The sequence below is a fragment of the Raphanus sativus genome, chromosome 3 (genome assembly GCF_000801105.2).
Source record: "Raphanus sativus cultivar WK10039 chromosome 3, ASM80110v3, whole genome shotgun sequence".
Classification (NCBI taxonomy): Eukaryota; Viridiplantae; Streptophyta; class Magnoliopsida; order Brassicales; family Brassicaceae; genus Raphanus; species Raphanus sativus.
Window position 1 is genome coordinate 13,727,059 of NC_079513.1, and position 69,444 is coordinate 13,796,502.

The following is a 69,444-nucleotide window of genomic DNA, read 5'->3' on the forward strand; positions in this document are numbered from 1 at the left end:
CCAGTTCAAAAGTTCATGAACATAGAAGATTAGCTCTAGATTTTCTGCTGCCGGCAACGTGTATCTTAGGGATGCGTCACGTGGTACCTTTGCATACATAGACACATACGTAACCTTGACGGCATAAAAATGGGTATATGAACCTAGTTTTGTCTATCTGTCATTTAAAAAAAAACAATGCGAGGAACTATTTAATTAAAACATATATAATCAATTTGAATGACTCATGCTTACGCCATCAGAGTACTTGCGAAGAGGTTGTCACTTTCGATGTAAATCGAAATACTATAAATGATTTGGCCATCATCAGAATGACTGTATGTGTGTGTTTTAAAAATAATCAGATTCCTTTTTTTTTTCTTTAGAAGGAAGAGAATCGAGTTGCTTTTCCCTTTTTACATCTTATTATATAAAGCTTGGTTCTTCAAAGTTACTAATTAACACGATCGCGACACGTGGCAGTAAATTTTTTAAGATTGTGACATGTGTTAAAATACATATAAGTAAATAAAATCAATCTTATCTTTTTAAAAGATTAAACCAAAAATATTTAAACAATCTTATTATATAAAGCTAATTTTCTTTTAACTTAATGCTAATTTTCCTTTAATGTAAAAGACTTTTAAATGCTAATTTTCCTGAATTCAAATCCTAATTAAGAAGTTCATAACCCAAAAAATATATTTACATATATAAAAAACGATTTAAAAAGTTAAAATAAATAAAAAGTAATATTTACATATATAAAAACAATTTAAAAAGTTAAAGTAAATAAAAAGTAAAGATAACTATGAAAGAAATTAAAAAAAACTGTACAGAAATATTAAATGCTAATTTTCCTTTTTTAAAATGTCAAAGAGTGTTTAATGTTAATTTTCCTTTTCTAATCCGGCAAGGCAGTACTCTATTAGAAGTTGTTATGAAGTCAGTGGTTACGGCTTTACCAAATCATGTAATGTTCATGATCTTAATTTTAAGATCGCGACACATGTCAATTATATATTTAGGATTGTGACATATGTTAAATAACAATTTTCTTTTTTAAAAAAACTAAACCAAAAGAATTTTAAAAGTTAGTTTATTTTTTTTCAAAAAGCCTTGAACAAAAAAATGTAAAGAAATAAATATTTCCATATCTGTTTTTTTGTTAATTGAAAAAGAAAAATTTCTACAAACTATTAAATAATTTAAAATTGTTTTTAACATTAAATAATTTTTAAAATTAGTTGTTTCAAACTTCATTTTTTATTTTCTTGGTACATATATTTTTAATCATTACATATTTAAACACATATCACAATATTATAAAAAACAATTACTATCAAATAATCTTTTGCAGTTATCTTTTGGTTAGAATTTTAAAAATAGAAAATTACTATTAAATAATATTAATAATTTTTTTAACAAAATTTGTTTTGGTTATTACTTAGTATATATACTTTTAATTATGAGATATATTAGCACAAGTCACAATTTTTTAATATATAACAGTCATCTGTCGCCATTATATTAATTATCAAATTTGAAAAACCAAACAACTTTTAGAAAAAAAATATTAAACAAAAATAAATTATAAAATGCAACAAGTACAATAAATTATTTAGTAAAAATCATGAATAAAAGCTATCTTTTAAATAAATAAATAAAACTCATCTATGCACCATGATTATAAAATACAAGCTTTGACTTGAACTTATGTATGAAAATATTTTTTAAAATATAAAATAAATATCACAAAACATATCCAAATCAATCATAAAATTATAATTAAATGATTATTATTTTATGCTCTTTATTGAATTAAACATCAAACAAAACCCGTTGCAACGCAACGGGCTCATATCTAGTTTTTGTATAAAAAGAAGTTTAGTGAACGATTATTTATCACCTTTTTTGGTAAAATGTTATCACCTTGTCGAATATTGCACTTAAGTATGGGATTAGTATTTATCATCCTTTTCACATACACAAGTGCACACGTTTTACTTTGATATCCGATTTTACGTAGACACTACACAGTTTAAATAACATAATTGAAAAGGCCAACTAGCCTAATGATTTATAGTGCGGTGGAGTTTGAGGCCCGATCTTCGGTTCTAAATTAGTATAAAAACATAATCGATCTTATGGTTTAGACAGTATAATATACTTAAATTAGGTGTACCATAATATACAATACTTGTGTAAACTATTTTCGTAGCCTCATAGACAATGTGACAAGCTTATTGGAATCCTGAGAGAAAACACATAACTAAACTCATTGGCATAGCTAATCTAATTGTGTAACAACAAAAACAAGATGGTTCAAATATATATAAAGAAATAATCTATCCACATTTTTAGTACTGAACATATCACATAGTATCAGTATATAAATTTGAATTTAGTAATAAAATCACATGGATCGTAAAAAAAAACTCTTCTGAACTTATAAATATCAACTAAAACTTGATTCGCGAATCTGTGCGGATTTTGGTTATTACTTTTTTTTATAAATGACGTAGTAACATTTTTAAAAACATAGATTATTTGTCTAATTCTAAGTTTTTACGAACCTCCCCGGACACATCTAATTTGAATCTCATCCACAAATTTATTATTTACAAATACAGTTTAATTTTAAAATTAAAAAAATATGTACTGGAACATGTATATGAATGCCTTTATCTAACTAATTTTGTAAACATATGTTTTTTTTTGTTAATCGGGTCACGAATAGAACATCTTCATTTAAACCTATGAAATTATTAAGGTTAACACGTAAAATAAGTAATGTCAAATTATTATGGTAAACGCAATTAATGATGTAGTTTGGAAAACTGAAAAATGTAAAACTATAATAAAACAATTTAAAATAGGTAAATTTTGTTTTGAATCTTCTGTAATAAATGAAGTTGAATTAATTATAAAAGATAATAAATGAAGGGCTTAGAATTAATTAAAAAGAATAAAAATATGTAAAAATCCAATTAAAATAGGCAAATATTATTATGTACTTCAGTTTTAGTAGAATGCAATTATTAAGGTCAACACGTAAACTAAATGATGTCGAATTATTATAGTAAATGCAATTAATGAAGTAGTTTGGAAAAGTGAAAAATATAATAATACAATTTAAAATAAAATTCTGTTTTGTATCGATTTTCTGTAATAAATGAAGTCAGATTAATTATAAAAGACAATAATTGAAGTGGTTAGAATTTGTTTAAAATTTTTTTTTGTAAAAAATCCATTTAAAAATAAGGAGGTATTATTTTGTACTTCAATTTTAATAGAATCTATATATATAAAGTTGACAATTCTGGCAGCTCCTGCGTCCACGTCGATCTGGAGGGTGGGGGCTTTCATGCCACGTGTCGTCGTGCTGATTGGTTTGTGTGAGTCACGCGTTTTGGTTTCGTTGGGTTTTCTATAATCTTCATCGTTGAAACAGAGTAATGGAAGCAGTACGATTTAATCTCAGTTAATTCTTCCCCCACGACTTCTCATTTCACTAGATCCTTCTATCTCTTCGGATTCTTCATGGATTGGATCCTATAAATAGGGTTCCTTGCTTCGCGAAAGAAAGCTCAGTGGGCGATGACGTGGATCAACGGATCTCAAACCTTCGCGGAGAGGAGTGCCGCCTGCGCCGAAGGGATCTTCTTCTCCGGTAGCTTCTGCTCGATCTTCTGGCTCAAGAAACGAGGGCTCATACCTGGTTTGACCTTCTCCAATGAGTTGATCTCTCGAGACGACGGCTTTGCTGCGATTTCGCCTGCCTGATCTATACACTCCTGAGGACGAATCTCACGGAGGAGCGCGTGAAGTCGATCGTCTGGGACGCCGTCGAGATCGAGAGGGAGTTTGTGTGCTACGCGCTCCCGTGCGCGCTGGTGGGGATGAACCATGACATGATGAGTCAGTATATCGAGTTTGTGGCGAATCCGTTTGATTGGATGGAGTTGATCTCTCTTCAGGGTAAAACAAACTTCTTCGAGAAGAGAGTTGGTGATTACTAGAAGGCTTCTGCTATGTCGAGCGTTAATGGAAGTGGCGCGTTTGATAATCATGTGCTCTCTCTCGACGAAGACTTTTAGATTTGATATTTTTTTTGTCAACTTTTAGATTTGATATAATAATAATTGGTTGTGACGATTGTATCATTGTAATATTCCATGTATTATCGAGTCTTGAATTTTTCCGTGTATTAACGTTTTCAAGAAGAAGACCACTACAGAGGTAAAATCTTGATTTCTTTGAATTCTGGATCCTGTTGATAAACTGATTTGTCATCTATAGATTATTGTAATTGGCTATAGGATCCGTTTTACATCATTCAAAACAAACCCAGTTTAAAAAACCAGGCCTGATTAGCTATTGTCTGAACCTGTTTCAGGTTTCCGATCGACCCCTAAAGTTTACCGGAGGAATTTGTCTTAGGAGAGTTTGAGGCACAAGATTCACAATCACGTGAGATAAATTACTAGTAAAGTAAAAAACTTTAAGATCTGAGAAGTCTCAGATTTCTAATAGGGATAATAAGACTTTCAACAAAGTCCCATGGAAAATAAATCTCTTATCTTTCTTTTTTTGTTATACAGGCTGTGAGAATGTATCAGACAAGTATTTGGGGAAAACATTGCTTCGTCAACAACAAACCTATGAAGGATGTCTCAGGTGGTGTCTGCTGGTCAGATGAAAGTGGTAGGACAAGAGAGAGCATGTTGCTACTGAAATGGTTAACGACGTGAAAAGACTTATTTAATTAGATCTTTGTTTTGTTCGGCTGTAGATAAGATTCTCCTGCTTTTGGATTATAGAAAATGAGTGCAGGTTTTTATTATTTTGATAGCAAGTCTGGAGCAAAAGGTTTTCTTTCCTTATCTGAGCTCTCTACTTCATCAAATATATGCATACAGTCACTGTTTTGTCACACTGAGTTCTCCATGTAGACAGTTCATGCTGGGCAAGCGGTCGACCAGAGTAACCATGAATTCAAGGACGACATCAACTGCACCAGGCTCAAGACCTGACCGTAGAATTGCCTCAACTAGCTCATCCGTTACTTAGCTATCATAGTAGCACTAAATTGCAAACAAATAGTCCTTAAGCTCACTTAAAAGATATAAATAATCATGCAACTTACAACAGTATTGTCAAATGCCTGGCTAAGAATGCTTCTTACTGTCTCAGGTTTAGCAATGCTCCTGAAAAATAGTTTTCCAACTGGAGTATTCCTGAATCATCTAAAATATTACTGAAACTTCTATATTTTACGTTTTGTTTATATCTGATTAAAAATATTTAAATAATATAAATAGTGCAGTTTAAATATAACCAAATATAAAATAGCGATTAATATAATGAAAATTCAATAATAACTATTCATGATTTTGTTTCTCACATATTATCATGGAAAGTTCTAATAAAAATTAATATATTAATATATAATCAAGACTAATTAAAAAGTTAGTTTGAAAAAAAGAAATAATATCATAAAAAGTACACATTGTCTCTTAACCATGTACTATTCATACTCAATCAAATAATTCAAGTATTTTAATGACTCAATAACTGAGAACATAAAATTCATGTTAACATACCATGACATCCATCACCCCAATTCAACATACTTTATTGAAAAAACAACCCAATACGTAATGAATGAAATAAGAGACTACAAAAATATCTTAGCTAATGATCTCCAAGTTAGTCTAACTATCATAGACTACAACCCCAACGCAACATCAAGACTCAGATGTTGATCTCACCATCACCGATCTAGAGAGTACTAATAGACCTCCAACTACTGAAGAGATAAACAATATATGCATTGTATGCTTTAGAGATTACAACGACGGAAACCATATTTGCTCTTTTACTTGCGGCCGTAATTTTCATTTTAATTGCATTGATCAGTGGTTTCGTACCAAAATAAGTTGTCCGGTTTGCAGAGAAAGTAATCTATGGTGCTTGCACGTCTTACAATAGTTTGTGGGTTCTAATTTCCAATAGCACTTTTGTTATCTTCTTTACTTTGAAATTTTTCTCTCTTTATTTAAAATCTGCTAAATTATTTGTCTTCGTCTAATTATTTTCCTACTTCGCACTTTATCATCCAAAAAAACAGCAACCCCAAAAACACTTCATACATAGAAATGTAAAATATATAAAAATTAAAACATCAACTATGACAACTATTATTACAAAACACAATGACCTTCCAATAAATTTTCGCTACTTTAGCTAGCTGTACTTTCTTACTAACACTCTTATACAAAATTGAATAGGCCAAAATATGAATACATCAACTTAATGTGGTTTACAAATTTAATCAGAGAATGCAATTCCAGCTTATTAGACAACACAATGTACGAACCCGGCGTGTAGCACCGGAAAACCACTAGTAGATTATATATTCTTAACAAAACTATTTAATGTACCCGTTTGGTTTACAGAGTCGTTTTGAGTTTGTAAAAGTCAATGACAAAAAAAAAAAAAACTATTTAATGTATATATAATATAGTTATCACTTCTCAAATGGCATTTTGATGGATTTTTAAAGTGATCGTTTTTTCCCTTTAATATCTTTCTGAAATCGTTAATTAATAGAGTATGAATTGAACAGAAAAGTAAAGGTGGAATATATCACTTTCAGTTCGTATTATCTATTCGAGCTAATCCAAACAAATGTGACATATTATATGCCTAAAGCAATACGTGTTCTTACACGAATGGACATTACTGTAAGAGAATGGACATCAATCATCGACTTACTGAAATTGGGTGAATTATTTTCACTTCCTCTCATTGCCTAAAAATAAGAGAAATGTCTTCTGTATCTAATTATAAACTGTATACAATATACAATGGTCAAGTTTTTGGTTAAACTGAGTAATTATTACTAGGAAAACGTATAGTTAACAAACAAGAAGCATTAGTAAAATAGGATTCATAACTCTTCATACTCCCCACCAATTCTTTTCATTGACATACTCAACATATTATATTTTATTAATAAATATTGTAACACAAATGTATATTAATCATGAAATTTGGGAGTTTTTCAGAAACAACAAAAATTAATGACAGAACTATTTATATTTGAAAGCAAAGCGGTGAGAAATGGGAAAATTCCATAAAAATACCCCAACTAAATTTTGTTAAGCTTTTTAATACCTAAACTTTTTCACTACCTAGTTTAATACTCCAAATAATTATTTTTCTCATTTTAATATCCAAACATTTAAAAATGTGCCCACTTTAATACCCAAACTTTATTTATTTTAATAAAAATACTAATAAGTTTCAAACAAAATTTTTAAAAATTTCTAAAATTTAGAAAACAAACTCAGAAAATTCGCAATTTTTTTGGTGTTTGAGAAATAAAAGTAACTAAATAGTGTAAAATATTAAATTTTGTAATAAAATTTCTAAGTTATAAATATTGTATTTAGTTTATTTTCTGAAATAAAAAACGAAATTTATTTTTATCATTCAAATTCATTTGTTTTAAAAAAAAATAAAATTTTCATGGTTTATCTACCTTCTTTCCTAAATCTTAAAATAAAATTAAAAATTTAATATTTTTCTCTTAGATTTTAGAGATTTTTAAAAATTTTGTTTGAAACTTATTAGTATTTTTATTAAAATAAATAAAGTTTGGGTATTAAAGTGGGCACACTTTAAAATTTTGAGTATTAAAATGAGATAGTGAAAAGGTTTGGGTATTAAAAAGCTTAACAAAATTTAGTTGGGGTATTTTTATGGAATTTTCCCGTGAGAAATCTACACATTATCTTTAAAAAAGAATATATGTTATAATGGGATCATTAAGCATCATCATCTTTCACAAAACTAAAAAAACAACTATGAAAGTTTGTTGTTCAATGGAATGTTGTAAAAGTCAATCATCTAGAAACTCTATAGGTGGGTTTTCCACTATTTTCTGTATTTAAGGGATCTTCTTCACCACCATCTATTGGAGAAACCCACAATCCCAACACATACATCTAAGAGATATATAGGATGAAGTGATTTGGTTTATGTGTCAGTTTCTTCTAAGTTTTAGGATTATTTTGCTTATTTGTCTATATTTTTAATAATTTAATTAGTAGTTTTGTTTATTTATTATGTTTTATTTTTTTAGTTAGTAATTGTTTTAGACTTTTAGTTAGTAATTTTAGTTATCTGTTATATTTTTAAATTTATATGTTATATTTTTAAATATTTTTAGTTAGTTATTATATATCATTATTAGTATAAGATAAGCATATATTTATTGAATAATTGAATAATTTTCTAGATAGTACCAACTATTAAAAGCATATACGCTACGTTAAAAAAATTGTAATTATACCGGCTCTATTATTATACACACTCAATAGTTATATATATCATTTAAGTATTTTTCGTTTACATACCCAAATCAAAAATTACATACAAATCTTAAAACTTCCGACAAAAATAATAACTTGCGAACAATATCCTTTTGAAAAAAAAAACTCTTCTCTTCTTTTTATCGAAGATATTGATCCAGCCAGCTAAAGATTATTATTACAAAACTAAAGTTTTTCAGAGAAAAAAATTTCGGATGCACAGAAAACTCAAAAACTATTGCATTTGCTTATTTATTATATTTTCTTTGATTTTAGCTAACTTCTATTATTTATCATGTTCTCAATAGTTTTAGTTAGTATGTAGTTTTGCCTATTTGTCATATTTTTAATTAGACACTATTTCAAATATTCTCTATGAGATAATTTAAACTTATATTTTGATTATTTAGTTACATACATTTAATATTTGTTTCCTAATATACCTTTTCCTCTTTCATTGTGTGGCAGCTAATGAATTAGTGGAAGAGGTGGAAAATATAACAATTCAATCCCCTAGACTATATTTGAGAAGTGATTTTGCCACATATCCTTTCTACAATCAGTTTCATAAAAAAAAATATGACATGGCTACTAAAATTGATGACATGACTTTCGAAAAATATGACATGGATTATTTCATTTAATGTTGATTTATATTTTGATAAATTTTTTAAATATGGTAATAATTCATACATTACATTTAAAACTGATATTTATTTTTTGTAAACTTCTTAAATATGGTAATATCGCATACATCATCTATAAAATAAATATACTCATATATAACATTAAAATTTCAAAATTATATTTTATTTCTATAATTATACTATTGTATTACTGAATCTTTAAAAAATGCTGCAATTTAAAAAAAAAATGATTTCTAATAGTAAAATCATTTGTTTCTTAAATATTGTTAGTTCAAATTTTTTATAATTATACAATATATTTTTTAACTAAAAAAATCTTTTTATCTTAATTTAATATTTGAATAAATAAAATCTATATTTAATATTGGTAAAATATTAATTAATCTATAATATTTAATAAACTTTATTTTTAAATATAAATTAAATTTTGAAAACAATTTTACTGCCACATGGTGCAGAAAAACACCTAGTTATTATATTATATATATGTATTATAGTTAATAATAAACTTATATTTAAAGATTTTAAATATAATCACTATGTTTCTCTGAACATCTAAATAGTAAAAACATTGTCTTTCAAAGTCAGTAATATTTTTCAAAGTCGGTGTTACTTGCGTTAAACAAAAGAGTAAAGACACCAATTATATATTACAGTTATAATTTTATATATACAAGTAGTTGTAAATTGTATTATTGGTATAACTATATTTGATTAAGTTTAAACTTTAAATAGAGACATATCTATATTAAACTGACTATAAGTTCATACTCTACTGTGGGAAATTTATATTTATTATAAATTTACCATTTTGGTGAACAACACGTAGATTTATACCTTTTAGTAAAAAAAAAATAGATATATTTTTTGATATCCAATTATAAATTAATATAAAAATTGACCAAGCAATAAAATGTATTTTAGAGTATAAAAAAAATTTCCCAACAAACACTGTTTTGTTATCAATATAAAATTATTGTTTCAATCCAAAAGTTAAAAGTTAGTTATATTTAGATATTCTTTAACTTTTTACTATTATTAATTACCAAAATAAAAGAATTCACTTTTTATACATCTCAAACAGTAAAAGTTCAAACTTTAAATATTACTAATTTTAATAAATATTTGTAATAAAATAATCAAATTTTTATATATTTAAATTTACTATCTGTAAAAAAAGCAAATGAATTTGTATTGGAGAACTTTTTTCATTTTGCCACAAGAATATTTTATCATTTAGGATGAGATGTAGGTAATTTTATGCTGTCTATGTTTTTCTAATAAATATTAATAAAATGTAATGTACCTGTTATGAAAATTGGAATGTTTTTCTAAAACAATCACGAAATTGAAGATCTTGATAAATATAAATAAAAAAATAATACATAATGAATATAGTGTGTATAAAAACATTTTTCCAAACAAAATGTTACTGGTTTCTTTTTTTTCCCTCTAAATAGAATAAAAAATAATCATATATATATATATTATATTGATAAACAATTTTTTCAATATATAAATAATTTGATGTTCAATATTATTTTAAAAAACATAAATAATTAATTATTATGCTGAAATTTAAATTAATATATATATTATTAATATCTATAAAATAATTATGCTAACATGTGCAGACAAAACATCTATTTATACATATATATACACATTGTTTTAACTTTTGTCTAGAGATAAAATACTTTTTTATTATTTGACACTCAGAAGATTCTCCTTTCCAGTTAATATTAGTGCATTTGCCAAAAGAACACAATTAACAACACTTTTTTTAAACACACAATTAAACAAAACCAATTTTCTTGCATTTATGGGATCCCTAATGCATCTAAGTCGATTAGACTTTGATTCTGCTAGGTGTGCCGCTCCCAATATTAACCCGTTCTTTCAACAGAGACCAACAATAAGACTGAGTGAACTACATAAAACTGAAAATACAAACACAACCAACAAGAAGAACGTGACTTGAAAGCAATGCCTATTATGTTAGATTTTTTCTAACAATACAAAAATGCAAACAAGAGCTGGGATCAGACTGACGTGCAAATTTAGGTTCACCATTGCATAGCATATGTAATATTGATATCTTATCATCATTTCCCGACTCTTATCATCAAATACACAAATAAAAGGTATGAATTAACATGAATATATGCATTAAGCTTTATGATGAGGTACGTAATGGGATCAGACTGACGTGGCAAATATGTAGTTCAGCATTGCATGTGCCTATGACATATCGATATTTAATCATCATTTCCCAGACTCTTAAACATGAGAGAAACAGAAACAAAAGGAATGAATCACATGAACATATGCATTTATGCCATAACAGCAATGATGGGATCAGACTGACGTGCAAATATGTTGTTCAGCATCGCATGTGCCTATTGATATATCGATATATCTATCATCACTTCCCAGACTCTTCTTGAATAAACAAAGAAGAAATGGATGAGTAACCTTACATGAATATGCATTAGTTTTAATGGGGGGGGGGATCAGACTGACGTGCAAATATGTGGTTCAGCATTGCATTGTGCCTATGACATATTGATATATCTTATCATCACTTCCCATACGCTTATCACGAAAAAATAAGGACTAATTACCATGAGAATGCATTAACTCCTAATGCTATCTACATGGGATCAGACTGACGTGCAAATACATTTTTATCTGCAGAGCATTAGCCTTAGATATTTCGTATTTTTGTCATCATATCCCAAAATTTCACAGAATCAAGAAAGATTCATCCACAAGACATAATCAAAACAAGAAAACTCACATCCAGTTTAAAGTAAAACCTATCAACGGATTGTGAAAGCCGTTGGATAGGAATCAAGAAAACATCTCTATATGCATAGCCCTTAATTTCACTTCTCTAAAGACAAATCAATGTAAGAATAGAACTCAAATTTCATCAAAGAAAAAACAAATATAAGAACACAAATTCAAAAGGATATCTTAGAAGTTCCAAAGATCTCAGAGCAGAGGAGCTCACAATGAGAACAGATGGGTTCCCAAAATCAACTTTCCTTTTTATATGCTCTCCCAGTTGCTTACATTCTGATCCAATCCTTGAGATATTTCAAGTGTACACTTTCTGCAACCACCCCCAAGACAATAGAACTCATAAGATTACATGAAAAGCGTGCATAGAGAAAGAACTATGATAGAACGAAAGGACGAACCTTTGATGGGATCGAGCTCCAACGCGGCTGAGTTAAAAAAGCTGCTTTAAGAAGAAGCTTAGCTGTTCAGAAGCCGATGCTGATTGCTGTTCATCGCCGTCGCTCTCGCTATTGTGGTCGCTTCTATCAACGGTGATGTCGAAGGCGAGAGCTTTCAACTTCTTAGTCTTCTTAAGTCTTTCTTCGGACCAATGATGGGTTCCGAATCTTTTTGGGTTTAACCTCAGTGGTTGCCATGTCTTTTTTTGTTTTAGAGTGTGAAGACAATGTAGAAGAGAAGCGGCGTTATAAAGGGACACAAGTCTAGGTTTAGCGATGTCTTGTTTTTAAACCGGTTAGCTTAACGGTTATTTTTAATACAATTTTCTTTTGTCAAACCGTTCGAACCCCCGATAACCAATAACAAACCAAATTGGTTAAAATTACTTTAAAACCCCGGTTTAGATTACAACTCTATGTTTGAATGGAGAACACACAATGAATGTGAAAACAGTTAACCTACTGATTGGAAATGGTATCATTCCCATCTTTCTCGCATAAGCAAAAGAAACCACCAGCATCAATAAACCAGTCCGGCATCACTGCCTGCAGCTTTATACTTCTTCTCGGCTCGACCATCACCCCTGTCTGTGTCTCATGTCATACACTCTTCTCGAACTCTATAACTTCTTACTCCAGAGAAAAGCCCCCGAGTTAAAAAAAACCTTGGGGTAAGTCTAAGCAACAACTTTACATGTGATGATCTGCAACCGAACTTCTCGCCAGGGATTATGATTGAGTATTTTTGATTTGATCTCTCCTAGCTACACGAACAGGGTTTGGTAGACCGGAGTATATTGCCACGTGAAGAGGAGATGAAGTGGAGCTTTGATTTTTGAGGGAGGAGATGGAAAGGGTGAAGAAGGTTTTGCTTGATGATTGATGGGAAGAGACCGGGTTGAGTTTGGACACAGCCAGATGAATATTAGCCTTAGACTCCTAAGACTTCTCGAATTGTTTTTATATCTACATATATATTTAAATGTAATTTTTATATTTAGATAGGTTTCCAAATTAAGAAAAAGTTTTACATTTTAAAGAAATGTTTTAACCCCAAATTTCGATCCAGCTCTGGGATTGTATGTTTTAAGTGGCTATTGTATGTTTTGGCTCTGTGATCGACTTGTCGTCCAACTGTCTAAATGAGTAACAGAGAGATTATACAATGACAAATGTTTTAACCCCTTGTATTACGGATGTGCCACTTGGGGAATTCTAAACGTGTGTTTTTAGACATGAGGGTAAGTCGCGGTGACTAAACCTAGTCACTGACTGTACTTGCTTGCTATGGGAAAGCGTCAGCATTATTTTGTTAACATCCAAATGAAGTAGAAACAAATAGAAGACTAAACCGAAAAGCATAAAATATATATCCCATAAAAGTATAGACTTAGGTTCACAAATTCTTGAAACATACATGTTACTTATTGTCCTTTTTATTGGAAATGGAAGCAGAAAATTACTTTACCCTTGCAGATCAATTCTCATAAACATATGCATTTACCCCCTCTGCATAAGAAGATGGAGAAGAATGTCAGAGAAAGATTAGAGAGGAACAAAGCCAATATTCTATTAGAGAGGGAATCAAAAGACATATTATACAACCCCAAAGATGATTGCATCTAAAGAGAGGGACGAAACTTGAATGAAGAACCATAGTCACTCACACAAATTCAACTAACCAGAATCTTTGTATCATCTCAAGCTTCCAGACAAATTCAACAAACTCAATCCCATTTTCACTACACACACATAAGATAACGAAGAGTTTGGTTATACCTGTGGGAAATCAAATCAAATCAAGGAGCAGGAGCAGCAGCAGAAGGAATCATGCCAGCTTTCCTAGCATAAGCAAAGATCCCACCAGCATCAATCACAGGCCCAGCGTCACCAATAGGCTTCAGCTTATACTCCTTCCCGGTCGTATGATTAATCAAAACACTATCCCCTTCCTCAACTCCACCGTCGCCACGTCACCCGTCCTGCACTCGTCGCAAACCCTAACCTCCGAATCGAGCGGATAAACCTCCCCCGTCGCCACCGAGTTCCTGAAAAAGATCCTCGCGTACGACTGCGCACCACCGCCTTCGCCCCCCCGCCCCCAGGCACACCGGCGCGTGCTCCCGAGACGACCCGCACCCGAAGTTCTCCCCGCCGGATGATCGAGTACTTCGTCTTCGTCTCCCCGGCTGGACGAACCGTCCTGGTAGGAGGCGGGGAGGCCGATCAGGGCGTAGGAGCCGAGCTTCTCGTACTCGTCGGGGTTGGAGGGGACGAGGGTGAGGTACTCCGCGGGGATTGATCTGGTCCGTGTCGATGTTGTCGCCGACGACGTAGCAGAGGCCGTGGAAGGTTTTTCTCTCCTGCGGCTCGGCGGCGGAGCGGGTGGTGAAGGAGGAGGCGGGAGACGAGGGGTTTGGGAGTGAGAGGGGAGTTGAATCTGAGGAAGGGAGATCGGAAGGGAGGGGGAGGTGTTGGAGAAGATAGGGTTTGGGGTAATGTAGGTTTTAGGGATTGCAGAGAAGAAGCCGCCATGGTTTTGGTGTTTGGTGTGGAGAAAGACGGAGGTCGAGAAATGTTCAATGAGAAACGACTATAAGCGGAGTTCTCTTATTTATCGATAATGCCCCTCGATCTAATACATATTGACGTTTTGTCTACGATAATGATTGAAACGCTGAGAACCGATGTTTTCAAAAACTGGAGCAAAATCTAAACCGGGTAATTTGGATTACGGTTTAATATCAATATGGTTCGTGCTGGGAATATGAATCTTAATCCGCGGCCGGTTCCATTTAACCCGCTGGCGGCGAGTGTGGATCGAGCAATTTGAAAAATTGATTTGCGGCCGCGGGTTCGGGTTATAAATATTTTATGTAGAGCGGATACGGTGTTGTGGATTTTTTGATCATGGTGGATTTCTGATCATGGATACTCATCTGCAAAGTATATTTAAAAAATAAAAAAAAATTTTATAAAAAAAGTAAATACCTTTTGAAAAATACAGGAATTTTAAAAACTAATCTAAAATTTAAATAATATATAATTTTTAATTTAAAACATATTATTTAATTTATTTTTTTTATAATAATTAAATTAATGATTATTTTTAATAAAAATATAACCTGCGGATTACTCGCAAAATTAAACGGACTGGATACGGGTACAAAATTATTTATTTGCGGGTTATGGGGTCAAATTTTTTGACCAGAAAAAATGAAATCCGCGGATTGGCGGGTCAGCGGGACGGGTTTGACCAGCCACCCAGTCCTAGTTCAAGTTAAATCTTTTTTTTTTGTCGACAATAATTTTATTGATTAGCTTAAATGGGCTTCAGTACATGAGTACCAATATACAATAAGAGGTCTGATAGAAAATTATAAATGATTAAAGCCCAACTTTAAAATGTATTCTAGATGCTTCATTCAATTTAAGCGTCATTTCCTAGCGCATCAAACGACATGTGTCGTTCATGCAGTTAACGACAATTCTAAGTCGCCGATCTGCTTCACCACGCAGAAACCACCGAGAGTACGCTTCTTGAAGTTTTTCTCTTCGTCTAAGCCTTCTTGAGATACCAATACCAAAACATTGCTTCTCCTTGATCAACTTCCATCTTCACATTCCATCTTCAATCTCTGCCAGAACAGCAACCATCCACGTCTTCATAGCCATCATGGCTTGAAGATCTTTTATACCGCCCACTAAGGACTGCGCTTAAGCGAATACGACATTTACCCAACTCAAAAGGAAAAGGATCAGATTTGAGTGATGGCGAAAAGATTGATATAAGACACCGGAGGGCAACACAACTTCCTCTGATTCTAGAGAAAGAATCAGAGAACTACCATCAACCAATCAATGATGATCGATTTATTGTCTCCAATCAACAACCCAAGAAAGAAAGCATGAAGTTCAACCTGGATTTGATTGAAGAAAGCACCACCTATGCGAAGTTGAAATCCACTAACGGAATAAGCAAATCAATCATAGATCGAACTATAATACAAACCAAAAAGAAAAGGAAAACGATTCAATATCTCCCCCTCTGAATGATCGAGTTTGGTAAGAAGGTGAGAGAATTGAGTTGAATCTAATTCAAAATTTTATTTAATATTATTAGTTTTATATATAAAATAACCTAAAACAAATATGATATATAAATTAAAATATGAATAAACATCTGATATAAAAATATTAGAATATTCTAATTTTTTTGTTCACCCCATCTATGCGTTTTGACAGTTTTTTTTTTTTTGGTCTACATCCGTAATTTTAAGACAAAACTAAACTTCATCTGCGCTTTAAAGCGCGGAAATTTGAATTTTTGTAAATATCTTATTTATAGTCTATAGATTTTTATTTATATTATGGTTTTGAATCATTATTAGTATTTCAAAATTGTATAAAGAAAATATTATGTATTCCACGATGTATTTTATATTTTACTATGATTTTATTACTATAATGAATCAATTTTCTATAATATTACATAAATTTATAGATATTGTCTCTCAATATTAAAGTTTTGGCGGTAATTTTTTACATATGAAACACCTAATTTATAAAATTCGAATTGAATTTATTTTTTTTTACAAACAAATAAATATGTGGATTTAATAAATGGTTTGGTCTCTGTAACCATTTATAATATTTGTAACTCATTTTTAAATTTTATTTGAATACACCTAATATACAATTTGTATTATGTTATATTTATATCTTTTTCGTATGTGTATGTATGGTCAATAGAGTAATGTAGAATATCTAATTTTCAGAATAAATTATAAGTATTAGGTTCAAATTCATTTTATGTGGTAGAAGATAATATTATAAGAAATAATTTATAATCATAACTTTACAATTTTCTCATATTTTCCGTCAAATATTATCAAGTGTGGAATCAAATATATTGAAAGTAAAATTTCTATATAAATTTTCTACACTTTCAACCTATATATGTAATATCTATAAAAAGAATTACAATATCGATATAGTTTTTTTTAGTTTTCAAAATATTTATGTAATATCTATTTCCCACACTTTTTAGAGATGTTTCTGTATTAATATGACTATATCAAAACATGCTATTGTATTTTTCTGATATATGTCTAATATCAATACTAAAATGATAACGTTCATATTTATATATTTACTATATTATGCATATCATCTAGTTTTATATTAATAATAACATCAATAGTTTAGAATATTATAGGCATATATTAATTATAAGTAATATCAACTTACGGTTTGAAGCATGTTTTAATTTGTTTTGATGTTTGTCTTTTAAGATAATCAATAAATTTCTAAATTATCCAACATGAGTATATATTGTGACATATGAACATTAGGGGAAGTTAGGTTTAGTTAGTGCCGTGTGTTAGTTTTAGGAAATTCTGGTGTTTTAATTAATTAGGAAAATCGTGTATGATATTTCAAATATTTTTCTAGAGTTTTGAATTAAACTTAATTGCAGTTACATTAGATTGTAAATATTTAGACAAAGCTATGATTGATTCAAATTTGTACTTCTGTTTTAATATATTAGATCTAACCGTGTGATCCGTTTATGGCCATAATACCTGGTCCAACCGTTGCTGCTTCCGTTTTTTAAAACACTGCTGAAAGCTGAAAAAAAATCGGTGTAATTTCAAAAAGTAGATAACCATGTCCGAAACACTATTCATGTTCTATGCAGTTTTTAATCATTTCGATGGTTAACATTTTCTTAACCTTTTGTTTTGGCAGTTAGTGGCAGGGGCAGAGGCAGGCTTTAGAGGGAGTGGTGGGGTCAAGTGACCCTAGTAAAATTAAGGGAAAAAAAGATTTTAATATATTTTTTTCTAAATTACTTCAAAATTTAGTTAAAATTTGGCATTTGACCCCACTAATATATGTTTAAATTTTTATTTGCCCCCATCAATTTATAAAAAATATTTTTGTTATCTAAATATATAATTTAAAAATAAAATTTATATATTATGACCCCAACAAAAAATATTTCTAGATCCGCCACTGGTTAGTGGGGTCACTTTTTAAGACATGGATATAAATGAACACACCTCCGTAAGAGAGTGAAAATCTGCAAAAGAAAGATCACCTGAATCTGACAGGGGATAGATTCAAGCCTAGATTTAGTACAAAAAGAAATGTGGAAACTCACTTGTGCGATGCAGCCTGCTAAAAATGGCATGAGGGCATATGGTTTTCATACGAAATACTCCTTCATCTCATGGCTTGCAATACATAATCGGTTATCAACGGAAATCCATGTACTGAATTGGAACACGGAAACAGTGTAAGAGGAGGTTATTGGAAGGTTAATGTGGATTCCATATCATACACAATTTATAAAAAAATATTGTTATCATACATATCGCTCTACATGCATCTAGCTTTGAATACAAAAAAACTGAATAAATTGTAGCTATGTTGGGCAACGAAATCCATCGAGAAGGGTTCCTCCACAGGCGTTGAGGGCCAAGCTAAGGTGAATGGGACTATTGATGGTGATGCCGAGAATGCTGAGTTTAAACGCGGTACATAAGCAAAGCGCAATATCAAGATCAATTAGACCTAAGATAATAAAGCAACAAGGTCTCATAGCTGGTGCGCCAAGATTCAACAAGTTGATGAGGTTGAGAACATTTGCGCATGTTGAAAGTTTTTTTTATGTTGAAAGTTTGAGCTGGTCTCTTAGACAAGTATTTTCTGCCACAACCAGGGGAATGAGTTGAGGTTGCGGAAGAGAAGATTGATTACAAGGAATATAGCAAGTATGGTAGAGGTCTAGCCATATCTGATCTTAATTTTGTATTTTTATCTTTCAGTATAATATATGTAAATGTTTGTAACTTTAAGCTATGGAGAAATATAGATGTGAAGGAAGGTTTATTTATAGTTTGTTGCTTATTGGAGATTGCTGGCCTAGTGTCTAACTAGGGCTAATTAACACATACTTGGAGAAAGTTTAGTACTATTACTGTTAGGTACACAGGATTGTGTATTTTAGATAATGGTTTGGCTCTGCCGGTTACTTTAATACTAGGACGGCTATGTATATGAAAGTCCCTAATCTAGAAAATAAAATATTAGCTGTATATAATTCTATATACAAGTATTAATGTACAGAATTCCCTAGAATGCATGCAGGGCTATTTGAGAAATCAAATCTAATTAGGTTGATCTATTATTTTCGACATGTGGTTTCCTTGTTTGGTCAGGGAGAGGCCATTTCAAAACAACAATGTTTGTTTTGTTTATTTTTAATACCTACATTGATGGTAAAGACTTGTACTCAGTAAATTGGTTTTCATAGTAAATTAAAGACTTGTATACTTTTTCCTATAACCGAGTGTCCTGCTCTAATCAAGGTGGTTTAGATTAGAGACCGAAGCGATCACGGATTCAGCTTGCGCCGGGCACTGGAGTGCCGCATTGCATGTGAATATCCAGTGGCCGGAATTCGAACCCATGTGGCAGAATTCACAACCGTGAGTTCTTTGCCACCAGAGATAAAAGCCTCGGTTTACTTGTATGCTTTTATATAATCCTACCACATATAGGTTGATCTTCCGATTTTGACCTGACAATTTGGCACTCTATTACGAGAATAGGATTGGACATTTAATAACATTTGTTAGTTATGATGAGTCTTAATAACGGCTGTGTTGGTTTTCTATGTGGTTCGTAGTATTTTTTGTCGTCTACAAGACTACAACGTCCCTTTTGGCTAATGGCATTCCGACCACATTAGTACAAACCATTAGACTTGTGTAACAAGTTTCGGTTACGATTCTAGACTCTAGAGCTTTTTAGTTTGACATTAACACTCATCGATTCCTGATACAAAGCTTCCGAAGGGAACCACTGTCCGCTGCAAACTCAAAGATAAAATTAACGCACTCATCATAATTAATCTTATACAAAAGAAAGGAAAACACTACAAGAAAAATCTGCTTGTATCATGCGTCATTCATCAGAGAGTAGCCTAAAGAGTTTGAAATCAATATAGTTTATCAAAGAAAAGGTTGATCACCTACAAGAAGTTTTTTGTTTTTTCATCTCCAAGAAGTTTCACTCTTCTAAAATAAAAACAACATTCAAGAAGTGACAAACATAATACAACATGATACATTCACTTCAAACTGGTCTCATCATGAGTAGTACTTAATCAAATGGTAGCAGCAATAGCATACACGAATTTGTAAGACTTGGGTACCTTAAGCACGGCATCAAACCACTCGACTTTTCCCCAAACCTCTTCACTACTGCGTATTTCCAGCGAAATCGCAGCACACCAAATCATCTTCTCCTTATACCCACCACGTGCACGCACATACTTATCCCAAAGAACCATCAGCATACCACCAAAATCAACCACATTCACATTACTATAATGGGCAAACCTAGGTAGTCCTTCCAAACCCTCTAGTTTCCTCCAAAGATTTGATCCTTTGTTTGACCAACCAAACTCTCCATCGGGTTTATAACGATAGAATCTTTTCTCTATCAAACAAACATTACCAAAATTTACCCAGTCGACTGTAAGATCCTTTACCTTTGCAACCAAAGAAACTCTCTGACCAGACGTTCGATCAAAGTTCTTGTAAACCTTTCCTTCAAAATCTGTGGCTCTGAATATTCTCTTATCGTCAGGCATGGCCTTCCAAGTTTCTTTCTCTGTGTCGAACACTTCAACACAGTTCAAAAAATCTGGATTCTCATAGCTTCCCGCTAAATACATGATCCCATCAAACTTTCGCTTGGTGTGAACAAGCCGCAAGGCTGGAGTTTCAACCCACTTGTGCATTCGACAGTCGAGGTAGAAGACGTTAGAAGATGAGGGGGCATCATCTTCTTTGTTGATAGCGTAGAGCTTATGACCAACATCTACGAGATTTGTCCATCCTACGGGAGAGGAGTTGAGAATCTGAACCGGAGCCAAAACATTACCACTTGACGTCTCCTTCTTCTCACATTTGTGACGGTTAATTAGGGTTTTGTCTGGTTTCCGACAGAGAGTGAACCAACGAAGGTTAGCTTCGGTAGGGAACTGTAAGCAAACGTAAAGACACTTCTCGGTGCGGTTTAAGCGAGATCGCGTCTGGTAAAGCTCCGGTGAAGCAGTGAGTGATCTAAATCCTGTGGAGACAAAGGAGAGAATCGGGTAGTGCAATCTCGAGAGACGGGCTAAGCATTCCAATACTAAATCATCCGGAAGCGGCAAACTCGAGCTCGGTTCTATCACCGGCTTCTGCTTCTTCGAAGGTGGCTTTTGACAAGAGGCGATGGCTGTGAACGAGAGCGACATTGCTAAGCCCACGACCTTACCTAACTTTTCTGAGAACAGGCTGAATTATCGGGTAAGACAAAATCAGCCAAGAATGTGGTTATATTCTAACGACGCTCACTTAATTTTACTTAATTACTAAGAGATTGATTCTCTCTTTTTTTCTGTGGTGTGTGGGGGCTTATTAACCCTCGGACAGAAATAAACGCGTGTTTAAGATCTTCGGGAATGTCTAAATTTTAAACGATATATAAAATTTATAACTTTATCTGTGAATCAGATGAAAGATCTAAGAAAATTTAACATGTAGTTTGCATAAATGATCATACTGTACTTTTTAATATATTACTCATATTAGATTTGTTTAATCTATCTATACTATTATTTAAAAAATGATTTTGCTGATTTTTAACGTTATCCATGATTTTAGGTTTACTTATTAATTTTAATAAACAATAAACAATTTTAGAGACTGAACTAATAATTTTGACGATTTACCATATTTTCCATTATTTTAGATTTAGTCATTAATTTTAATATACAAAATTTTTTATAGAGATTGAACTAATGATTTATCATATATTTGAGATAGTAAATAAATGGATATTAACATTCGGGTTTAATCACTAATTTTGCTGATTTTTAATTATATTTGAGATATTAATAAAAGGATATTAACATATTACAATGTAATATCATAGTTAAGTTTATTTATTATGTCAAAACGGGTCTAGATCATGTTGGATTGTAGACCCTAGATGTTTTCTTAACTAGAATTAGATTTTGATCCGCGCTTCAAAAACGCTGGTTTGTTGGATTATAAATAAAAACATTTTTTGATATGAATTAGTATTTTGGGATTATTGTACATAATTGTGTCATAAAGTCGTATTATATCGAAGAAGCCAATTTATTTAAAATTAATTGTTTGAGATTTTGTATGTACACTTTTATATACTTTCTATTAACATTTTATCCGAACTCGAAAAACCGAACCAAAATCGACATTGAATACATATTCATTTTGGGTCTAAGGGTCCAAGCCAAAGTATCTATTGGATATATTTTGGACCCTCAGGTCTCGGATCTCGGATCGGTCTGAGTCATATCTGAGATCCGATCGGCTACCCAAAGTATTTAATTATTTTTGTGTGTATATTAGCTATATATGGGTATTTAAGATATGTTTTCAGTATTGTGAATATTTTTAAGTTGAAAAAGTGATGCTCTCAAAATTTTACTTATATATTTAAGGTATTCGAATAAAATTTTGGGCGTATTTCATATTTCGGATAAATTTTTTGGTTCATTCAAGGTATTATAATATTTTTTCCTAAGCATTTTTTTGAGTTTTCAAAAAATATCGTATTTCAGATATTCTATGTTTTCAGATTCTTTTTGGGTCCTAAACATCCAAACTAACTGACCCGTCATATATCCAAAAATATGATTATGGATTTGAACCTATCCGGACCCGTTAAAAACTGACCTAAATACAAACTGAAAATTTCAAATACCTAATTGGTCTAAATATCTAGGATCCGGATTCATATTCGGTCCAAATACTCGAATACTAAAGTGTACTCTTTCTTTCTCATTATATTTTGTGTGTATTTTATAACAGTTACATTTATTAAATTGATGAGACTCAAGATTTATTTGGCACATTTTTTTTCTAATTTAATATTGCAATCCCAACAATAGTCTAAGAACATAATAAAACCCTTTTACATTGTCCATGCTGTCTGATATAATTTTTTTAGTAGTGTTGATATTTGTATAGCATTAATTGTAGAGGTTATAAAATGTAGATCCTATACGTGCGTTTGGTAACCATATTATTATATGTAGACAAAATACGTGAGTCTCAAAAAAATAGAATTAAAGAAGAAGTTACAATATATTTATAAATGTTAGAGAATGTTGTTGGTTGCTATATAATAGGGATTAGTTATGATATTTATATAATATGTTAGACTAAAAAATGAATAGGTTCAAACAACTTGTAAAAGTCGATTTTTCAATACTGATTCCTTTTTAATAGTATTGATTCAGATTCTAAAGTCTTATCTCGATAAGAAGAGTAGTAAGATAAGATTGAAAAAGAAAGCTCTGCATAATAATTTTTGAGGTATAAGTTAACTGTAAATAATCACCTACCATGGATCGTTTGTAGGATATAGCGCTTCTTAAGTCTTCAGTTATATCCAGAAACGAAATATGATCGATAATCCAGAAGCACATAAATCTACAAATAATGATTTAACCATTTATTATCACCCAAAAGTATAAAACGTGCGCTTGACGTAATCAATGGACAACAAGGCTTCGTTAGCGAGTCTCTCCAGCATGTCGCTTCTTGCAGCCGTAGGGAAAAGCAACCAACCACTCGTCACAACCACAAACCCCACTGTAAGTAGCCGCGACAATACTGGACTCACCACCCACCGCCTCCCAAACGCCGTCCTCTTCACAGCTACCTCAGCGGCAGTGCAAACTCCATGTAACACAAAGAAGCAAGTCACTTCTCCTGTAGGCATCTCAAAGGTTAAGGTGAAGAAGAATACTTCGTGAGCTACACCAGAGGCAGTAAATGTTGCTAAAACGGCCAAAATGTAGCCCAATCGGAGCTCATTCGACATCTGCAAAACTGCCGCACAGGTATGTATATGGCCGGCCGTAGGATTGACGGGACCATAAGGTTCCACCGGCGACCCCAGAAGTCTTGAAGAGATGTGGCTAAGTATGGTTCATTGGCCTGCGTATTAGATTCGGGTTTATTATGGGCTTCCAACTTAAAACCAATTGGCAATTAGTGGATTGACCCTAACCCTTTATATATTACTTAATTATTTCTCCAACTACCGATGTGGGACTTTATTCATCAACACTCCCCCTCACGCACATGCGTGGACAACTGTGAGAATACCATCCACGGAGTGACCCAACATCGGGTGGCTCTTTTTAATTTAATTTTGATCCACAAGGATCGACCGCTCTGATACCATATTAGATTCGGGTTTATTATGGGCTTCCAACTTAAAACCAATTGGCAATTAGTGGATTGGCCCTAACCCTTTATATATTACTTAATTATTTCTCCAACTACCGATGTGGGACTTTATTCATCAATATATCACGTAGATGGCAGCACATCATCTTCATCATCGTTAGACCCTTCTTCCTCTTCTCCAATTATTACAGCTACCATTATGATCACGAGTGCAAGATCACCTTTTTTTTTTCTTTATGCGGAAGCTTTTAAATTTGATCCACTAGAATCGAATGCTCTGATACCATGTAAAATAGAATATGATATTGTTGTGTTGTATTCAATAAAAGAATACAAGATGTATATATATGGTTAATATTAACATAATGTTAACAATAGATAATGCTAACTTTCCTAAACTATTAATGTAAATATTCTAAGAATATTTTGAGATTAACTTGCTCTCCAAATCTTTCCTTTTAGTCTTGAGGGTCTTCATAGATTTCACGGGCTTCACAGTCTTGGTCCGTAAGATACATATCTTCCGGCCCAACATATCTCTAATACTGCGGCTCTAGATCGCATCCAAAAGTGATTAAGGCCAAAAATTTGACGAGGGTCAAGGCAATGTCTAGGGCCACGTATACGTGCAGCGTATAGAGAACCAACACAAGAACTGGAGACATATACTGTTTGTAATCATACATATGTAACACCACATTAAATATAGCAACTTTAATGGGGAAAATCCATTGGGGATTTGATTTTAGGACTAGGGTTTTGTTGAGCCATGATGGGCAAGCAAGTGAAGCAGATGAACCGGAAGATATTTGTGGGAAGTGGGAAAAGAGAACCTTGATCGAAAGAGAAGAGTACGAGTTTTGCACTAGCTAGACATGAAAGGGAAACAGCTATGCAACTAGAGAGATGAAGATAAGAAAAAACAGAGGAAGAACTTGAAAGAAAGCACAAACGGGAACAACAGAGATTAATCGAAAAACTCCAGCTTTGATTTAGATGATATGTAGTAACAGTAAGAAACAGAGATTACTGCAAGAATCCATACTATGACGAAAACCTACTATTTCTCCATCCATCTCTCAGATATTTTCTTTATGCGTTGCTGAGTTCTTGCAATCACTGAGGCTTTAACTTAATGGTTGCGTGTATAAGAAGTACTTAGAATGAATAAATAAGAACCTATATATATATATATATATATATATATATATATATATATATAATTAGGGCATGTGGTTTTACAGCTACACAATGGAACAAGATTCGAAAAAACAGATCAGCTTTTGCCCTAGTTCTTCTGAGGTTACTTCCTTTGTGCATCTCACTTGCGATATTTTAGTCATTATTCGTTTCTTTTACTCCAATGGCACAGTCCAACGGCATTTAGCTTGAGCAAAAAGTTAATGAAACAAGTTGAAATTTATACCACTTGCTCTGTTTAAGTGTTAGACCATACTTCAGCTTAACTATAAATTATCTTTATAATATTATTTGATAAGTCAGTTTCCTACATTATGCGTTCACGTTAGCTCTCAGTTGATTACATAGATATCTTTAATGAACTAAAAATATTTATATATGAATGATATTAATAATGTATTTTCTTTTTCATAATAATATTTAGTTAACTTTTTAATTTAATTTTCATTTTCTAAAGTACACAAAATAAAAAGGAAATATTTATAAACTATAAACATATAAATATATAAACATATAATTTTATAACAAAAACGAACTTTAATTGTTTTTTATTTTATATAGATAACCTTAGTGAATTTAAAATATTATATATGATTGTCATTAATAACATATTTCCTTTTTTCATGATAAAATTTTAGTTAATTTTTAGTTTAATTTTCCTTATTGAAAAACACATAAATAAAATGAAAATATTATATATTAAACATATGAATTTTGATAAATAAACGAATTTTTAATTATTTTTTTAATTTTATCCAAAACATAATTAATAAAGAAAAATATATAGACTTTTAGTATATTAATATATATATATATATATATAACGTAGCTTCAAAATAATTAAAATAAAACTGTTCTAGACATCTTTTTCTAAAAGATATAATAATTTTTTTTTACTTTGAGTATAGTACTTTAATATATTTTGTTACTAATGGTTTGGCTGCGCGTATTATTATACTTTTTGCAAATTACTATATTTGTATTGGTTTTGTGTATATTACTTGCTGGTATTGGGTTTTATGTGAATTGGACGGTTGTTGGTGTGGTATGTTGCCGTTGGGTGTGAAGTGGTGGTTGTGTGTGGTGAAACGTTTTCTACGTAACGATTATGGTTTAGATATACTGTTTCTGTTTCTCACGATATTCTCTGGTAGCATTCCTTTCTTCTGCGTTCTACTTATAATTTCTGGAAATTTTAAAAAGCAGCTATGAGACTCAGTAACAGTTTATTGGAATCCAATAATATGAATCCTAACCATTCGTGGCGTTTTTGCAGAGTACATATCTTCTACCATTTGGTAGGAATATCTCTTTCTGTATTATCACAGCTTTAACTACATATCATTGTATTTACCCCCTCCCCCCGTGTAATGCCATGTCTGAGACAAATTTGACGCCGAACGAGGCTCATATCAGCAAGGGGAAAGTGAATTCTCACGATATTCCTATGGTAGCATTCCCTTTTCTTCTGCAGCAAATAGCCCATTAGCAGATTGAATGACTTCAATCTGATGTACTCAAATCATGCAATAATGTGATCAAGAACTCATATTCACCTTTTTGTAATATTTTTCATGTATCTTTTTTTTTGTAATATTTTTCATGTATCTTTCTTTCGGGAATCAAACAATAATATTTTACGGTAAATACACATAGTATTACGCCACCAAACATCACTCAATCGAAAAAAATACAATTACAACAAAAGGAAAATTAAAGAAAATGGTCAAAAGGAAAATTAAAGAAAAATGGTGAACATATAAACTTAACTTAAAAAAAGAACCACATAGAGAAAATACATTTTTAAAAATATACAAAATTAATTATTAAATAAATTAAATTAAATTAAATTTTAAATAGAACTTGTTAATTTCAATATATTTAAGACTCAAACAAATATATATAATTTTAAATAGTAATGATCACAATTAAATTTTAGGGTAGTCTACCTAAATTAAATATAATTCCAGTTAGAATGGATCAAACTTTGCAAATTATTACTTATAACTTCATTAAACTCATTGAACAATTTTTATAACTAATACTAATTATTTCTGTAGTTAAACTAAAACAAACATTAAAAAGCATAATAATAATCTTATATAAATTTTTTAATAATTAATAAGTACGATTTTTAAAATGAATAGTCAAATACATATATAACTTTTTAATTAAAAACATGAAAATTAATTTTAATTTCAGTTAAGAATAAGTTAAACATATTAAGTAATTTGTATTATTCATTTATTTCCCGCCCCTATACATAAAAACTAAAAAGAGTATTTAGACAAAAACAGATGTGTCTCTTTTCTGCAACATCCGAACCACGTACGGCTCCTAGCACTCCTTTTCGCTTTTAGACACAAACACTCTTTTAATAACAACAGCAACAATATTTAGACGAAAAAAAAAGAGAAAAGTCTCCTCTCTCATTCGTCAAACATATTCACATTTTGACTTTTTTTCCCCCCGGGTGCTCAGATCCGATTTCTCGCCGCGACTGCGCCGTTGATTCAATCGGCTTTCCTGGAACATGAAGGGGATGCTCGTTGGTACGTACGGTAGATTTTTCATTTTCATCGAAATTGGCGTCTGTCCTCTGATCGAAAATGACATGATCTGACGACATTCCAGTTTCATCATTTGTTTAGTCTCTTGAATCAAACATTGTTTTTTTGATTTAACACAAGAACTTGGAAAAATTCATTTTATCAGAATAAGAATATATATATATATATATATATATATATGTATACACAATGTGAAGAACAATAGATCAAAGAGAATGTAGTTTCGAATTGATTCCTAAGTGGAAAAAAAACGAACAGAAAAGTCAGAAAAATGACAAATGTGAAGACTTTTTTTTTTTTAATGTGAAGACTTTATGTCTTTGAAGTTCTGTTTTGGTGGGGTCCTTTCAGGTTTACCTTTAGATATGTAATATGTTCTCCTCCTCTTTACAATGTTGTGATTCTTAGTGAGCAAAAGGAAACTGCGTTGACCCAACTCATTGAATAATAGTTTATATTTGTTTCCTGTGGAATGAGTTGTTTATTGTTTTCAAGTGATGCAGTTGCTAGCTACGGTGGATTGGACAGAGATATTTGATGCGGTTTTAGTCTATAAAAAGGTTGAACAATGCTCGAGAATCAATCCAAAGAGTTTAGTGAGAACGCGGAAGAAGGTGAGATCACACGTCAGCTTTGTGCAAATGGGCTGTACATGAAAACAGCTGAAGTTGAAGCAAAGCTTGATGAAGGAAACATACAAGAAGCTGAGTCTTCTTTTGAAAGAAGGCTTATCACTCAACTCCGAGGTTTGTTTGTTTGTTTGTCATCTTCCAAACTCTTACAAGAAAAGATCTCTTGTCTCTCAACTTGTTTTGAATGCTTACAGGAAGCAAGAGCACTCCTTGGAAGACTAGAGTACCAAAGAGGGAATCTAGAAGGCGCGCTTCGTCTCTTTGAAGGTATTGACCTTCAAGCAGCGATCCAGAGATTACAGGCCTCTGCTCCTCCTCCTGAGAAGCCAGTTACTAAGAAAAACAAACCCCGTGACCCACTGCAGCAATCGGCTTCACAGCATGCTGCTAGCTTAGTCCTTGAAGCTATATACTTGAAAGCCAAGTCACTTCAAAAGCTTGGGAGAACAACCGGTAAACCCCCTCTTGACCTTAATAACATTTTGTAAATCTTTCTTTACTGTTTTTTTTTAATCTGCAGAGGCCGCAAGAGAATGCAAAAGCGTTCTTGATTCCGTTGAGAAAATCTTCCAGCAAGGGATATCCGATGCTCAAGTAGACACAAGACTCCAAGAAACCGTTAGCCACGCCGTGGAGTTACTTCCAGCTCTATGGAAAGACTCTGGTGATTACCAAGAAGCTGTATCCGCTTATAGACGTGCGCTTTTAAGCCAATGGAACCTTGATAACGACTCTTGCGCGAGGGTTCAGAAACACTTCGCAGTCTTTCTTCTACATTCCGGAGTGGAAGCGAGTCCACCGAGCTTAGGTTCTCAGGTGGAAGGCTCTTACATACCTAGAAACAACTTGGAAGAAGCCATTCTCCTTCTGATGATTCTCGTCAAGAAGTTCAACTCAGGGAAAGCGAAATGGGATCCGTCTGTGATCGAACACCTCACCTTTGCTTTATCTTTGTGTAGTCAGACCTCGGTGCTCGCCAAGCAGCTTGAAGAGGTAATGCCTGGTGTGTTCACCCGTGTTGAGCGTTGGAACAATATGGCGCTTTGTTACAGCGCAGCGGGGCAAACGAGTACTGCAATCAACCTTCTTAGGAAGTCTCTGCATAAACACGAACAGCCTGATGATCTCGTGGCGCTTTTGCTAGCTGCTAAGCTCTGCAGCGAAGAGCCTTGTTTAGCTGCAGAAGGGGCCGGGTACGCGGAGAAGGGTATAAACAATGCTCAAGGGATGGATGAGCATTTGAAGGGAGTTGGTTTGAGGATGTTAGGGCTTTGTCTAGGGAAGCAAGCTAAAGTCCCAGCATCGGATTTCGAAAGATCTAGGCTTCAGTCTGAGTCATTGAAGGCTTTGGATGGAGCTATAGCCTTTGAGCACAACAACCCTGACTTGATCTTTGAGTTAGGTGTTCAGTACGCTGAGCAGAGGAACTTGAAAGCTGCTTCACGTTACGCTAAAGAGTTCATCGATGTAACTGGAGGGTCGGTGTTGAAAGGGTGGAGGTTTCTGGCGCTTGTCTTGTCTGCTCAGCAACGGTTTTCAGAAGCTGAGGTTGTGACTGATGCTGCTTTGGATGAAACTGCAAAGTGGGATCAAGGACCTTTGCTAAGACTTAAAGCTAAGCTGAAGATCTCTCAGTCAAATCCCACAGAAGCTGTTGAGACTTACCGTTATCTTCTAGCTTTGGTTCAAGCTCAAAGGAAATCTTTTGGACCGCTCAGAACTCTTTCACAGGTTTACCAAATCTCTGTTCGGTTCTTTTTTTTTTGTTGAAATCATTAAAACCTTTATTCTTAATTTTTTTTTTTTAACAAATGTAACAGATGGAGGAAGACAAAGTGAATGAGTTTGAAGTATGGCATGGCTTAGCTTATCTTTACTCAAGCCTTTCGCATTGGAACGATGTAGAAGTCTGTCTGAAGAAAGCTGGCGAGCTGAAACAATACTCTGCTTCAATGCTGTATACAGAAGGCAAAGAATCAAGAACTAACTAAATCTCTCTTAAAAGTCACTTTCTTAATTTTGCTCATGTTTGGTCTGAATCTTTGGTATGTTCAGGTCGAATGTGGGAAGGAAGAAAGGAGTTTCAACCCGCTTTAGCAGCGTTCTTGGACGGTTTATTACTAGAAAATGATTCGGTACCTTGCAAAGTAGCAGTTGGAGCATTGTTGTGTGAAAGAGGGAAAGATCATCAGCCAACACTTCCTGTGGCGAGAAGCTTGCTGTCTGATGCACTGAGGATCGATCCGACAAACCGAAAAGCTTGGTATTACTTAGGAATGGTACATAAGCATGATGGACGTATAGCTGATGCTACTGATTGCTTCCAAGCTGCTTCCATGCTTGAAGAATCTGATCCTATTGAAAACTTCTCAACCATTCTTTAAACCATTTTTTTAATACAAAGATTTGTGATTGTTTCATTATTTATATGTAAAATGTTAACCTTTTAATTTCTTCAAACTAACATAGTTTTGAACTCAAAAGGAAATGCATACAACATGCACAAAAGAGTTGAGTCTTGTCTGTTGTCAAGATAACACATTTTTATACAAAAGATATGTTATTGTTTCATTATTTGTATGTAAAGTTTTAACCATTTAATTTCTTCAAACTTAACATAGTTTTGAACTCAAAGGAGATGCATACAACATACACAAAAGAGTTGAGTCTTGTCTGTTGTCAAGATAACACAATATGGTTGTAAACTCACCATCCACAAACTGAGCCAAGTCAAAAGAAGTGCTTACAACATAACACAAGAAAGGATTTAAACTCAAAAGTCCACAAAATGAAACGAATTCAAAAGCAACGCAACACAAACATAACACAATATCTGAGTCCACTAGTTCTTGGGGATATTAACTCCAACGATCTTAGCGGGAGTAATACGGAGGAGATTCCCAGGCTTACCAGGCAAAGCACCTTGGATCATAACAACATTCAACTCCTTATCAACCTTAACAATCCTAAGCTTCCTAATCTTCGTCCTCGTCCCACCCATCCTCCCAGGCATCTTCTTCCCTTTATAAACCCTCCCAGGAGTCGTCCCGGCACCAATCGAACCCAAAGCACGATGACTCTTGGAACCATGAGTCATCTGCCCTCTCTTGAAATTATGCCTCTTAATCCCACCCTGAAACCCTTTCCCAATCGTCGTCCCCGCCACGTCGACAAGATCTCCTTCCTTGAAAATCTCGTCGAAGACGAGCTTCTGGTTCGGCTCGAACCCTTCCACGCTCGTCAGCCTGAACTCCTGGAGATGCCGCAAGGGATGACGCCGGCCTTCTCGAGGTGACCCGTCTCGGGCTTGGTGAGCTTCTTGTCGCGGACGCGGCGGTACCCGACCTGGACGGCGTCGTATCCGTCGGTGGCTAAGGTCTTGACTTGGTCACGATGTTGCCTTCGCGGAACCCGACGACGGTCACGGGGACCACGGTTCCGTCTGGCTCGAAGAAAGACATCATGCCGAGCTTCGAGGCCATCACGCCGATTCCGGCTTCCATGGACATGGAGATTGTGAGGGTTCGTCGTTTGGGAGAGGGTTTGGTGAGAAAGGAAGAGGCTTTCGATGGGAGGGAGAATGAGGAGGATAAGGTTGTTTTGTGGAGTGAAGATGGGAAAGAAAGAGACGCCATTGTCATCGCCATTGTGAATGAATGTCGGAGCTTTACAGTGAAGAAGAGACGAGAGAGAGGATAAAACACTCTTCTTATCTTGTTCTTCTTCTCTCTCAGAATTTAACTTTATATCCCTAAATGTTGTAATAATTACAATACACGGCTCTTTTGTTTTTTTTTTTTTTTCCCAAATTGAAATATTTATAAAAGCCCAAAAGGCAAACCAGGGACAAGCCCAATTACAACAAAACCAAACACAAAAGCCCACGCACACACATGAGTTACAACAAGGAACTAGGCCCACGGCCCAATAAACCAACTCGGATCACCGACAGTCGAAACTCGTTTTCGACCCGAGTCCCGAAACCGATCTAACTCGCCACCGACGCACGAGCCTCCGCCGGGAAAGACTAGCACCGTTGCAAAGGCAGCGTCTCACCGGTCATCCGCGCGCGTACACCTACGCCGCTTTCACACTTCACAACCATAGCTTTTTCTTCCCGAGGATAGCATCAATCGATCCAAATAGATCGAGGTCTAATCCCTTTTCCTTGAAACCCCAAAGCTACTCCAAACAAACCCATCTACGCAACCATCGGAGAGCATCATCAAACCGCCGCGAGATCTCATCCGACAACCGTAAGAACCACCGCCTCCCTTTCCTGGAGACTCCGAAACGAACAAACCCGACACCCATAGAGCCACAAGAACCAAAAGACGTCTTCAAAAGCTAAGACCACAGAAGCCGGCGAGGCGAAGCAAACGAAGCCTCCATCCCCCCAGAGACAGAACCGGCGTCGGCGGAGTTCTCTAAACCTCCCTCTCCCGGAGAAAATTCTACCAAAACCAAAGATACATATCTCTCTCTTTTAGACCAAGCCACGGTTAACAGATCGATTATAACGGAATGGCCGGACCGGCGGTAGTTATAGGAGCCCATCCGCCGGCCGGAACCAGCTTTCTCTCTCTATTACTCTCTCAAGCTTTCTCTCTCTGATCTCGACTCTTTTGTTTCCACTTGCAATATCGGACCTTGAATTTCGTATTTTTGTTAATCAAGCTATTTCGACTACGCAATTAGTTAACCATTAAAATACTTGCTCCTTATATCTTATCAAATTTTTCATTTTCTTCTACCTAAACACCTTAAATTACAAAATTCGTTTGTTTTTCTCACCAAATTCAAAAATTTGATCTTAAATTGTGATTGAGAAATGACAGAAAAATAATTTAAGGATTTAATAGAAATAATAAATAAATTTTGGATGTTCACTTCAAAAATAATAATTTTATTAGAATTATACGATATTTTTAAAAACTAAATGTATATTAATGATGTTTAATTCATTCCGCTTAAAAAGATGCATATTTTAGATTTTTTACATATATTAATAAAAGATAACAAATTTCAGTATTAAATGCATAATTTTTTATTATTTATTTTATAATTTTAAATCAATAATAAATGTAATTATTTTTTGACATTTACAATTAATTATTATTAACTGGTAAATACATTAAAACATAAAAATTGATATTTTAAAATAATTAATTTTTAAAAATATGCATCTTTATAAATGGAGAAAATATTTGAAATAGTTTGGTCAATAAAATAAAAAGTTTCTTGTTTCATTAAAAGTTAATAAAATTTAAATGATGTATATGTGATTTAAAGTTTTTTTTCTTGAATTTTCGACTTGGGTGGTGTCGTTATAAATAAATTTTCTTTTGTTGTAAAGAATTTTTTTTTCTTACTTGAATTTTAAAACTAAGTTAATTTTCTCCTTTATTTATTCCAAATTATAATGATCAATTACTGAATAAAAACACTGGAAAAAGTTTAATACGATTCAACACTAGAATAATTATTGTTTTCCATACAATCACTTCATGTTTTTTCTAGTAATCAATAGAAATAGATAGCAGAACAGATAGACAAATGGTAATGGTGGAGTTTAGAGACGAGATATAAGAAGCGGAACAGAGGCAGGTCCTTCTTCACCCATCACAAGCTGAAACAGATCCAACACACGCATCATGCATTCCTCAGCAGCCATCAGTCCACTCGAATAAGCACCATGAACCGAGCCAGCGAAGCTCGAGCTCGTAGCTTCACCAGCAAAGAACAAGTTATCCACCGGAACCCTAAACCTCTCACTGAGATCATGAGGTTTGCCCACAACATCATAGCTATAAGATCCCAATGAGTTCCCATCAGATCCCCACCTCGACACTAGATACTGTACCGGAGCCATAGCATTGGGAAAGATTCTCTTCAGTTGCATGAAGGCGAAACTCAGAACACGAAATATGAAGGCGAAACTGCAGCATCCGCAACAAATGTTTCACCATCTTCTGTCGTTACTTTCACTCCATTATACTGTCTTAGGATCTTAGTAACCCTGAGAAGCAAAAGAAATAAAAGAATATACCACAACTCTTGAAAAAATATGCAAAGAAACCAATTGGTGATAGAATGGTGGTAAAAGTTGACTTGGAAAACACGAAAAATATGCAAAGGTTTGTGGTTTTACCTATGGTTTAGTCGAATATCAAGCCCTTTGGCCAAGGTATTGATGACAGGACGATACCCTCTAACCATAAGACCGTGTCCACCAGGAAGCATTTCCTCCTGCACATGTTTGGGAATGTTCAAGAAACAGTTTGTGATTAAACTCCAAGAGGGAGAGACGGGGCGGGCTCTGGGCCATGCGTAATGAAACATTTCTAACAGGCCTCCGAATTTTTTTGAAGAAAACTACATAGACATTCCCCAAAACTTTTTTTTTGCATAGACATTGCAATAGGCCCTCAAAATTTCAGGACCGGCCCTGTGGAGAGAATGTAACAAACCTGGTCCCAACACTGTACAGAGATGGTATCAGCATCGGCAGCAAACCATCCTTCCATGCGGCACAAGTACCATTGAATTACATTGTGTGCAAGCCCCTCTAACCTCAACTCGGGTTTCCTTGAAATCACAATTGAGAAAGCCTGAGATATTGACATGTCTGCATCCTGCTCATCCCTCACTTTCTTGACCTGCATTTTCAAAATTAAAAATATAGACTAACACAGGAATCAGAATATGAAAGAAGAAAGACACATACCTCTTCCAAAATCTTCTCAAATGTTACGCCAACCTCTCTTACTAACTCTTTAGGAACTTGATTGCCTTCAGTATCAAACAGAGCATAACTGCAGAAACCACATATTGAGTGAGTTTTTTACTGTGTCAAATAAGAATACAAAAAAATGCAAACAGACCTCTCAAGATCATGATCATACAAGACGGAATTGTCACCACTTGTACGATACAAGGGCAGACCTAGTCTCCCAATTACTGGTGCCAGAGGATTCTCTTCGCACACTCCGTGCAGCCTGTGTATGCTGGCAGAGTTAGCAAAGGTAAACCAAGAACTCAACAAACGAAAAGATCAAAGAGACATGTGAGATTTACCATGATGCACCAAGATCGACAGGAAAACCGAATGAGTAATCAGTGTGAGCACGTCCACCAATCCTGTCACGTGACTCCAGTACCGTAACCTAAAAGACAAAGAAACCCCACAACCATTGAGAAAACCTGAAACAGAATCTTACAAGTTTTGCAAACATGAAACTGCATTGGGTTTTGTTGTAATTAAACAACCAAAACCTGAAAGGAAGCATCTTGAAGAGTGCGAGCAGCTGAGATTCCAGCAAAACCACTTCCGACAACTATCACGGACGGTGACCTTGTCTTCATCCTCTCACCAACTGAAAAAAAACATTTTTTTATTACGAAAAAATTCAACAGCTACGACCAATACTGAAAAAGAGTGATCAGTTAAAAGAACAGAATACCTCTATGCATTTGAGGATCAGAGTTTTTTCGCGACTCCATGATTTTTTTTCTTTCAATTTTTGATAAAACGATTAAGCTCGAGATTATTAGAATTACGATTGTTATTATTGTTATTACTACGCTGGGGAGAAAAATGAAGGATGAAGATGAGAAGACAAGTCGTGAAGTGGCTTGAAATCGAAGATGAACAAATTAGCCTCCCAAACAAATTCATGCGGCTTCTCTTTAATGATCAGTGATGATCGTATGCGCAATTCAAGCGAAACAATGGAGACTAGAGAGAAAGAGCTAGTGAGACACAGAGTTGAATGGAGAGAGAGAGAGAGAGAGAGAGACAAGAGTCCTAGGTTTTCTCGCCTTCGAGTCTTGAAGTCGCGTAAAGAATTTGTTTTACCGCAGAATTAATAACGTCGGGACTTAGAAATTTTATTAATTTATAGATATTAATTTACAAAAGCTTTTTTATAGATTTTTTTTTAATTTAAGATAGTACTAGATTTTGACCCGCGCTTTCAAAGCGCGGGATTATTTTCTTTTTAATTTCTATTTATGAGAGAACTTCTTTTTGTAAAATATGAGATTTAATATTTTATATTTGTTTATAATACATTTATAATTGTTGTCTTTGTATATTTTAAAAGCGCGGGTTTGTTTCTTTTAAAATACTTTATAACATAATATTTTATTTATAACATAAGTTTGGGTTTGGTATATATCAATAGTTCTTTTATATGTATACGATGATAAGTATTGAGATATAAAAAGTATATATAATATCAGGTGCTAATTTATAATTTTAAAATACACATATATGTTTCAAATAAATTAAATTTATCATTAGGATTTTGTAATATAAAAAATTATAATTAGGGTAAATGAATAGAGTAATTTTTTAGGGTCATAATTGGGCTCTAATTAATCCATAAATAAATTACTCAACAATATAAACTTATGGTAAAAGAACTTAAAAATACAGAACACAAATTGAATGAGTCGGCCCAATCCAGCTGTATTTCCTCATCTGAAATTGACCGTTCACATTTTTCAAAGTTAAAAAAACCAAACGAAAGAGTTGACCAAAAAAAAAAAACCAAAGGAAAGAAAAAACAGATAAGCCTTGAAACGATCGTCACTTTACATCCGTTCATTTATCTAAAGTAAAAAACCGAAAGGAAAAAAAAATCAGATAGACCTTGAAACGGTCGTCTTCTTACCTACGAAGGATCTGTGACTCCGAAATCTTAAATCCATGGTGAAAATCGAAGTTCTACGACATATATTTGCGAAAGACAACCTCGTAATCAAGTTCAGGTTTCAATTTCTTTTACAAAAAGTCAAAGCTTTGCTTTTTTGGTTGAAAGATCCTTACAAAACGGGTTTTCTTTTCACAGATCCTAACATGCAGCTGAAGAGTTTCTTATATCTGCTCTGTTTTGAAAGAAATCGGAAGGACATCGTCCTAATTTTTATGGAGAGACTTTAAGAGATGCGAAGGTTCGAACAAAGGTAACCGTTGACAAAGCTTATCCTATACTTCTAAGAAATACTCTGAGATTTCGATTATGCTTAGAAAAGTCATTGACGATAATATATGGTTACTGTGTTTGCCTCAGAGGGGAAAGAAACACTTACTGAAGACAATCGAGAGAAGAGCTTCCTTTGCTTCCACATTTTCATCGATTGAAGATCCTAGTGTAGAGCTTCGGAAGAGAAGCAACTGCTGTTGACGGAGCTGTAAAGTCTGAGACAGCAGCAGCAAACATGGAGACCTTAGATCAAATCCATGAAACAGAGGATTGAAGGAGCAGAGAAGAAACAGAGACAGATGATGTCTTTCTTGGCTATAGCGATGCAGAGTCATTCTCTGTATCAGTTTCTCAAGCAGAGAGATATGAGACTTAAGGATCTTGAGGCGGAGGAAGAAGAGAGAGGAAGAGGTTCTTCCGTGTCCGAACTGGAAGCTCTTGCTTTGGAGATGCAAGGCTATGGAAAAAGAGGAATGTGAAGGAAGAAAAGGATATGTTGATCTGGTATAATCTATTTATCTTCATCCTCTTTTATGTTTTTTTATCTTTTTTTATCAGACCCTTTGATACGTCTGGTATGTACACAACAGCATGATGATGACGACATTCCAAGTCGAACCAAAAGGACAGGAGGAGAAGGCCAATCAGACGTGCAGTTAAAGGTTTAGAGACAAAACTTTATTCAACTGAAGGGCATGTGACAGAGACATAACGACAAAGCAATAAGAACCCAAGTAAGTGCATTTTAAAACCTTGTAACTTTAGTAATTAGGATTCGAACTGAAACTGGTAGATAGGAAAAAACAGGAGAATGTTTGATGATATGTGGATTGAACTATACATTTTCTACATGTTAGTATTGATAGAAAAAACTTACAGTATCTAATCTAAAATGACTAAAATATTTACCAATTAATTTGTTTTCATCAAGAGTTCCAGACAAAACAGTTTGAAAGTCGGCCAATGTAAGATACATCTCATCATTCTTTTTGGATGACTGAGTGACTTTGGATTTGTTTTTTTTCCTTCTCTTGATGCAGGTTGAAGTTGCAGAACCTCTGTCCAAACTTGGTCTCGAGTTCACAATCTTTGGCATATACGATCTTCTTCTCAGGGTGTTACCGGATATCCAGACAAACAAAACATCTTCAAAATATAAAAGATAAGTTATTCTCAGAAAGTGTGTCTTTTTTAGATTTTATGAGACATTTTTTGTTATTTCACTGTAGTGAGTTGACTTAATAGATACAATTCAATTCATATAAAATACTTAAACTGCTTACTTGAGTTGATCCAAGCAACTCATGGATTTTCTTAGTGGGGTATTGCAACCACTTATCACGCTGCCCTTGGTTGCTACCCTCCTCCTTACTTTCAATGAGCATTAGACTTTTCTCATCTCCAGTGTCCCTTATAGTCCAAAAAATTTTGAAGTTAGTATGCAAGACAAAGAACTACCATAAATAAACAATAGCTTATGCACTTACATATCTTTAAATGCGTCTGCATCTGGTATCGTAGGGTTGATGATCATTTGAGAAGCATCATAGGAGTTAGAGATTTGTAGTTCTCCTGTTGCCGATACCATTTAGTAGTGTAGGAAGTAGACAGTGTTGTTTAGTATTTATATTCATATCTATACTATTAAGAATGAAATCGATAGGAGTTCAGATATGTACCTCTAAACTTTCCAATTTTTGCAAACCTCAAAAGCAAAGTAACCATTCCATCGTCTTCATTGCATGCAGAATGAAGAATGTCGGTTAATTTGCCCCAAATGCAGCAAGGTAGCCTCACATCACTTATGCGCAATATATAAATAAAGGTTAGTTATAATCTGTTTTTTTTTTAATTTCTTACGGCCGTTTTAGATGTTACAAAACTTACTTCATGTCTCTTAGGATGAATTCTAGTTTTTTATGCTGGTTCCCCCCAGAACAAAGAATGGTTTCGACATCACCACAATCCAAAACTTGCCCCAGCACATCTGTTAAAAAAACATTGAAAATAAATAAATTGTAGGAAGTATATAACTAAATTTATAAAGTATAGCTGTAAGTCTTTACCAATTAGTAGATTTTCATCAAGTGTTCCATTCAAAACTGTCTGGAAATCAACCAAATTAAGATACAACTCATCATTGGTGAAATTGGACCGAGTCACAGCTGTTGCTTGATTGAACACAATCTTGTAGGCATGGTTGGTAGTGCGAAATGCTCCTCCAGCAGGTCTAACATGGAAGTTTCGGACATTGCGCCATGCTCCAACAGGAAGAAGCCTTCCTTTACTCTCAAAGTAAGTTTTTTTGCAGCTTCCATGGATTTTATCCCCCTTGTACATGTTACAAAAAAAATTAGAAATATAACATCAATAGACGTTTGTTGTAAATACAAAAAAAAAATCATAAACAAATAAGAACAGAACACATATCACCAAGTTAGGATTGCTTACATTTTCATCAGAGAAGACGAATTCGATGGTTTCACCACCTTGATTAATGTTCCGTGTCCAGGAATGTAGGACCTTCACATGAACAACCTTGTTAGTGTGTCTTGGTTTCAACTCGCTGATAGGGGTGATTTCTTGAGTAGCAGGTTTCAAAGCCATTTTTTTTTCGTTTGAGGGAATGAGTTTGGTGAGGAAGAGACGTAGGTGCATTTATAATAGGAAGAGAGAACCGGTCGTAAATTAGGTATTTTGAAAACTTGCAGGCTACTCAAAATATCAAAGAGATTTTAATAGTTAATAACAATTAATAATAGTAATAAATGTAGTTACTATTTTGTTAAGATTTTTATTTAGTGAATTTCGTAACACGCAATCAAGATTTTTACAATACAAACTTGCCGGATATTTAGGAGTATAATGGAAAGGAATGGATTCAATTAAAATTATAGTTACAATCGATTTGGTATAAGGAATATAGGGAATATTATGTGGATCAAATAATAAATGCTTGCCAATATTTTAGGAGTATAACGGAAAGTTAATTATGATTTGAAAAATCATAATTATAATATATTTGGTATCGAAATCATTAAATGTAAATTACATTATCGAATTTAAATATATTTATTTAGGAACTACGAAATTATGATTATAGAATTTTTATTTGTTTGAATAAATTATAATTACAAATTTAAATTACTTAAATAATAGTATATAATCAGTAAATGATTATGTAATTTAAATAGATTTTAATATATTCATAATAATTGAAAAAATATAGATATGTAGTCTCTATATCAATTACATGTCAATTTTCATGATTGGTTGGACAAATGAATAGAATGTATTTGTTTAAATTTCGTTGGGCTGGTCACTTTTTTATTTCAATGGGCTGAAGTTGCTGTAAGGAGAGAGTACGATGGGCCAAAATAATATGTCGCTTTTGATTGGTTAGAGAATTGGCGTTTTCATTTAAAAAAGAAAGGGAAAAATAGGCAGTGGCATTTGGCTGTAAATAAGTTGAAAAGATAGGGGCAGAATCCTATGAGGGATTCTGCTTTAATAGTATAGATTTATTTAAGATAAAAAGTATATTTGATTTTAGTGTATAGATATTAATTAATTTTATTGATTTATAGATATTAATTAATTTTATTAATTTATAGATATTAATTTACAAAAGCTTTTTTATAAATTTTTTAATTTAAGATATATTTATTTAAGATAAAAAGTATATTTTGATTTTAGTGTATAGATATTAATTGTTGTTTTTTTTAATTTTGACACATATTAATTTTATTATATTATTTGGTGTATATAATATATATTGCATAGAACTTAAATGTGGTTTTAGATATAATATTACTGAATCTATCAAAAAATATATTAAGTGTTAAAAAAATATAAATATAAATCCATTGTGAATATAAAAACAATATAATAGGAGGTTCTTACTTATATTATAAATTATAAATTATTAATTTATAGTTTTAACGAGACCATATATTTACATAAAACTTTCTAAAATATTATTATTATATTATTTTATCGATTTATATCAAATTTTGAACCGGTCCAAGTTGTGACTGACAAAATTTATTAATTTATAGAGATTATTAATTTATAGAGGTTTTACTGTATTTCGTTGTTAGCAATAAAAATTAATATTTATCAATATGTATATATTAATTAACCCTTTTTTGAAAGAATTAACATTTTCTTTTGCTACTTATTTACTGATTGTTTTCCAAACAAAACATTATGTTATCTATTATATCTATATAATAGGTTAATATATGCGTCTTGTACAAGCGCATGGTGAATTTATATGAAATTATTTAAGAAGACTGTATAGAAAATAAAATTTATATTTTTGATCGAATTAATATTTTGACCCTTAACAATTTTGTAAAACAATTTTTGGTTAATTACATAATTTGTTTACTGATGAGCTAATCTCATTATAAAAAAAATAATTAGATCAAATAATCACTTAATACATAAGATTCTAACGTTTAGACAGAAGAGTCTGAGGCCTACTATTTACTTATAATGAAACTATGTCATCTCGGTTCTATATCAGAATTTAGAAATTTAAAAGTTAATTATGGTTTTGAAAACTTTATGTTCACGTGCTAATATATCCTATTTATCTTCAGTATTTTTTTTGTCGTTTTTTTTTTCATTTTGGTTATTGTTTGATATAATATTGATTTTGAAGTTTTTTTATTTTATTCTTTTATTTTGGCTTGAGATTTTGAAAATTTTTAAGATTAATTATTAAAAAGATAAATACTTAGTTAAGATCCGCGTCTTATGTATAATAAATATTTTATGTTTATTACGTATATTTATATTTTCTGCATATTTATGAAAAAATAAATAATAATTATATATTAAATAACTAAAAATCAGTTACTATTATGTAATAAATTGGCGTGCGCATATAAATCAAACGATCACTCTTGTTGTTCGCAATCATTTTAGGGTAAATAAATCAAAACAATCAATCTTATTTATCATATATGATATATAATTAAATTTAAATGATATTAACATATATATAATATACTTTTATATGAGTATTTATTAAATGAGTTTCTACTTATATGTTTTTATGATTGTTTGCATATTTGTGTAACAAAATTTTACACCAACGAATTTTTTTAATGTGAGATGTTTAGTGGTTTCAATAATTTATGATCATTAAAAAAAATGTAGATTTCAAAATTAAAATATTAACTTTTCAATATATGTTCAATGCTTATCAAAATATAAGTATGTGTTTTCATATGATGTATAGTTTAATTTAAGCGATATGTATATATAGATAAATATATATACATATTAACATAAACATCTATTAAAATAAAATTATTTATTCATTTAGTTCTATTATCATTGTATCTTACTATAGAAAAAAACCATGCAGCATAAATTATTCTAACATAATTAAAAACGAAAAATATAATATTAATATTTGAAAAACAAAATAACTAAATTGTGGATCCATAATATTTGTAAAGTAAAAATAACCATTCGCATATTCAGCTGGAAAACAGTATATATTAATAAATATTCAAATAGTGTAATATTTTAAGTAATTCATAATTGTTACTAAAATTATAATGAAACTATTAAAATAAGATTTTTGAAAAATAAATTTGTTTTATATGGTATATATTTTACTGAAAACTATATATATGTATATAGTGTATTAAAATTTCAAGGCAAATATATTTTGGTATCGTTTTGTAGTGCATCGTTGACTGATTTATATCAAACTAGGGTCGGTCCGCCCTTCGGGCGGGATGTTAAAATTGAACAAATTTTAGGATAGTTAATAGGTAATGAGTGGTTAATTTGAATTCGTATATAGCTAGATTTGCAAGAAAATAAAGAAAAAGTGTATGTAGTTGAAGCAAAGTAGGTGATTTTGTAAGATTTATTAGTATCATATTAGATTTTTTTAGAAGATTAGTGGTTTATAGATTTTATAAGGATACAAAAATTTAAAGACAATCATGCACTACTGAATTACTGATTTTAACTTCCTTAGTAAATTTATATAATATTTGTTTTGCGATGCTTAAATATTAATTCAAATCACGTTTTTACATGTTTTAATAAATCTCATAGAAAATGCAAAAATGATGTTACCATAGTTCCAAGTGTTAGGTAAATATAAAATAAATGTTGTATATCCGAGTGAATATTCATAATATTTGAAAAATTAAGACGGTTATAGCAGAATAACTTGACCCGTTAAACAGCTAAATGCAGTCAAAACACCACATAGACTTGCACTCGATCTTATTGATGCAACGATTTTTTTTAAGGAGATTAGAGTAACTGTGATATGTGAAAGTCTCGCGACTTCTTTCAGAGTGTCCAACATCATCATCTTGGGACTTCTCAGTAGGCATCTCGGTGGTTGCACGGAGACCATTTAGTTCAGTTACCTTCCCACGGCATAGAAACCATGCAGTCTGCAAATGTATCAGTCAATAACAGGAAACTTAAAATAGAGTTAGAGGAGAGTTGTAAGAATAAGATTGAGGCTAACCTCGGGGGTGAACTCAGCACATAAGCATCAGCTCTGGTAGTGTTATCGACTCAATCTTCTTGACACCTCCATCTTGCTTATAAGTAGAGGACTCACTGGCGCAGTTTGCATCAGCCTGAGTAAAGGAAAGAGAAAGGTGAGTGAAACCAATTTCAAATTGACAAATCAAGAAGCCAGAGACAATGCCTATATACTAACACTTTCAGGTAACCGACGCCTGTGCTACTCTCCTTGTCGAAGGAGAAAGTTCAAGAAGCTGAATTTAGGAAGAGTCGGCCTGCAAATAAATAGTTCTTGTTAGACGCTTATGTGAATGACTATATATGTAAACGCATAGAATCAGATATTCATAGCTATACCTCCAACCATTTTCGTATTAATGTTTGTCACAACTATGACCTTTGGCTTAAAACCAGTCGAGCCTAATTTAGTACGTAGTTGCACGGCAAGGCCATTGAAAACACTAACTCACCGTTTTGCAACTGCATGGTATAAGTGTATAAAACAAACCTAGATAAATGGCCGGAAGCAATAATTTATTTTTGAGAGTATAACAACATAAAGGGGATACAAAGGTCTGACCTGTGAATGCGGATGACTGCCATAACACGTTGAGTGGTCTGGGTTTCTTTATTGTAAGTTGTATTTATTCCCATGACTTCACCTAGGTTATCTCTGGAACTAAACGTTAGGAGTTATGTCAATTTATGTAAATCTATAAATTAGCAACGACGGTCTAGATCACAATATAAACCCTGGTGCTTCTATCCCGACAAACAATGGCTGAAAGAGGACTTCCGAGCAGAACCTTTCTGCACCAATCGGGATCACCTGACCATCAGGGAGCTCATTAGTCTTCTCGATTGTAAAGCTTGATTTCGCTGTCTCAACTTCCAGCGCCACATAGGTAACTTCTCCTTGATGTCCCCTGTAAGAGATTTTAAAACATCTCAGAATGAACAAAGTAACATAAAAAAATTCACCAGAATTTTAAAGCAAACAATCATATAACATCTAAGAACGAAAACATAAAGAAATTCACTTGAATATAAAATCAAACGAACTTGTATGTATATATACAAAAACCACCACCGCCTTTCGGGACGAATCAAAGCATTAAAGACGACATCGTGGGAGTGAATCAATGGAATGTGATATTGGCCAACTTAATATATGCATATCTAGAGAATTTGTTGACGACTAATTTGCTCATCAATAAGCTGTCTGGTATTGGTCATTATACAAAAGAACAGCTTCAAGTGGTTATCATTTGTAACTCGTGCCCAAAAATAAAACTAATAGTTGTACAAATAAAAGAACACATAATTCATGATATGATGAAACAGAAGGAAAAACACAGAGATATAATACATACTTAGCCATCATTTGAGCTCGTCTGCCAAGATCTTCACCGAAAGAATAGCGATTGGCCCCCAAAACGTATCGTAAGAATTTTACTCTTTGCTCTTTCCCCAAATAAAATATAACGAATACTGTTTAGCCGTCTGAAACATTATCTTAGATCAAAGGTCAAAACTTTAGTAGAGGAAAGCAGTGAAGATATGGTTTTTTTTCTACAAAAACCACCATTCCATGTAAAACTATTCATGTCTAGGTAGATCAACAAAACAAAATAAAACAATAGAGGCAGAACCAATGCCAAATATAAACATATCCAGATCAGAATGTATAAACTACATATAGAATTCACACTTTAACTTGCATAAGCATACGGGGAAAATCTATATATATGTATAGTATACATTAAGAAAGAAGGCAATATAGTATACATTAAGAAAGAAGGCAAACTCCTTAAAAAGACTGCACTTTAATGTCTAAGAAGCTAAGAGTAGAAAATAAGCAGAGTTGGGATTAATAATGAACTCCTCAATGACAGGCTGTCCTATTAAGTTATTTTACCAAGATTTATTAGTAAAGCTTTCAAGTAGGACGAAATCTGCCCTAAGCATGTAACCAAGAGGACTTACGTTAGAGATACTTACGTATATATATGAATCTAGATCAAGCCCAGAATTATGATTCCCTTCTTTCCAGATATGAACGAAACCTTCAAAATCTGAAAGTCAAAACAATCGAGGTTACTTGTCCATCTCCCAGTGAGCATCATAGTCATAGTCATCTGAAAACAGATTAGATATTTCCCAGGATTGATAAACAATGAGAAACCACTGGAATGATCTAACACAGATCTAAAAAAAAAAAACAGAACAATCGATCTTACATTCACGTCAACCGAAATTATATCAACCCACATGAGCTCACCACCACGCTTGACATTTCTCGCCTCCCAGAAACGCAGCAGCCTAGCCTCGACGACGGATGTGCAACCACCGGTCTTCAAGTGGGAGAAGAAAACTCTTGAATTAGCCATAAAATCGCGATTCAGTATATCGACAGAGATATAAATAGAAGATGAATTTTGATAGGAGAAGCACTCACATATTTATACCGATCTGACACCGTCTCAGAGTGAAGAATGCATCATTCAAGATCTCTTTGTGGGTGATTGAATAAAAAGAAATCAAGACGAACCATAACTCCGCCCGTTTCATACATGGAGAAGCAAATCAAGCGTCACTCGTCGCCGGCACAGGAAAAGGGAGAGACGACAGGGTTAGAGCGAGGCGCTTTGTCTCGGCCCAGTCTATGTATTGCAAGCGTAGAGCCCAGTAGACATATAATGAAGAAAGCCCATCAACTAACGCTTCTAAATGAAACGATGAGTTTAAGAAGAATGGACATGTGTCAACCTGTCGGAAGCCGAGTTTATGCGCTAGCGGCTGACGTGGCTTCACCAGAAGAGAGTAAAGTGAACTTTATATAAATATACTAGTGGTTGGCCCGCCCTACGGGCGAGATTGTATACTAAAATTTATTTTATATGAGTTTTTTTTTTCCAATTTTATGAAGCATTATATAAACTATTCTAAATAAAAAGCAATACTATAAACTCATAAATAATACATAGAGTTCTTGAGATCATATTATTTTTTCAATAAATGTTTTTGGTTTAAATTAAAAATAACAGTAACATTCGTCATTTTGTATACAGAATACAAAAGTAACATAAGTGATTCAGAAAAATGTTATAGCATATATTTCTTTCCTTTTATTTTTTACTTTGACTTAATAAAATAAATTCTGAAGTTGAAATTTAAAAAAAAATTGTTCCAAGAATTTTGAAGTTTAAATATTCTTACACCAATTAGTTTTTACATGATAATAAATTAATCCACATGCAAACTAAATCAATGAAAATATAATAGAGAAGTTTAGAAAAATAATTATACCTAATTTTTAAATACTATATAAATAGTTTCAATAATATCAAAAAATAATAGTTAGTATTTTCTAATTTAACAGCAAATGATGGTTTACAATATATATTTATTTCATAGAATGATTATACTTTGAATGAAATTTCAGTTAATGTTTTTTTTAATTATTATAGCTTTTGGTGAACTTTGAATGAATTTTTTTCTCACGATTTTAAAATATTTTTAAAAATTAGTATTTTCTAAACTAATAAAACATGATACTTAGAAGTATGAGCCAAACTGTTAGATTAGTTGAAATTTGTTGGAATTTTTTTTTTTTACTTTACTTCCATACCACTTTAAATCAGATAATCAAAAAAAAAAAGTATGAACCAAATGGTAACTAAACCGGGAAAAACGTAAATATGATGTAACCATTAATAATCTAGAAATGAAGATGAACTTTCGCATATATCTCCTCAAACGTTCCCTTCTCAGTTTTTATTACATAGTAACATCGGAAACTTTTATACATATATATAGATTACATAATTAAATGAAATAAAATAATCAAAGAATATATTAACTTTATATTACAAAAATCCCAAAAAGGCACAGTACACAGAATATTCATGGAATGTCACACCCTCATCGACACATATGTAATTCACAACATGGTAAATGTTCTCTTTGTAACAAATTACAGTCTCAGAAAAGTCACATATGCAGTAACATGCTTGTCCATATAAAACGCCAGAAATCTATATCAGGAGAACAACTAATTAGCATTGATGTTACAAAATTGTACTCTTTCCAGTCTCAATCAGAATCTCCACAAGAATGGTTTCCATCATTTATTTTGCCAAGTCCTCACTGGTTCTTGTATCATAGAACAACTTGTCATTTTGTTCCTATTTTCCGGGACCTTGGCTCTGCATCTTCCCACTTCTACGTGGCACAGTTTTGAGGCTTAGACTCATCTTTGCAACTCTCTACCGAGTTTCCAACCACATGATCTTTGTCTGAAAATTGAAAAACCTTTCATCTTAAAATTGCAACGACCATCAAAAAAACGCTTTCAAAGCTACAAAGCAAAAAACAGTTAAAAGATTCAACAACCAAGAATACTTGAAATCTAAATAATTAATCTTACATGCTATCATCCTTTTAGGAGAGTAAATCTTGCATAAAGAGAATTCAATACACCATAGCTCTATCTTCAAGCACCAGTCAGAAAACCAATCTACATGTGTAAAGGAAAAATTTTATATCAAGTCGGATTCACAGAAAGAGAAACTGAGATAAAAAAAATGAAGAGAAGACAAATATTACTGTATAGGGTAACATCATTCTAGAGGATGGAATACAAAGTTAAATCTAATATATCAATCTATTACTCTAAATGCAGATAGAGACGCGAGATCTATATGACTTAGATAGAAGAGTTGTTAAACATAGAAATGGGACATGAATATTGTGATGTGACAGAAACAAACCAGGCTTAGAGGGAAAAATATTCTATGTATGTGTATACATAACATAATTTTCGTCAATGGTCAGTCACTCACATGTGAACCATTCTTTCCTTGAGTCCAAAAAAAAATCATCATGAAGTCTAAACAAAGCGTTAATAAAACAAAAAAAAAGACTCATCAACCGCTACCATGATCACTTACCATCATTTTACTAATTTGGAGAAAAAGCCGTATTGATGGTATTAAGAATCCAGAGAGAGGACTCGTAATCGTAAATAAGAAACTTTGTTTGCGAAGATTTTGTTCAAAACAATTAACAGTCTCGTTTTTCACAGGAATATAATAAACAATTGGAATTTTCAGGACATAGTAATTTAGAGAGAGAACTGGTAATCTATGTAAGAATCTATAAATAAGAAGACAGAGCTCGCCGGAGTTACCTTCTCATCCAGGAAAAGCATATTAAGGATCCTGTATAACCGTGGCTATTCATCGCAGAGAAGGGACCGTTTTATAGTGGCGATAAGTGGGATGAGTAGTGGGTAAGTAATAAATGAAGAGTCTCAAGGAAGAAACGGACAATGTTACAGAGGCTCTCCTCTGAGTTTGAAGGAGACGAAGGGCGAGGGAGGATAAGCCAAATCCAATTTGCAGGAGCTAGAAACCCTATAGGAGATGGGCCAGCTAGTATGAGTCCACAAAACAAAGAAAATTAGTAGCCCAAAAAGTTTAATTAGAACAGAGATACACTGATCACGTAAAAAGGAGAGGACAGCTGTCATGAATTGCCCTATGTTCCATGATGACGTGGCACAAGGAGATGCCAGAAAAGTCTATTTTATATATATAGACTAGATATAAGCCCGTTGCGTTGCAACGGGATTTTTGATGTTTTAATTTAGTAAAGAACATAAAGTAATAATAATTTTATTATAATTTTATGATTGATTTGCATATGTTGTGTGAGATTTATTTTATAATTAAATTTTTTACATAAGTTCAAGTTAAAATTTTATTTTATAATCATGATACATAGATGAATTTTATTTATTTATTTAATAGATAGTTTTTATTCATGATTTTTATTAAATAATTTATTATATTTTTGAATTTTATAATTTAATTTTGTTAATATTTTTTTTAAAGTTGCTTGGTTCTTCAAAGTTGATAAATTAATATGATGGCAATTATATATTTAAAATGTGACATGTTCTAATATATCTCATAATTAAAAGAATATATATTAAGATATAACCACAACAAAAATTTTAGAAAGTAATTATTAATATTATTTAATAGTAATGTTCCATTTTTGAAACCCTAACCAAAACATAGTTGCAAAAGATTATTTGATAACAATTTGTTTTCTAATATTGTGACATGTGTTTTAAATATGTAATGATTAAAATATATGTACCATGAAAATAAAATAAACGAAGTTTGAAACAACTAATTTTAAAAATTATTTAATGTTAAAAAAACAATTTTAAAATTATTTAATAGTAACTTGAAGAAATTTCCTATTTCAATTAACAGAAATAAGGGATTTGAAAATAATTTATTTAATACTAATTTTCTTTTTCTAAAATTTTAATGAAATCTTATCATAAGACTATATTGAGCCTAGTTTTTCAAAATTAATAGGTTACATGATTGTGACACATGACAATTATATATTTAAAATGTGATATGAGTTAAACTATCTCATAAATAAATAAATATATACTAAGATAACAAAAAATGATTTCTGTTAATAGTTTATCATAAATATTATTTAATAGTAATTTCTATTTTTAAAATTTTAAACAAAATATAATTGCAAAATAATATTTGATGATATTTTTATTTGTATTTTGAAATTTGTTAGAATATTTTATGATTAAAAATATATATACTACGAAACTATAAATTAATTTCTAAAAAAATATTTCAAAATTATTAAATATTAAAATTTAAAATATTTAGTAGTAATTTTAAGATAACTTCTATTTTAAAATCTTTTAGAAAAATATTTGTAAAATAATTTATTTAATAATGAATTAAATTTTAATTAAAATATTATTTTTCTATTTACTCTAGTTTTTAATGCACATTTTTATCCTAAATTTTGTTAAAGAAATGTCATTTACTAAATTATCTTTTTCTCTATATTCTTTTATTTCGTAATTTTCATCTCTTTTGAACATGTTTTTTCTAATACATATTATTAACATAAAACAAAACTAAAAACTATCAAATATTCTTGTTGTTGATATAAAATATTTTATGGAGCATTGAATACATAATAATGTAAGGTTTCCAGTTTTTAAAGTAAATAAAAAAATTGTCAAAATACTACATTCATATTATTACTTTTCATGTTTACACTAACCACTATTATATTTTCACTTTTAAAAAGGAAAAAACCATTTTTAATCCTAGAATTAACGTTGACCAAAAAAACTAAGGTTAACTAATTTAAACTTAGAATTTAGATTGAGTGATAGGGTAATGTTAAGAGTTTAGGTTTAATATTTTTACATATATAAAATTATATATGAAGTCTTTAATATAATAATAATTATTTAAGAAACAGCATTTGCATTAATAAACAAACATTTTTATAGAGTGATAACTACTACTATACAAACGCCTAATCATTATTGTGGCAATAATTTACGTAGGCAGCATGACAACAATGACAAAAAAAAATCAACATGAGTTTGTAAGACGAAAAGAATATCCGAAGATAAGGAAACAGAACCGTACCTTGTATTTTTCTTGAATCAATAATTATACTTGGTGATCAAATATGAGGGAGTTTAATTATATATATATATATATATATGCGAATAATTGTAATTCTTTTTAGTTTATGATCTTTTTAATTAGAATTTGAATAAAAGAAAATTAACATTATATAGTCTTTTACATTTTTTTGGTCTAAGATTTCTTTAAAAGGATAACTACTATGAAATATTTCTTGACAACTTTTTATTTCTTTAAAGTTATTTTTCTTCATGATTTGAATAAAGGAAAATTAACATTAAGCAATTTTCTTGGTTTAAGATTTTTTAAAAGGATAACTACAATTAAATATTTTTTACATTTATTTTTTTTTTATGATTTATAAAAGGAAAATTAGTGTTAAATATTGTACAAACTGATTTTGTTTAAAACACATGTCACAATCTTAAACTTTTAATTATCATGTGTCGCCATCATGTTAATTAGTAACTTTGAAAAACAAAGTTTCATTGGTCTAAGATTTTTCCAAAAAATATAATTACTCTCAAATATTTATTGACAGTTTTTTTATTTCTTTACAGTTATCTTTTCTTCATGATTTCAATAAAGGAAATTAACATTAATCAGTATTTTTTACAATTTTTTTGGTTTATGCTTTTTAAAAAAGATAATTACTATTAATTTTTTTTACATTTATTTTTTCTTTATGATTTTAGAAAAGGAAAATTAGTGTTAAATATTTTACAAATTGATTTTAGTTTAAAACACTTGTCACAATCTTAAAGTTTTAATTAACATGTATCGGGATCGTGTTAATTACTAACTTTGAAGAACCAAATTTATTATAATAATAATTTTTTTTGTTTAAAATTCAGAAAAAAGAAAAATTCTGAAACAATTAATATTAAATGAATTTTAACTTTTAAATAATTTTTACAATTAGATTATTCAAAACTCGTATTTATTATATAAGTACATATATATTTTAATCATTATATATTTAAAACACATGTAAAATATTAGAAAAATTATTATCAAATAATCTTTTACAATTATCTTTTGTTTAGAATTTTAAAAATTATTGTATATATATATATATTAATTATGAGATATTTTAACAAATATCAAAATTTTCAATATATAACTTTCATGTGTCATAATCATGTTAATTAATAATTTTGACATGTGTTTTAAACTAAAATTAGTTTGTACAATATTATCTTTTGTTTAGAATTTTAAAAATGGAAAATTACTATTAAGAATATTTATAATAAGATTTTTAATTATGAGATAGATTAACACATGTCACAATCTTAAAGAAAAAATAACTATGAAAAATAATATTAAATAATTTTTAACTATTAAAAAATATTTACAATTAGATTATTCAAAATTCGTTTTTATTATATAATTACATATATTTTTAATCATTATATATTTAAAAACATGTTAAAATATTAGAAGCAAAATTACTATTAATAATATTTTACAATTATCTTTTGTTTAGAATTTAAAAAATGGAAAATTACGATTAATAATATTTATAATAAGTTTTTAATTATGAGATAGATTAACACATGTCACAATCTTAAATCTTTTGTTTAGAATTTTAAAAATAAATTACTATTAATAATATTTCTAATAAGTTTTTAATTATGAGATATATTAACACATGTCACAATCTTAAAGTTTTAATTGCCATGTGTCGCGATCATGTTAATAAGTAATTTTGAAGAACCAAGCTTTATATAATAAGATAGATTAAATCTGCCCAACATGTCAAAATAAAATACTTGAATATCATTGATTTCAGTTAACGTTACTAATAATTAACCTTACTAATAATAATTTTTTCTCATATATATTTACCTAATCCAAAATTACAAGTTAGTTTGTTTACTCACGAGTTTTTTAATTCATTAAACTCTAGAAAATTACAAGAAATGATGTAATGACATCCCAATAAAAAAACCATAACTAATTATCAAGAACACATGGTTTATTTTGTCTTCGAATAGAAAAATACATGTACCAAAAAATTAAAGATGAGTTTTAGTCCAATCCACTGATAAGAATTGTATTCAATCCTAAGATCAAAGTAGTAAAGATGAGTGTTAGTCTAATCCTAAATGATTATGATGCAAAAAAAATACAAATGTATGTTTAATCTAAGTGCAATCAAGACAGTGATGTAAACAAGTAACTAGCAAGGTAAACAACTTAAGTTTTCATTCAAATAAAGAAGTAGAATTCATGGGATTACGTATTTGACTTCAAGTGATTAAGATTCAATTTAGAATGGCAAGTTACAATCAACATCAACATGTACCTTAAGTCAAGACAACAATACTAAACAAGTTCTTTGTCAATATAAGTATTCATTTTCTTTCATTAATCAAACATCAAATGTCTTTGATTTAATCCACTCAAGAAATCATTAATAACAAGTCTACTTACTATCTAAGTTTCCCTAACATCAAATGTCTTTGGTTAAGCAAACAAAGAGCGATATTGAGTTTGTTCAGACATTTTATCAAACACCTTCCGGGCATGAAATGTCTAGAGCTCTAGTTTAGAGAGATCAAGACTAAACTAACATTAAGAACACTCAACAAGCAAGGAAATAGATAGATCTTCACTTAATCACTCTAATCATTCTAACCCAGGAATCCAAAAGGTATCTGCTCACTAATAGACATGATTAACCCAAAAACCATAGATGATTGAAGGTTAATCATGATTAGTGATCAAGATAATCTAATAAACACAACATATATAGATGAAAGAAAGCAAAAGATTGAATCTTTCACCAAACATGTTTTGTATATAGAGAGTATGAGAAAGACCAACAAAACATAAAAATTTGACCAAGTGAAAAATGCCACACGGGCTCATGACCCTGCTCCGAGAGGTCACTCTGATCCACAGCGGGATTTCCTCCCAGGTCCGGATGGTTGCTCCGGCCACTATCTCCATATTTTAAACATTGACACGCGGTTTTGCTACCCCCGCTATTGCCAGTCGCTCCGAATTTCAAACAATGATCCGCGGGTTTGCTAAACCGCTCTTGCTTCTCGCTCCACCTTTGTCCTGTTTGGAGCGGCTACCATAAGTAGATGCAAGGACCCGCTCCAATGCCTAACTCGCCCAATGATCATTTTCTTTCCCGTTTTGAACCCAAATGTTTCCAAATATATCTAATAATAAAAATTTATTTATGCAAATGAAATCTAAAAATGCCTAAATTCTAATCCAAATGATCAAAATGTACAAGAATGAATTATTTAAAATTACAAATATGCAAGATATCACTCACATATTACAACACTAAGCTTCACCATATAGACAGTGGAAACCAAATCAGAAGATGCCGGGTTGCAAGGAACTGATATTTTCAACAAACCTTTCAGAATCACATTTTCCATCCTCCACCTTATCACTATGTACCAACTAAACCAATGAGATTTGCAAGGTTTACAACATACTCTTTCTCATTATCTAATTTTTAATCGTGCAATAAGACTTTCATTATCTACTTTGATTCACTAAAGCTAAAATGTAAATTATATACAATAAAACATTCGGATTAAGCTTAGCAGGAGGCATAATTAAAAAATAAGAGCGACACTAAACGGTAGAACATCTAGGCTTTGGCTACTATAGGCTGCACCGGAATTGTTGCTATTTCGAACATGAAAATGTCCAAGATATTTTACTCAATTATTGCTAAAATGGATTTTTTTCTAGTGGAGCACATGTCTAACAACTTAAATTGTCGATGTTGACAAATGACAGATAACTTTCACTGAAATCTGTTTCTTCACATGTATCTTGCTTGCCTTTTCAATGTTTTCATTCTATATGTAATTAAACAATCGGCAAAACAACAATATGACATCATAAAAGATCAATAGTGTATCAAACTTCGGCCAGATCTCTATCTATATGACTATCTGTACTTCTTAGAGCTAGATAATGTTTTTGTTTTTCTTAGGATTACATAGAACAAAATCAGTGGAAAACAACATGGGTTTTCTAGCTTTTTAATCAAGAAAACAATTCATTTTCAAAAAGTATTTTCAGCTACTTAGACTAATGCATAATTTTATTAGAGAAACATGAACCACATATTAAACATGTATTTCACATTTTGTGGTTCTAGACGATTACAAAAAGCTCATGTCATTTTGAAATTAAGGTTAAAATACATAAACTCGCATATACAGAAAATAACGTTTAAACCTATGTTCAGAAGATTATGTAAATAACGAAGAACTAGATTTTGACGGGTATTAATTTTCAGTTTTAGTTTTTTTATACTAAATAATATATTTATAATATTAATCGTTTTATATTGACTAAGTTAGGGATGGGTATTTGGGTATCCACTCGAATTCGGTTAAAATCTATTCGGATTTGAGTTTTTTGAGTTTAAAGATTCTACCTCTATTCGGGTATTTATAAACTTTGGTTCCGGTTTGATTCAGATCTTTGCGGGTTTGATAACCCGTTTAAACTATTTTTGAATTTTCAAAATTTATATATTTTTAAATTTCCCTAAATCTAAAAATAAAAATAATATAACATGTAAATTTGAGTAATGTAAGCCAAAGTACCTAAATTAAAAATTAAAATAGGTTTAACTTGAATATTTGGATGAAGAATAAATATATATTTTAAATATTTTTGGAGTTTTGATTATTGTTTATCTACTTTAAAATGTTTACTTTTGATTATTTTTTATATTTCAAATATTTTAACCAACTTAAAATAGCTTATATCTTGGATATTAATTCGAAAAATAGCTAACATATTGAAATATATAAATATGATTTAAATACATTTGAATATCCGAAATATTTCGTTCGGATGAAGTTTGGTTATGGTTCTCTAGATACCAAAATGGTAAATCCGTTTGGATATTATCTAGTTTCGGTTCAAATATGCTAATACTTTTTCGTTCAAATTTTTTAAATGAAAATTTGATATTATAATTTCCAGAATCGTTTGTCTAATAAAAATGTATTTTTTTGAATTTGACATTGATTTAATGGAGAAGTTAATGAAGTGTATTTAATTTAAATTTAATTTGGAAAATACATTAATTGAAGTGGAAAAGACAGCATTAAAATAGAAAATATTATTTAATGTCAGTGGCATATCATTGTAAATAAAATTGAAAACTAAGGGATATTTTATATGGGTACTTCTCTTTTAATAATATAGATGCCCCAACAACCAAACAAACCACAAAAGAAAGAAAAAAAATGCAACAGCCGCTTAGTGGCCCTAACGAGTACCGTCGGTGGTCTTCGTCTGCGCAGACGTGCGTTGACTTTCCTGTCCCGCTGAAGAACCAAACCTCAACATCTCCATCGGCTGCGTTTAATTATTATCAAACCAGAACGTATCAGTAGACGTTTGAAATCTTTCACTAGACCGTCGAATTTATTTATTTATTATTATTTTTTATCGGATGTCCCCGGAAGAACAAAAAAAAAAGTTTTATTCCAATACAGAACGAAAAGAAAAAGACACATGATGTTCGGTCCCCGAACAAACGCTACCGGAACTCAACCCTAGAATATGGTATCAAAGTTCTGAGATTTTTTTTTCTTTCATAATGAACTGGCATCTTATAGCTAAGTATTGAATAGCAAATACATGTGGTTTGTATTTATTTTTATTTATTATTATTTTTACTGGTTTGTATTTTAGTTAGTATAGCCCTTATATCTACTGAACTACGTAACGTATGAGTCTTACCTGAGAGGCAGCAGCCTGCATCTGTGGGAATAGGCCAACGTATCTATCAAACCGATTACACAACACTTGGTTTTGTACCGGGTTCTGACAAACTAAACCGGGATTGTTTTGAATCGCATACTGGTTCATAACAGGAAATCTAGGCAACAGTACCGGGCTCTGCACCTGACGGATGAACGGTGGAGGAGGCTGTACCCCAGGGAACATAATAGGAGCCGCTGCAGCAGCAGCCATTCCACTCCCCATCCACATAACTTGAACTTGTAACTGAAGTGACTTCAAATAATCTATGGCTTCTTCCAAAATTGAAGCTTTGTCAGTCTACAAGAAGACAAACCCAAGTGACACCAAGTTCTTTTGACTTAATAAATCACTCCCCGTATCAGATTCAAGTTTATAACTTACTTTAGTGCAGTGAGGTATTAGTTCTTGCAAAGCCTTCATTCTCTCATTGATCCTATCTCTCCTCCTCTAATTTAATTATCAAACACAAGAGTTTTGTATGAATATTATATTATACTATATATTATATTATACTATATGATAATATGTCGAGTACCCTTTCGGAGAGATTATGAACTTCAGCTGCACGGCTTCTTCGCGTCGATCCTGTTCGTAGGCTCGACTTGTTATTACCAATAGCCTGTAAAACGTTTCAAGAACAATAAGAAATGAACAACAAAAACACGTTTCAAGAACTTATCATCATGAGTTAAAAACTAAAGCATACATCTGACTGAGACACAGATTCATCAGTGTCCATTATATGTTTTCTCTTACGCTCTGCTGTGAATCTTCTTACACAAGCCATATCTTTGTTGTTCTTGCCAAAGCTGCAACCAGAGGAGCCACCTGATGACGAACTTGCGTTCGGGTAGGGCCTCCCATCGATTGCTCTCAGTGAGCCATCGAGAACGGTTTGAGATTGGTTGCTACCGCAGTGGCTTGGTCCAACGGTCACCACCGAGTACTGTTCTTTTCCTAGTTCCCTGACTTCTGATGATGAATCCGTTAACCTAAACTTAGGAGGAGGCATGACCTGATCAGGAGGTTTAGGACTGGCATCGTGCTTAGCCGTCTCTGAAGCCGGTCTTTGGAGGAGATCTATAGTTGAGAAGAAAGGTGAGGTTAAGTCTTCGGATTCAAATGGATCTTCATCTAGAGGGTATTGGATCCAAGAGACGGTTTCTTGATCCTCAAGAAAGGTGTTGGGTCTTAGGGTTTCTTGTTGATAGTCCTGTTTCTGAGTTTGATCTCTATGAGTTTGGCTCTGCTGAACCACTTGCCCATCTCGCCATAACAACTCTACCAGGTCATCTTGTGGCCTACACATATACACACTCAGAGACTAATATATAGTCCTTTTTAATTAATGAATAAATTAGATTAAACATTATACTCCCTCCGTTTCAAATTATAAGTCGTTCTAGAACAAAATTTTTGTTTCAAAATAAGTGTCGTTTTCGGTTTTCAATGCAAAATTTATTGAAAATATTCTCTATTCTATTTTTATATTGGTTGATGTGTATTGGTAATAGTATTTTTATTTTGGAAATATGTAAAATTAAATGTTTTCTTAATCTGTGTGCAAAGACTTAGAACGACAAATAATATGAAACGGAGGGAGTATTACCTTATATATCTTCTATTATTGGACAGATTGTAGTTCTCCTCAAAATTCCAATCTTGGTGTTCCATGTCAGATCTCTGGAGACATATCAAAAGATTTTTATAATCAACCCCAATATTATATTAAGATATTTAAACGAACATATCTAATCATAACTTATGATTAAGAAGAGATACAGATGAGCATAAATATAATTTTATAATCCCAAATCCAATCATTATATTAATACACTAATCATATAAAAGAGATTTATACTAAAAGCAGGAACATGAGTTCATTTTTTAATATGTTCCAAATATAGCAACATCTTTTAAAACCACAAGTCCCTTGCAAGAATACTGACCAAATTTGGAAAGCTTCTGGACGAATAAGAAGCTGAAGAAGTAGAACATCTAAACCTGACTTGTGAAAGTTGAAGTTCCACGCCAAACAAAAGGAACAGAACCTTCTCTTTCCTGTCACTTGCTCTCTAGTCTCTACATAAACCCATAGGCCAGAAGTTTCTTAAGAAGCTCCCATAAAACATGAAAGAAACAGAGAAGGAGAGAAATATGGGTAAGGTTCTTTACTTCTTTTGGTACAGACAGAAAGTGACAGAATCATAAAGAGGAAAGATATTCCAGCAAGGGAGATAATGATTCTGTAAGCACAACAGTACAGCAACTTTTCAGACCGAACGCCACGTGGCAAGTTCTGGGACATTATGTTGGAATCGGTGGGACCAACCGGTGGAGCTCTTCTTCTCTAGAGATGAGATCTATTGCTAGATTTCTAGAGGTGCTTTCTGATCTGTACCTTATCTATAAAGTTCTCTGCAAACAATGATTTGAGGGTGTTTCCGTCAAATAACTCGTATGGTTTCTTTCTTCTGAAAATGATTTCTTCACTATACGCCAACTTAAACAACTTTTTTTGTTAGCTTTGATGTAAATTAAGGTCGAATTATTATCCAAGTTCAATGGTTTTATTGAATTTTAAGCAGAAAAGTCTCGACGAATTTATATATTCTATCGTATAGTAGTTTTCGGAGTTTATTAAAATGAGACTAAAGAAAAACTTTGGGTTATAATATATATATCTATATATATTTGTTGTTTGCTAAAATGTTACACTACAAAAAGTAACTTTGAAAACCTTATTTTATTGTTCACGGTTCATCTAAAAAACTGCAATACATTCCGTTGTCTTGATAAGAATTAGTAGTATCTAAGCAAGATTCTAATCCAATATTATAAAAAGAATCCAATTTCTTAAAAAATATACAGACTAATTTTCCATCTACTAATAAAATACACGAATTGTTTCAGATTTTCATTTAAAAAGAATCCAAACTATTTTCTTTACTTATTAAATACACAAATTTTTGAAATTTGCAGTTTTTACACATTGTTTTAGACGACATGAATTAACTATAAAAGATTTTCATCCCAATAATTTTACATTCATTAGAAACCGTTTTTTGCCATGTATATTTTACTAACGGGTCAAAGTCCAAAGATGAATCCAAACTTACAAAGATACAAATTTAAAGTCCAAGACAACCGAACGATCTATAGTTTTACATAGGCTTAAAGTCCAAAACACTGAGAACCCAAGAAAGCGGCCATCCACCCACGCATCACGGGACACGCATGCACTGGATACGTGTTTACATCTTCAGTAGCGAGGAAAGACGCGTTACAAAGATGCCACCTCATCACCGCCTAAAGACGACGCTGAAAAACTTAACGGCGTTCATACTGGATCACACCGGAAACATGAATTACTTCATTACCACTTTAGTTTTTTCTTCCAGAGAGTATCCATCGATCAATTCGAGATCTCATCCATAAGAAGAAACCACCACCACACAGAGACTAACGCTCCATTTCATACACCTTCCTCGCCTGATTCGAAGAGGATCATCGATGAAATCGAGATCTCTCCTAATACAAACATACCTTAAATCGACCGTTTCCCTTTAACGAAAAGGTACATTGTCGGAAATAAAACCGGCCCACCATCCTCTTAGAAGAAGGCCAGGATACCAGAATCAGAGTCGGACGACCACCGAAATAGTGCCACGCCGGATTTAGAGCTGGATACAGAAGAAAAGCGAGCCGAAAAAAACATCAGGACAAGGAGATCTGACTACTTAAATGCTAGTAACGATTCTACATTTCTACTAACAATTTTGTGCACCGTCTTTCCTACTGGTGCTGGACCACACCCCACACCGCTTCTTGGATTCTATTTTTAACATCATCACATTTAATTAAGCTCCAACATATTTTGTAAATCTATACTCCATCATTTTCTCTTGATTCAACTTATGAAGATCAAATCTTAATCAAGCTGTAGAAATGATTTCAACAACTTTATTTTGATATTATTTTCAAGATTTTCTTAGATTCGAACAATGACAGGACAGCCAAACAAACGGTAAAAAACCAATGGAACAAACATAACATTATTTTTTGCTAATTTGTAAAATATAATTTCACAGAAATGAAAGTTTAACAGCCAATCTGATTTCTAGGGCCGAAATTTTTTCTAAAAAAAATCTCTAAGAATCTAACAAGTTAACTCAAAACTTCCAAGAGACAGTTTGAACACATATTGAACAGTACGTAAGTGGTCTCCTCCGTCCATGGGTGTAACAGTGATGGAGCATGCATGGGAGAAGGATGCACGTGTAAGTGGATTGGGCTGGGTTTTGAGACACTCCTAGGGGGCTCGTGATTTTGTTTGGAAAGACGTCGAGTAACCAAACACATACGCAAAAGATACTATGAAAAAAAAAACATTTCCTTACTATTCGTTTCAATTATTTGAATCGACTAACTGGAGTGGGGTACGTCTGCACATGCTTCATTTCAAATGCATCTGCCCCAAAAGTTAAATAATACATTCACACGAATGTATTTTTTAGTATACAACCTTTTAAAATAAAGAGCTTATTATACAATACTTTGCGAATGGTAAGAGATATATCACATGCTGTGTTTTTCTATTTTTTTTGCAACTGGTGACACTGTGCAACCTCTCTATAAATGATGTATATATCTACTAAAATGTTTTTTGAAATCATTTGGCATTAGTTGTGGTCAGATTATAGTTAAACAATTAGCAATAATTAGCGATACATTGAAAGCCTAAGTTACAAAAAAAATAAAAAAAAAATAATTAGCGATACATGGTCCCTTATCAATTATCAATATGAAACAGGTTTTGTAACCTAGTGATAAAACCCAATCCAGAAGCTAGCTAAGAGCATCATCAACGCTCTTTGCTTAAACAAAAGTGCTTAGGATTTCTTTTTAATTTCTTTTTCTATCTTAAAAAAAATAAAAAAAAAAATAAAAAGATGAACCAATAGCGGGCCACCACGTTTCAGTGGGGCCCGCGAATAGTTGAAACAACAGCAGTATGTCGACGCTTAACTAGGCGTTGTTCTTCTTTCTCTTCTTCCTTTTTCCTTCTTTTCTGATTAAAAAATTATCAAGCACTCCCTTAAACACCTGGGTTAATGGTGCTCTAAGAGCTTGGATTGTGAATCAAGGCAGGAAAGGTGATCGGATAGAAAGAAAGCCACCTTCAAGAATCCTGGATTCGTGATGATTGATATATAGATGATGATGATCACATGAGAGAGAGAAAAGGAGGAAGATAATGATTTTCTGATTGATTTCTCAAATGGTCGAATGATTTACATATGTAGTTTGCTGTTTGCATAATAATTAAACCAACTTAGATAACCAAAATACTAAACCACAAATTAGATAAACGAGCTAACCGGACTACTAACCCAATAATCCTAAAATACAATATTCTTTTGTCATCAATGTTTAAGACAGGCTGATTAGCTGAGTTTCGAAAGTAACTATTTGGTTTTAGTCAGATTAGCTACTTTAGCCTTCTAAAGTTCTGTCAGTCATCCTAATCATACTCTCTTGCATATAGGAAACCCCTCTGGTTGTTACATCAATGGTTTCAACGTAAATAGTAACAAAAAGACATCGGTGTTAGCAGTAATGGGAATGTACGTAAAGCCCAAATAAACTCAATCTTAAATCACACGAAAAAGGCCAATTCCTTCAAGGGAGGGAGGACAAAGATACAAAACGCAGCCCATAAGTAGGCAGTGGCGGCTGTCTGCATGGCTGCACGGTTATTATTTCCGTTGCACCGATCTAGCTAGTTCAGCTTAATTAGAACATACCAATAGGTAACGTTTCTTATGTTAGTTGTCTTCTTTCTCTTGATTCTTGTTTATTTATTTTTCGCACCAGTATGAACATACTCTTTATAGAAACCCTGATATATATATTGAGAGAGATTCCATTCAATGTTCCTCACTCCTTTTCATGTCGCATAAATTCAAAAAGTTGATATTATGTTCCTTTGACTATGTTCCTCATTTGAATAATTTCATTTTTAATGTTTGGTTATCTTCCGAGATTGGATACGTACTAATATTTGTTCGTAGGCAACTTGTACTACTTGTTTCTTTATTGAAGTTCAATGATAATATTCAACAGTCAAAAACCGAACTTTTTGAATGTTATTTTAGATCAAGTGGTTCACTTTCCCATTTCGCACAAGACTAAGTTATTGACTGTCCACTTTTTATTAAGATTCTTTTTGTGTCTTATGCTTTTTGTTGACATAGAAATTGACACGAATGAAACAATCTGTTAAACACAACACTGCAATAACAACCAATCCTTACTTAGTATTCGTATTTTAACAGATTTGAAATGCAACTGAAGTTGATGATGGGAGAATGGTTATTATTTAATAGATTTGGTCTACCATACCATCGATGTTTGTGTTTTGCTCCCCGGCTATCAAAACTGTTGAGTCCACAGAGAAGGAAATGATAAAGTTATTTTTTGGTTCGAATGAGATTCTTAATTATTTTTATATATCTTACATCTTTTCAACATATTAGAAATCTATAATACGGTCAAACCACGTGAATTCACCTAGACAATACGCATGTATTGGAACTTACAGCTTATTGGAAATTTGATATAATTACTGTATATATAATTTTATATACGTTAGCAACTACGGATGACGACATGTTTGATTTTCGACAATATTACATCATACACATGTTTTCTTTGTCCCCGGTAATAGTACATCGTATATAAATTAGTTGCAATCAACGATCTAATAATTTTCCACATACTAATTAATAGGACACCGATATCTTAAACTATCACTTTTTCTTTGTTTGATTTACATATAAATTATATAAAATCTTATATATTTTGAAGACATTTCAATACAAATACCAGTCCTTAAAATTAAAAATGACCTATAAAAATTAGCTAATATTTTTAGTGTTTTTAGAAAAATTGAGGGCTTTAACTTTTACTCCATTTTTCCATATATATATATATACTAGCTAGGTGATTACCCACACCCTGCGCAGGATGAAAGGATTAAAAGAAACTATAAATTTAATCTACAGATATTGAAAACACGGAAAATGACATATTATACATAGAATAGATTAGCATAAGTAACATTGATATCCAGATTAATGTAAGGAAAACTAATTTGGAATGAGATATTTACTGAATTTTTCAAATAACAAAAAAATTTACCGAAGTATCCGGATAAAGATAACCTTATTATGGTTGATAAACAATAATTGTCTTATTATTGAAGTTAAATCATTATATTTCATTAAAATTATACTGGTTTTGAAGTACATAAAATGTAAAAGAAGATAAATAAATTGAAGTAAATAATATTAAATTGGAAAAAAAAAAAAAAGAAGAAACTAATATGAATTTTCAAATTTAATGGGCTTATTAAGACTCAAAATTGTTAAATAGACCCTTTATCGAACCTTAATATTCATTATAATTCAAAATACATATGAGCCTCTTCTAATTTATCTTTTATTTATAAAAAGTGTTTTTACTAAAAAGTTCGAGGAAAACGAGACCAGGGGCTACAGTTCGATTGTTGGATTCGATCTCTTTTCTCATCACCTGATATATCTTGATGTTGCCACAAAGTAATGTTGCAAATCCCTAATTGTTCTAAGATTTCCAGACAATTATATAAAGTATTAATATGTATAGGGCGAAAATTAAAGAAATCCACATTAAAAATGACGTTTCTCCTTAAATTTAATCAGAAATAATTATATAAATGTCCAAATTTAATATGTCACCATTTATGAAAATTTTCTAATATTTTTTTATTAATAGACTGCAAGAAATTTAATAGGGAATTTCTTTTTGAATGTATTTTATAATGTTTCAAGATTGCTCATAAATTTTATTTACGACATTTTTGATTTTACAATATAAAACAGTTTATATTATCCCAAAATAAATGCCATTTCCCATAAATAATATTAATAAAAATAAAAGTCATATACCAAAGTTTTATAATCATATTTTCGAGTCCCTAAAAATGGCATGTATCATTTATGAATCGTAAAAAAAAAATATTATAAAATATGATCATATAAAAATATATATATATATATAAATATATATATATATTATATATATATATATATATATATATAGTCAAAACCCTATCAATTTTGACTATATATAAGACTATCCTATTAATTTTGTATAGGATTATAATTGTAGATTTCAAGATAATTTAGAAATTATTATACACATATGGCAAATTAAGAAAGTTCACATTAAAAATGGTTAGTTCTCTAAATTTAATCGGAAATAATTATATAAATTTCAAATTTAATATCTTTCACCATTTATGATAATTTTGTAATCAAAAGTATTGTTGCAAAATTTAAGGGATTGCAAGAAAATTAATATGGAATTTTTTTTTGAATGGATTTTACAAATTTTCAAGATTGCTCATAATTTTTTATATACGATATTATTTTTACAATATAGAACATTTTGTATTGTTCAGTCCCAAAATAAATGTCATGTATCCCATAAAATATAAAAAATATTCAAAATAAATGTCACCTACTAAAGTTTTGTAGAAGAACATAATTATGAATCTTTTATATTTTCTACTCCCTAAAAAATATCATGTATCATTTATGAATCATAAAGAAATTTAATATTATAAACATATGAATTGTATATATAGCCAAAACTCTATCAGTTGTGACTATATATATCAGACTAACCTATTAATTTCGTATATGATTATAATCGTAGATTTTTAGATAATTATAGAAAGTATTATATGCATATGGCAGAAATTAAGGAAGTTCATATTAAAAATGATATTCGCCTTAAAATTAATCGGAAAAAATTATATAAGTTTCCAAATTTAATGTATGTCACCATTTATGATAATTTTGTAATCAAAATGTATTTTTACAAATTTTAGGGATTGCAAGAATTTAAAATAGAATTCTTTTTTGAATGTATTTTACAATTTTCAAATTGCTCAAAATTTTTATATACGATATTTGATATTACAATATAAAAATAATATATATTGTCTATCCCAAAATAAATGTCACATATTCCATAAAATACAAAAAGTATTCATCAAAATAAATTTCATTTACTAAAGTTTTATAAAATAACATAATTATGAATCGTTTATATTTTTCAGTCCTTAAAATGTCATGTATAATTAAGAATCATAAAGAAATTTAATATCATAAAAATATGAATCGTGTATATATAGTCAAAACCCTATCAATTGTGACTATTGATATCATAGTATCCTACTAATTTTGTATAACATTATAAAAACCTACCGGATTTGATATTATCGTTCATATCAACACACACATAACCAATTAACATGACCAAAACATTATTTTAAGATACATCACAAAATCGTGACCAATTAACATGACCATGCTCGAGTCAACTTTTTATGATTTACTATGAAAACAATAATATAGACTTGTGATTAAGTCAAATAATCAATGTTGCCTTTATGAATATTCTATTTATAGATTTCCGAAACAGTCACACAATTAATATGATTTCTCCACAATTAATTGTAAAGACATAATGGTACATAGATGCATAAAATGAAGGATATACTATATGTTTTAGGCAATGGCATGACATGTAATAAGTCTAGGCAAGAAAGAGTTTTTGAAAAAAGGTTGTGAGGTGGATTGTGGTGATGTCAAGTAAGTAATGGCAAACTTGTTAATCACACATGATTAAAAGGTTTATTTATAAACTAGGTTAAGATCCACGCTTTTGCGCGGTGTGAAATTATTAAATCTATGAAATATGCATAATTTTGTCAGTTAAAAGAAATACATATTTTTACAAGAAATATATCATATTTTTTTAACATAAATTACATAATAATTTGATTTTTTAAAAAAATTTAAAATGTACATTTCACTAAAAAGAATTTTGGGATTAACTAAATAAACTATAGTTAATCTTTATTCAATCTTATGAGGATCCAAAATGGGTTGGATAATATTTAGTAGTTAAAAAATTACCAATTATAAATAGACCCTTATTATAAAATATGTTATAAAATGTGTCACTTTAATTTTATTTTATTGTGTTAATAAGACAATATAAACTGTAAATTAATAATCAATAAATTAAATAAAAACAATAAATTAATAAATTTAGTAGGTCTTGAATAGAAAATATTGAGTTGACACAAAAAAGATTTCAAGGTTGGTAAAATTTGGAAAATATTAACTTGGACACAATATATTCGCAGTGTGTAATATAAGTTTCTTTCTTTAATCTTTGATATGTGATTTCTCAATCAATGCTTCATTACTTCTCCAATTAGTCTTACACGCAAATTTATTGTAGAATATAAAATTACCTTATTTCCATAATTTAAATCTTGACGTAATGCAAAATTTTAATTGGATGCATCTATCTTCATTTTTTGACATCACATCTTATCTATCTAAAGGCCATCATGATAACCTATACAAAAAGTATAATTTTAATATGAATATAGATACACTTCATATACAAATATATAGAAAATTTAGAATAAAAATAAATTTGAACTTCTATAGACGAACAAAACCAAGTTCACAGTATGATAATTCAAAATGATATGTTAATGTTTGTACTTGACAACTAAATTTTAGTAAACCTAATAAAAGCTTGGAACATATATATGTGTTGATTTACTATGTGTGTTAATAAAATTAACGTTGGTCAAGTTATCATAAGCACATACTATATGTAACGATTTTTTTTTGGAAAAAAGTATATAATCGCAATGTGTACATAGGTAAACCGCATTAGAGATTCCTTTTGGTGGAAATCCATTCTCAAATACAGAGGAAGTGAATAAGGATAATACATATATACTGCGTTTTTATATTATGTTTAAATGAAACATAAAAGTATATATGTTATGTGGTCGGGAGTTTCATTTTCGACCAGTGGCATGGTTTTGTAAATTGTCTAGTAATTAAAGGATCTTTCTAAAGCATAGTTGAAAGTGAATGTAAGCATGACACATCAGCAGGGTTGTATGTAATTAACTTACAAAACCAAAGTTATTATTTCAAAATGTTTCTCAATTAATAAGAAAGGGATGGTCTCCTCAATAATAAGAAGGGGATATATATATATTTATATATATTATATATTTTGTATATATATATATATATAGATGTGTGTGTGATAGTAAAATTAAATTAGTACCGGCTTTCATTTTTCCATTATATATATATGTGTGTGTGTGTTTTATAGATGTGTGTGTGTGTGTAGTAAAATCTTATATATTTTGGGTCAGTTTGCTCAAAAAAAAGATATCGTGTGTATAATAATAGTCAAAGTCAATTGTAACAGAGCCAATTCCAATTGAACGCATAAAAAATAATTCATTAGTTGATAAACGTTCACCTATATAAATGGGTACATAGAACTTTTTATTCAGAGAGACTTAATAGCTGATGTTAAGAAAAAAAGAGACTAAATAGCTGATATATCGATGTAGTGAAGATGAGTGGTGAAGGTAAGGACGAAGAAAGAATGAAGCAATACTTCCTGGATTTAGATTTCATCCAACGGACGAAGAGCTTTTTAGGGTATTATCTTCGAAGAAAAGTAGAGAACAAACCCATCAAACTCGAGCTTATTAAACAGATTGATATCTACAAGTTCAATCCTTGGGACCTTCCTAGTAAGTCTTT

General features: G+C 31.6%; 6 protein-coding genes, 2 long non-coding RNA genes, 7 other non-coding genes and 3 pseudogenes across 21 annotated transcripts; 3 read left to right on the forward strand and 15 right to left on the reverse strand.

Moving 5' to 3' along the window:
• The first annotated feature begins 129 nt into the window (after window positions 1-129).
• On the forward strand, window positions 130-4,915 carry LOC108845232 (ribonucleoside-diphosphate reductase small chain C-like; annotated as a pseudogene).
• A 6,127-nt stretch (window positions 4,916-11,042) lies between these two features.
• Window positions 11,043-11,124, reverse strand: LOC130510281 (small nucleolar RNA Z122). Its single transcript, XR_008943959.1, has one exon. It is a non-coding gene; the product is annotated as a small nucleolar RNA Z122 (small nucleolar RNA).
• A 75-nt stretch (window positions 11,125-11,199) lies between these two features.
• On the reverse strand, window positions 11,200-11,284 carry LOC130510283 (small nucleolar RNA Z122). Its single transcript, XR_008943961.1, has one exon. It is a non-coding gene; the product is annotated as a small nucleolar RNA Z122 (small nucleolar RNA).
• Window positions 11,285-11,358: 74 nt separating this feature from the next.
• On the reverse strand, window positions 11,359-11,444 carry LOC130510282 (small nucleolar RNA Z122). The gene has a single exon (XR_008943960.1). It is a non-coding gene; the product is annotated as a small nucleolar RNA Z122 (small nucleolar RNA).
• A 69-nt stretch (window positions 11,445-11,513) lies between these two features.
• On the reverse strand, window positions 11,514-11,600 carry LOC130510284 (small nucleolar RNA Z122). Its single transcript, XR_008943962.1, has one exon. It is a non-coding gene; the product is annotated as a small nucleolar RNA Z122 (small nucleolar RNA).
• A 63-nt stretch (window positions 11,601-11,663) lies between these two features.
• Window positions 11,664-11,749, reverse strand: LOC130510280 (small nucleolar RNA Z122). The gene has a single exon (XR_008943958.1). It is a non-coding gene; the product is annotated as a small nucleolar RNA Z122 (small nucleolar RNA).
• Window positions 11,750-13,847: 2,098 nt separating this feature from the next.
• Window positions 13,848-14,859, reverse strand: LOC108843968 (3-isopropylmalate dehydratase small subunit 1). The gene is given in 6 exon segments (XM_018617141.2): window positions 13,848-14,206; window positions 14,209-14,333; window positions 14,335-14,455; window positions 14,458-14,551; window positions 14,553-14,652; window positions 14,654-14,859. Coding segments are annotated over 6 exon segments (729 nt in total). The 5' UTR covers window positions 14,788-14,859; the 3' UTR covers window positions 13,848-14,051.
• A 3,823-nt stretch (window positions 14,860-18,682) lies between these two features.
• Window positions 18,683-19,730, reverse strand: LOC108845233 (putative lipid-binding protein AIR1B; annotated as a pseudogene).
• A 590-nt stretch (window positions 19,731-20,320) lies between these two features.
• On the reverse strand, window positions 20,321-21,763 carry LOC108845234 (putative F-box/kelch-repeat protein At4g39600). Its single transcript, XM_018618478.2, has one exon. It carries the CDS (start codon window positions 21,566-21,568, stop codon window positions 20,429-20,431), a length of 1,140 nt encoding a protein of 379 aa, XP_018473980.1. The 5' UTR covers window positions 21,569-21,763; the 3' UTR covers window positions 20,321-20,428.
• A 1,990-nt stretch (window positions 21,764-23,753) lies between these two features.
• Window positions 23,754-25,632, reverse strand: LOC108831462 (probable long-chain-alcohol O-fatty-acyltransferase 4; annotated as a pseudogene).
• A 2,480-nt stretch (window positions 25,633-28,112) lies between these two features.
• LOC108846903 (protein NPG1) lies at window positions 28,113-31,533 on the forward strand. Its single transcript, XR_008943167.1, has 6 exons — window positions 28,113-28,312; window positions 28,834-29,076; window positions 29,157-29,415; window positions 29,483-30,693; window positions 30,783-30,930; window positions 31,018-31,533. It is a non-coding gene; the product is annotated as a protein NPG1 (transcript).
• Window positions 31,534-31,657: 124 nt separating this feature from the next.
• On the reverse strand, window positions 31,658-32,668 carry LOC130509022 (50S ribosomal protein L3-1, chloroplastic-like). Its single transcript, XM_057004560.1, is given in 3 exon segments — window positions 31,658-32,229; window positions 32,232-32,351; window positions 32,354-32,668. Coding segments are annotated over 3 exon segments (801 nt in total). The 5' UTR covers window positions 32,610-32,668; the 3' UTR covers window positions 31,658-31,804.
• Window positions 32,669-34,534: 1,866 nt separating this feature from the next.
• On the reverse strand, window positions 34,535-34,864 carry LOC108845236 (polyamine oxidase 2-like). Its single transcript, XM_018618480.2, has one exon. The coding sequence runs from the start codon at window positions 34,862-34,864 to the stop codon at window positions 34,535-34,537; it is 330 nt and encodes a 109-aa protein (XP_018473982.1).
• Window positions 34,848-36,822, reverse strand: LOC108845973 (polyamine oxidase 2). The gene is made up of 8 exons (XM_018619177.2): window positions 36,426-36,822; window positions 36,238-36,338; window positions 36,040-36,128; window positions 35,847-35,960; window positions 35,690-35,777; window positions 35,433-35,621; window positions 35,114-35,211; window positions 34,848-34,981 (listed from the first exon to the last, which is right to left on the reverse strand). The coding sequence occupies exons 1-8, from the start codon at window positions 36,463-36,465 to the stop codon at window positions 34,876-34,878; spliced, it is 825 nt and encodes a 274-aa protein (XP_018474679.1). The 5' UTR covers window positions 36,466-36,822; the 3' UTR covers window positions 34,848-34,875.
• A 730-nt stretch (window positions 36,823-37,552) lies between these two features.
• On the forward strand, window positions 37,553-40,795 carry LOC108832918 (uncharacterized). The gene is made up of 6 exons (XR_008943536.1): window positions 37,553-37,737; window positions 37,818-37,932; window positions 38,040-38,456; window positions 38,543-38,686; window positions 38,993-39,777; window positions 40,147-40,795. It is a non-coding gene; the product is annotated as an uncharacterized LOC108832918 (long non-coding RNA).
• A 3,267-nt stretch (window positions 40,796-44,062) lies between these two features.
• On the reverse strand, window positions 44,063-47,138 carry LOC108836673 (uncharacterized). Of its 7 annotated transcripts, none has more exons than XR_008943175.1 (9): window positions 46,927-47,134; window positions 46,709-46,844; window positions 46,470-46,543; window positions 45,842-45,983; window positions 45,049-45,394; window positions 44,826-44,948; window positions 44,665-44,743; window positions 44,467-44,581; window positions 44,063-44,389 (listed from the first exon to the last, which is right to left on the reverse strand). It is a non-coding gene; the product is annotated as an uncharacterized LOC108836673 (long non-coding RNA). The 7 variants fall into 7 exon arrangements; XR_008943173.1 differs by having other exon boundaries at window positions 45,842-46,040; XR_008943174.1 differs by having other exon boundaries at window positions 45,842-45,932; window positions 46,927-47,133.
• An 819-nt stretch (window positions 47,139-47,957) lies between these two features.
• On the reverse strand, window positions 47,958-50,062 carry LOC108836674 (uncharacterized). Its single transcript, XR_008943355.1, has 3 exons — window positions 49,660-50,062; window positions 48,898-48,987; window positions 47,958-48,766 (listed from the first exon to the last, which is right to left on the reverse strand). It is a non-coding gene; the product is annotated as an uncharacterized LOC108836674 (transcript).
• Window positions 50,063-57,064: 7,002 nt separating this feature from the next.
• LOC108844577 (transcription factor PIF4-like) lies at window positions 57,065-59,946 on the reverse strand. Its single transcript, XM_018617858.2, has 7 exons — window positions 59,686-59,946; window positions 59,346-59,419; window positions 58,443-59,037; window positions 58,272-58,355; window positions 58,118-58,183; window positions 57,713-58,033; window positions 57,065-57,325 (listed from the first exon to the last, which is right to left on the reverse strand). Exons 2-7 carry the CDS (start codon window positions 59,408-59,410, stop codon window positions 57,236-57,238), a joined length of 1,221 nt encoding a protein of 406 aa, XP_018473360.2. The 5' UTR covers window positions 59,411-59,419; window positions 59,686-59,946; the 3' UTR covers window positions 57,065-57,235.
• Window positions 59,947-69,444: the final 9,498 nt, after the last annotated feature.

Coding starts and splice junctions, on each gene's coding strand:
- LOC108845234 (XM_018618478.2), bottom strand. CDS start 21,568: ATGTCGCTCTCGTTCACAGCCATCGCCTCTTGTCAAAAGCCACCTTCG.
- LOC108845236 (XM_018618480.2), bottom strand. CDS start 34,864: ATGCAACTGAAGAGAATCTTTCCCAATGCTATGGCTCCGGTACAGTAT.
- LOC108845973 (XM_018619177.2), bottom strand. CDS start 36,465: ATGGAGTCGCGAAAAAACTCTGATCCTCAAATGCATAGAG. Junction 36,129..36,237: donor TTCAAGATGCTTCCTTTCAG/GTTTTGGTTGTT, acceptor TTTGTCTTTTAG/GTTACGGTACTGGAGTCACG. Junction 35,212..35,432: donor CTGTACAGTGTTGGGACCAG/GTTTGTTACATT, acceptor AAACATGTGCAG/GAGGAAATGCTTCCTGGTGG.
- LOC108844577 (XM_018617858.2), bottom strand. CDS start 59,410: ATGGAACACCAAGATTGGAATTTTGAGGAGAACTACAATCTGTCCAAT. Junction 58,356..58,442: donor AATCTGTGTCTCAGTCAGAT/GTATGCTTTAGT, acceptor AACGTTTTACAG/GCTATTGGTAATAACAAGTC. Junction 58,184..58,271: donor TTCATAATCTCTCCGAAAGG/GTACTCGACATA, acceptor TAATTAAATTAG/AGGAGGAGAGATAGGATCAA.